Source organism: Gadus chalcogrammus, unplaced genomic scaffold (genome assembly GCF_026213295.1).
Source record: "Gadus chalcogrammus isolate NIFS_2021 unplaced genomic scaffold, NIFS_Gcha_1.0 GACHA105, whole genome shotgun sequence".
In the NCBI taxonomy this organism is placed as follows: domain Eukaryota; kingdom Metazoa; phylum Chordata; class Actinopteri; order Gadiformes; family Gadidae; genus Gadus; species Gadus chalcogrammus.
Window position 1 is genome coordinate 25,239 of NW_026613540.1, and position 72,089 is coordinate 97,327.

Genomic DNA, 72,089 nt, shown 5'->3' on the forward strand with positions numbered 1-72,089 from the left:
TACGCCATATGAAACTATTAAATGTGTTTGTTGAATAAGGCCTTTGGTCTGGGATTGAGTCCTAGAATATTGATTGTTTGTTGAATAAGGCCTTTGGTCTGGGATTGAGTCCTAGAATATTGTTTGTTGAATAAGGCCTTTGAGCTGGGATTGAGTCCTAGAATATTGTAATAGCATGTCATTCAAGTGATTTGTTCATCTTTGCTAGTTTGTCAATGTTGATACGTGTCCTGAATATAACTTAAGACGTCTGGTTTGCTCAGGCTTTTGTTTTACGACTTGTTGGACAAGGAGTGAAACTGTATTTGTATTGAATTACTGGTGAGGTTACATGAATCGCTAGAGTTTTTGTTTGTGCTATGTTGTTTTGATCCCCGCCGAGGAATCAGATATTGTTTTTGATCCCCGCCGAGGAATCACATAGATTGTTTTATATTGAAGAAGGAAAAAGTGTGCCATCATCTGTTGTTGGCATACCGAGCTCCGTGGGAGGCGTCTATTTGTTTCTTTCTAAGCAGCGATTGGTCGCAAGTTTTAGTTACTTTACAGATAGAAAAAGATAGAAAAAATGCCGAAAGGTAAAGGCAGGAAGAAGGAAGAGGAGGAGGAAAAAGATAGCAATCAAAGTCCCAATGCATCCGAACGAAAAGAACAAGATTCTTTTGAAGTGGAGGTTAGAGAGATTGATATTTATTCAATTAGCGAGACTCTGTCTAGATTCTTCAACGACAGACATGATTTGCAAGGAACCGAAGATAAACTTCGCATAACATATGAGATAACGATGGACCCCCAAACTAAACGCTGGCCAAAGGAATCGATCTGGATGGTTTTCAAAGACTGGGTCAAGAAGACTAGACGAAGTGAACCAGTTGGGTTGTTACTATTGTCTCAGTGTAAGCGCTACTTTATCAAGCATGTCAGCAACAAAAAGAGAGATGAATTGGAAAAGACAACTGCTCACTATGAAGATGCTCTGGGAAAGACAAGAGAGCAAATCAAACTGCTTGCCGATGAAATTCGTTTGTTAAAGGATGAATTGACTCGGGAGAGAGACCTACACCAGACGCTAGTCAGAGAAGGACTGATAGCGGCCCGCCCCCTCGACTCAGGGCCCCCAAGGGGGGGTGACCAAGGCAACGGAGGAGGAGCTTTGGGAGTCTATGGTCGCATGTACCCCAAACTGCCATTGTGTGGCCCAGATGGGGAATACATCTTCCCTGGTGGTTTACAGGAGTCGAGACACAGTGTTCTTTCAGACGTCAACAGCTTTATAGGCGAGTACCCGGTCATCTGCAGTACCCCCCACGTGCCACAGAAGGGAAATCCATCTGCCCCACCTGACTATGCTAATTATGATGCGACCCAGACCCCACAACAATTTCCCCAATTCACCCCTGTCCCACCACATTCCTTTCTTCCACAACAATGTCTACATCCGAACCCCCAGGTACAACAACCCCCCGCGGAGAGGTCTGGAGCAGTGACTAAGAATGAGTCACTCAATGGAGGATTTGATGACAACATACAACCACACATGAAGACCACAGATGAGAAGAAGGAAATAGCCAGGGACCGAGAAAGATTCCCCCAGTCCAACAGGGATAGAGAACGATTCATTCAGTCCGACGGGCATAGAGAATGTAAGGCCCCTCGAAAGATGCACCGGGACCGCTCAAACAAAATGAGGGAACGATTGAAGAAATTACAAGCGCAGAGTGCTGAAGAACTCAGCCGCATATGCGATTCAATGTCGGAAACCAACAATAACACCGACTTGGAATGACACTCGTTAGATTTGGCACGCAAACTGACTGATACGGGGTGAAGAGTAGGGAGTGTTTGAGTGTTTGTTATTTTCATTCCTTTATTTTCACGAGAGGTTAGTCTTCGAAAGATGCTAGGACTTTTGTCACCTTTATCGCCTATTTAAGTGAGAATTCATGTTGGTTCCTTCTTGACACAACTGCTCAGCTCTAGAACATTTTATTTGTTTTGTTTTATTTTTGAACAAAGGTTCACTCATTCATTCATTCACACAAGGTTTATTGAGAACTATGATGACTGATTACTGATAACTGATATAACCATTTTCGAATCAAGCGATTTATTTTTTGTACTGTTTGAGGCTGTGACAATGCCTCCCCCATGACTGATACTGCACTTTTTCTTTGTTTCATGTTTCATCGTACCTGGGAGATCCAGGAGACACGGACACTTGTTGTGTCCTTGGGATGAGTCCTTGAACTGAACTGTGTCTGTGTTTGTCCTGACGCCCTACTACGAACTTTCATCCTCATCCCCCATCACACCTGCGGTGGCCAAGAACTTGAAAAGAACTCTGTTGCAACTGCTACTCAAAACCAACTGAGTCATGCAGTATTGTCTGTGATGTTGTTGCGCCAAGCAGAGGGAGGTGTCTGGACAGTCGACTTTCTTGATTCTTTAATTTTTTTATGTTTTGGTTTAATCATGAGTAACCTAATGAGTTTGTTATTTTCTTTATTATAGTGGCCTACACCTGGTTTACTTGTGTATGATTTGAATTTACTTGTCTATTGCCTTTTATGCTTTCTTTCATTGATTTAGTTAATTATTAATGGGTCACCAGAAAATACACTGAATTCTCATTTTGTGGGTGATCTTTAAACTATGTTTAGTATGATCAAGAGGGAGGAATGTAGAATGTTGGTGTATTTTAGTGTCTCTCTATGGTTCACATTTCTAGTCTAGGAACAGGCCAGGGCCTCTCATATTGATACAAGGTGTTATCCCCAACATTCTGCCATTGTTATGTTTCAAAAAGGTTGAACCGACCTGGTCCTCCGGGACATAGCCAGGGCCAGATACCTTATCAAGGCTGAGCCTGAGAGTGCGTCTGTTCACGTGTTATTCATGTATCCCCTTTTTGTATAATACTCGCCCCAACCCTTTGGTTCGACGAGAAGAGGGTTTGACAGCCAAGGAACAAGTCATCAAACGGCTCCTCAATGGGTCCACTATAGATTATTCAACCTAAGTCTGTATCTCGCTGTATTACATCCTGGAATAAACCATCTATTCAACCCTCTGATCCAACCTGTCAAGCTGCTTTGATTTCGACTTCAAGAATTACTACTACGACTGAAAATACACAACGCAGAGTCTGTCCGAACAGTTTAGAAATAAGCTGAAATCTAACACACCATATGTATTTAGGATGAGTTGAACAGGTCAATCTCCTCATCAGTAAAACGCTAGAACTACTGCAGTCCAGTGGCCGGTAAAATACAGTTTAACAAGGTAACCATATACAGTAAAGCAACACAATGATATGGCGTTAGTTAACTTACTTTTTCGAGGTTTGTAGCTGAGCCGAGGAGAGTTGGTACTGATCCAGACTTGATTTTCAGACGTTGAGCAAGTCCAGCTCTTCATTGGCCCAAGTTGAGGAAGCAGTGAAATGTTTGGCGCTGCCGTGTTCTAGCAACGGGACGGCCATATGTTCCTGACCTCATCTGACTCCCGCGCTGCGTTTGTATCCAGTGGGCGTGGCCTATGACCCAATGGCTCCGGCTTCCTCATCTGTCTAAAGATGCTGCCAGAGCCATAGAGAGAGAAGAGTTGCGACACTCTCTGATCTCGCCGGCAGGGTGGTCACGTGGTTCATGTAAGCCTGTATAGTTCCAAGCCACGCTGCTGTGTTCTTCAATGGGACTGACCGCAGCGATTGCAATATTGAATGGTAAATATAAATTAAAAAACACAAGTACTTTTCTGACCATTGTTGCATATTTGTAAACGTCAGTTTTAAATTGGAGTGGTAGGGTGACAACTGCAAGCTACTTAGATACGTTAAGTTTGAGGGAAAGCTTCACGTTCATGTTAGCATGGGTAGCACTAGGCTACTGACTTTAGTGGCTTAACCTTGCTACATCTGTTCTGAAATCAAAGACGATTCAAGATGTTCATTTTAGCGCAACTGAACTATTGAATTTTCTTGATTTTGCTTGTAATTCCGATTCACTTACCCGTGGTCAGAGAGCGATTGAGAAAGCAGACTAGCAACAGTCAATTTAGCATTTAGTTTCCAGGCAACTTCTTCTGATGAGGCAGATGCTGAGTCACGGTTAGCGGGTGGCAGGCAGGCAGGTAGGACCCAAACGCAGACAGTTCAGGTAAAAGGATAATTTATTAACTCAAAAAGGCAAGGAACACGGGTGACGCGGGTAACACAGGGAACACAGGAACACACAGGACAGAACTCACCACAAACTACAATGATCCGACAAGGAACAAAGGAAAGACAAGGGCTTAACACTAGAACAGCCGTCGAAGGGGTCAAATGACCCGTGAGTTAAAAAAATATATATCTTTGCACTCGATCACGTTCCAAATCCCTACTTTCTTGACTTTTCCTAAATATGTCTGTTGTACCACCCTGAGTTCATAAAAAAAAATTCAGACCGGGAAAGGTATTATAAAGCATTTTTTTATGTGTTCCTATGTTATTGTTCTTTTTCCAAGGATGCCATGCTCTTTCTTTGACAGCAGAGGTCGCAAGGGGACATTCTGATGTGAATAAGATTGATATCTATAGGTAGATATACACAGACAGGCAGACAGACAGACAGACGGACGGACGGACGGACAGACAGAGGTGGCCAATATGTCGACCACGATCGACTGGTCGACCGCGAGAGTAGTGTGGGTCGATCGCGTCGTTGCTGTTGGCTGAGTGGTTTAGAATCTGCCCTGCAAAACGGGAGACCTGAGTTCGCGTCCTGGGTACGTAATTTAATTCTTGCCGTTGGCTTATTTTTGTAATTTCCTTTATATCAGAGAAATTAGGCCTAACAATTTACTTTTTATGTAATAAATATGTCTTACAATATCCCTATAATCCAAATATACTTTGCAAAAACTCATGGTAAAGTTAATGTTAATATTAATGTTACTGATAAGCCTTTGTCACAATAATAAAGTCACTGCATGGGAAATTGCAGCCACATAAATTCCATTCAGTTGAGTTTCGAGGCAGGCAGCCAAGAAACTCACCACTGACCACTTCTGTTGAGAAAAAATACTATGGTCAGTCAATTTAGAATATTCAAAGAAATGGAAAATAAATGACTTGAATTTTTTTTTTTTATTTCTCCAGTATTCCTTCCTAAAGCCCAGATTCGGTGGGGATTGAACCCCGGACGAACGGGTTTTAGAATAATTTGCGTCTCTCTCGTAGATCGCAACATCTTTCAACGTCTTTGTTTAATACAACTGCATCACCTTCTCTCTCACATTTCACTTTATCAAGTTAGAGGTCAACTGCTCATGATCATATCGCTGCGTTATCTCTGTGGAGATCCACCCCTGGAACAGCGAAGCCGTCGCATTTACAACAGAATGAAACCCAATAAACCACCAGTGTGTGCAGGGTCCGGGAGGGTAAATTGGGGTGATGTTCTCACACGCGGAAATATAAAAATGTGCTGCTCCAAATAAGCAACAAAGTCAGTAACGTGTCAACTGTGTTGTCTGTGTTGTTCTACTAAGCGGACGCTTGATGGTGAAGTATTACGACGTGATGACAAAAAAATACTATTTCATTCATCCAAGCATAATGATTTGTTATTCTTTAATATATTTGATAATTTGTGTATGGCTTAGTCTTAAAAGTATCATGTTTGTGTGGTATGTACAAGAGCCTACCGTGGCCAGGCCACAGTTGCGATTGCCTAGTGTGAATACAGGCCAGAGAACAATAGGGGCCAGTTGAGCACGGTTAGGTGTGAAAAAGGCCAACAGCCACGGCCAGATGGCCTGAAATCGGCTTCGTGGCCTTACTTATCTATTCAAATGCAAATGTACTGGCTGGGGGAGGGGAGGTGTGGCAGAGAGAGAGCGATTGAGAAAGCAGTGAAAACAGACCATTTAGTATTCAGTTCCCAGGCAACTTCTTCTCATGAGGCAGGAGGTGACCACACAAACATGATACTTTTAAGACTAAGCCATACACAAAGTATCAAATATATTAAAGAATAGCAAATCATTACGCTTGGATGAATGAAATAGTATTTTTTTTTATTAAACAATGAGTGAGACAACGTGTGTGTGTGTGTGTGTGTGTGTGTGTGTGTGTGTGTGTGTGTGTGTGTGTGTGTGTGTGTGTGTGTGTGTGTGTGTGTGTGTGTGTGTGTGTGTGTGTGTGTGTGTGTGTGTGTGTGTGTGTGTGTGTGTGAAATGCATTATTTATTACTCATTACTTTTGTAATGCGTTACTGCCCAACGCTGCAAATAACCAAATGACTTGGGTTTTAAATGAGTGTATTAGAGTTTATTAGAGTATAGAGTACATTGACATTCAGTAAGTCAGTAAACAAAGAAAACAAAAAAATACGGCTGACTTTGAATGAACTAGGACCTGGATGAAAAATAAATGTCTTTAGGGACAGCAGTCTTTTTTTTTATCTTTCGGTTTCAGCAAAGTCTAATCAACATTCACAGCAGATTATTTTAGCAGGCTCACTGCATTTCCCACAGACAAGTCGCCTACATGACTCACAGACGGCACTAGTTTTGTTCCCACTACATCTGGCGACTTGACACTTTTTCCTTTTGGTAGGTGGGGAAGGAGTTTCAATCAGAAGTGGCCTACGTGCCACTGGTGCTGCCACTGATGACACAGTCCTGGCCATTCTCTGAGGCGCACACAGCTGTTTCACAAGCTCCAGAATAAATCTCTATCTGGTCATGTTGACGTTTGTACAGAATGTGTGCATTGATTGCAGCCAGGTCTAGGATGTTGTAGAAGAACAGCTACAGACCAACGCCTGGTCCCTCCCTTTACTGAATACAAGCGTGCCATCTGGTCCATACAATCAATGCCATATTTAGTGCTGTTGTAGTGGGAAACAGTTACGGGCATTTTCTTGGGGCCATTGTCAGTTGAAACTGTCTGGTGCATTGTGCTGAGGAGGCTGACGTTTTTGCGTGGTTTTCCCTGGTAAATGGTGAGTGTGGCTTCCCAAGCCTCCAGCACCTTGGAGGAGAATCTTTCCATCTGTGCCTTTGTTCACGGGGGCATCTCTCGTCTGATTCTATTCATTGTGCCAACAATGGTGGTTTTGTGCGCCAAAAGAGTGTTTGCCAGTGGTAACGAGGTAAAGTAATTGTCTGTCGTTACATTTCTTCCTTTCTCCAGGAATGGCTCCATCAGACGAAGCACAACATTGTCTGATAAGCGCTGTCCGGATGGCCTACTGTTCTCTTTCCCTAGATAGGGATGGGCATTCAACATGTATTTGGTTTCAACATCAGCGGCTACCCAGAATTTTATGCCACATTTATCCAATTTATTTGCCATGTACTGTGTGAAACGACAGCGCGCCTTGGTGGGGAACAATTGTTCACCGACTGTTATGTTCTCCCCAGGCGTGTAAGAAGCAGTGCTGTTTTTCACAAATCGATCAAATGTCTCTGATATCATGGAAAATGTGTCCTCCAGAAGGCGGGCAGCCCTTGTGCTCTTGTCATCAAAGCGCAGATAGCGCATGATATCTCTGAAATTCTGGCGAGACATTGTTTCCTTGAAAACAGGATTTCCCATTTCAGCAGACCAGAAGTCCTACAGTTTCTGGCTTTTCCCGCCGGCAATACCTCTCAAATAAACGAGACCAACAAATGCTTGTAGTTGGTCCATTGTCGCATTGAACATATCAGCATTGTTTCGGTCAGCTTCGGCCTGAGTATACTTTAGAATCTGTTCCCACATTTCCGTGTCAAGCAAACACAGTAAACTGCTCAGTGGATCTGTGATATTTTCCTTGGCGCGAGGTGTGGGCCCTGGAGGTTCTCTCATGACATTGGCCTCTGTTGCTCTGCCTCTCGAACGGCCAGGGGGTTGTTCAATCCGTATGGTACCATCTCGTTCTGATTCTGAACCTGAATCAGATTCTATAACAGCGCCACTTCCATCATCAGCTCTCTCATCATCACCCTCTAGCTCGCATGTCAGTTCCTCTGCTTCTCCATCAGATTCCCCCTCTGAAATACTCTGTAACTCGACCAATAATTGCTCTGGCGTCCAGTGCCTCTGTCTGCCTCTGCCTCCAGGATGCATTGTAAAAAATGGATGCATTGCAGAGACACAGACTGCTCTACCAATTTATAGCTCTTTGTGTCAGGGAATGCAATTATCATAACAGCCACACCCACATTGTCTATTGTCTATGCTAGGGTACTTACTTATCTATTCATTCAAAAAGAACGTAACAATTTGCATTTGATAGTATAACGCCCACCAAGTTGCGCCGCAATCTTTTTATAACAGTAGAACAGGTAGGATTCAAGTGGGTTCTCCGTACAGTAGGGTGACCAGACGTCCTCTTTTGCCGGACATGTCCTCTTTTTGAGACCGAAAAATGTGTCCGGGCAGAATTTCAAAATTGTCCGGGATTTTATTAAAGCCTGAAACATGTTCTCATCGAATTTGCGTTCACAAACTAGTTAGGCTACGCCCTCGATCCCCTACTCACTTCTATTCGCTTTGCATTGGAAGTGAGAAGGGGGAGTGGTGAAGAAGAGCCTTCGGATTGCAGGGTTTGATTGTAGAGTTATCCTCATGTTTTGTATTTATTTTTTTACTATTATTGTTTTATAGGGACAAACAGCATTGCACTGAATGCCACATAAATATATAATTATGTTTTTGCACGTTTGTATCATTCTAAATCCAGGGAAAAGTATAGGCTCTTCCAGCTAATTCCTAGTGATCGGTCTGAGACTGAGGCAGAGAACGTTCGTCCGGGGTTCAATCCCCACCGAATTAGTGTTTTAGGAAGGAATACTGGCGAAAAAAAAAAAAAAATGTCATGTCATTTATTTTCCATTTCTTTGAATATGCTAAATTGACTGACCATAGTATTTTTTCTCAACAGAAGTGGTCAGTGGTCAGTGGTCAGTGGTGAGTTTCTTGGCTGCCTGCCGCGAAACTCACCTGAATGGAATTAATGTGGCTGCAATTTCCCATGCAGTGTCTTTGTCATTGTAACGAAGGCTTATCAGTAACATTAATATTAACGTTAACTTTACGACTTTTACGAACTTTACGAGTTTTTGCAAGGTATATTTGGGTTATATTGTAAGACATATTTATTATATAAAAAGTAAGTTGTTAGGCCTAATTTCTCTGATATAAAAGAAATTACAAAAATAAGCCAACGGCAAAAATTACATGATGTACCCAGGACGCGAACTCGGGTCGCCCGTATTGCAGGGCAGATGCTAAACCACTCTGCCAACGGCTGGTTCATATACTACATGGAATACATGTCTAATTCTCTCTCCACACCCACAGTGTCTATTGTCTATGCTAGGGTACTTACTTATCTATTCATTCAAAAATAATGTAACAATTTGCATTTGATAGTAGCAAATTATACGTTGCAATAGTTTGAACAGTGTGTCCACTCATTATTCTATCCTTCTTATAATTATATTTTTTTTATTTATTTTTAAATTATATTAATAAAATAAAAAATATATCAACTTTTATTTATTATTTTTTTAATGTCACGCATTAAAAATCGACCTGCACTACTCTTGCGGTCGTACAGTCGATTGCAGTCGACGTATTGGCCACCTCTGTCTGTCTGTCTGTCTGTCTGTCTGTCTGTCTGTATGTCTGTCTGTCTGTCTGTCTGTCTGTCTGTCTGTCTGTCTGTCTGTCTGTCTGTCTGTCTGTCTGTCTGTCTGTCTGTCTGTCTGTCTGTGTATATCTACCTATAGATATAAATCTTATTCACTTCAGAATGTCCCCTGGCGACCTCTGCTGACAAAGAAAGAGCCTTGCATCCTTGGAAAAAAAACAATTACATCGGAACACATAAAAAAATGCTCTATAATAGCTCTCCCGGTCTGAATAAAATAAATTATGAACACAGGGTGGTACAACAGACATATTTAGGGAAAGTCAAGAAAGTAGGGATTTGGAATGTGATCGAGTGCAAAGATATATTTTATTTTAACTCACAGGGGTCATTTGACCCCTTCGATGGTTGTTCTAGTGTTAAAGACAAAGAGAAATTATAATTTAGACTTTTGATTGGCTGCCTGTGAAATAATGTAATCTCTGGAAATGTCACGTTTACTTCTTTCAACAAATCACGCCACTGATTAAACTGATTCTGTCTTCAACAAAGTCAAAAAATGTAAATTCGAAATATTTAAACTTCTCTTTGGTTATCTGTTCCAACTCTTGGATTACATCTCTGTTGATCTCTGGCATCAAATCAAACAATATTGTATTTCAGGATGCTGTTCTGTGTTTTAGTCAAGCTATTGTAAATTAGACGGCACTTGCTCATGTCGACAGATTACAAAGCACATTACTTTACAGCGGAAATCCAAGTCCTCAACTATGTTTAACAAAGCTAAAGCTTGCTCCAGGTGAGGGTCGAACTCACAACTTCGGCATGACTTGGTGCAGGTTACTGTCTTATAAGTACCACGCGCTGACCGATTGCGCCACTGGAGCACAGCAGTTCACAAGTTGAAGATCATTTCAGGTTATTCTAAGCATTAAACCAAAACCTACTAGGTCAACAGCTTTTGTTTTACACAAAGAGAAGAGAGAAAGTGAGTCAGATCTATTAATATTGGTTCCAAGTCAATGAATAGATCTCTTTGACTCTGGCCTCAAATCAAACAGTGAGCGTTGGCTTAAGACAAGCTTTGGCAAATCAGTGATAATTTGCTTATGTCAACAGATTCTGAGTTTATAGAAGCCTAACTTATTTTTACGATGCGCTAGGTGAGGCTCGAACTCGCATGACTTGCTGCTTGACTTATAAGTACCTCCCACCAGGCCGCCTCTCTTTCTCGTCGTATCCAACAATACTCTGAGCAGGTTGGGTTTGTTTCAGCCAAGTTATTTTAAATCAGATGGCACTCGATCATGTCAACATATTACATAGACATAGAGCATTACTTTACATTAGAAATTAATGAGTTGATTAATCCTAAAATATCTTGTACAAAGCTAACATGGTTACTGTCTTATCGCGCGCTGACCGATTGCGCCACTGGAGAACTGCTTTTGATATAGACTTGATGATTATTCGAAGGTGATTTGATGTTAATCTAAACATTAAACCAAAAATCAACAGCTGTGAATATGTCCATACATATAAGGTAACGTACATTGAATGCGTGTGTGTTCATGTGATCATTCATGTGATCATATTTCATTCTGAAAGAGCTGAGCTCTAATGGGCTTGCTGCCCTCTGGTGGTTCGTGGTCATCCCTTCAGCTGCTCTCAAGACATGAATGCAATGCAAAGTTCTTCGAACTGAGGCCACGTTTATACGTAGCAGCGTATTCATAGAAACGAATGTTTCCCCCCCTCCGTTTTCAAAAATAACATTGTGCACACAATATCGTTTTCAAAAAAGTTGTCGTTTACATCAAAACGCATAAATACGCCGTCGAGTGCAATTAAAGCCATGCAAGCCAATCAGAATCCGCAGAATCAACAACAACGAATAACACGAGCGTCTTCCTGTAACAAACAAACAAACTGTAAACATAGGGGAGTAGGGTCTATCTGCAGCCGGAGCCACTTGCCAAACACGCCCATTGCTCTGCCAAACACGCCCATTGCTCTGCCAAACAGGCCCATTGCTCTGCCAAACAGGCCCATTGCTCTGCCAAACAGGCCCATTGCTCTGCCAAACAGGCCCATTGCTCTGCCAAACAGGCCCATTGCTCTGCCAAACAGGCCCATTGCTCTGCCAGACACGCCCATTGCTCTGCCAGACACGCCCATTGCTCTGCCAGACACGCCCATTGCCAGACAGGCCCATTGCTCTGCCAAACACGCCCATTGCTCTGCCAAACAGGCCCATTGCTCTGCCAGACACGCCCATTGCTCTGCCAGACACGCCCATTGCTCTGCCAGACACGCCCATTGCTCTGCCAGACACGCCCATTGCTCTGCCAGACACGCCCATTGCTCTGCCAAACACGGCCATTGCTCTGCCAAACACGCCCATTGCTCTGCCAAACAGGCCCATTGCTCTGCCAAACAGGCCCATTGCTCTGCCAGACACGCCCATTGCTCTGCCAGACACGCCCATTGCTCTGCCAGACACGCCCATTGCCAGACAGGCCCATTGCTCTGCCAAACACGCCCATTGCTCTGCCAAACACGCCCATTGCTCTGCCAAACACGGCCATTGCTCTGCCAAACACGGCCATTGCTCTGCCAAACACGCCCATTGCTCTGCCAAACACGGCCATTGCTCTGCCAAACACACCCATTGCTCGTTCAATGGTGGCCATTAAGGATGAGTCGGTCGCGAATCTCGCGACCGATCCGTTCACAACGAACGAATCCCGAAGGTGAACGACAAGAACTGGTTGCCCAAAACAAGAGAACTGGTTCTTTGATTCATTTTTTTTTAACATAAAACTAAAATATGGTCACGTAAATAAAATATACAAACGAACAGAGCTTCGTCTCCCCGCGACCTTATATTGATTGAGTCTACAACGTTCTCAAAGATTCAGCCAATGAAAGGTAGCAATGGTGTTGCTATGGCACCTGGGTAAACAAATAACAAATAACAATACCGTCCGCCACACACGTTAACTAATGATCGCTGTAGGCTTCAATATCATGCAAGCACTTCATACGTTTTCTTTTTCTTTTGTTCTGCAACACAATTGCATGCTTTAATAAAGTATTGTTTTACCTACCATTACGAGTCTTGTTTGGTCTAATATTAATAAGCAGTGCTTAGAGCTACTTGGAATACGTCATTTAATTCTTACTGCACCGCTTTATGTATTAAGGATATTTATGAAAAAAAAGGCACGTATGTGCTTTATATATGCTTAATATTTAAACTTAAACTGGGTAATTTCGCCAGAACATTAGAAAGTCAAAGTAATAGGCTACATGCATGCATGTTGAACATTTATTCAATCATTTCATTGACCAACAATATCCCGTCACACTTGGTATGGGCCGAGTTGTTCTGCGCCAAACTTAAAGGAGAAAGAGGGGGGGGGGTCTTGAAGTCTATAACCCAAGCAACCATGTAAATCCTTCCACTGTCAAACATATTTTGCACGAATTTGCGCGCTTTCTCTGTCTTACGTATCTTGGGTCATGCCATTCGACGTGGGGCCACTCATATATCCCCCTACATTTACGAAAATAGACTTGACCTGTTTGGCAGAGCAACGGGCGTTTCTGGCAGAGCAATGGGCCTGTTTGGCAAAGTAATGGGCGTGTCTGGCAGAGCAATGGCCGTGTTTGGCAAAGTAATGGGCGTGTCTGGCAGAGCAATGGGCGTGTTTGGCAAAGTAATGAGCGTGTCTGGCAGAGCAATGGGCGTGTTTGGCAGAGTAATGGGCGTGTCTGGCAGAGCAATGGGCGTGTTTGGCAGAGCAATGGGCGTGTTTGGCAAAGTAATGGGCGTGTCTGGCAGAGCAATGGGCGTGTTTGGCAAGTGGCTCCGGCTGCAGATAGACCTACTTGACATAGGGCGCTCATATGACGTTAAGCATTTCCTGGCGCATAATGTGACGCATCAGAACCTAAAACCCCGTTTCGCCCACTGACACGACAACACATAACCAGCGTTTTCAGAAATCTTTGGCCGGAGTTTTTAGAAATGATCGTTTTCTGTGACAAAAACTGCGTTTTCGTGTAAATGAGAGGCCAAACCGCGTGGAAATATCTGCGTTTTCCCTTCCTGTAAACAGGGCTTCAGAATCTCAATTTTGTTCAATGAGGGCTTTCATCAGGGGGCGGGGCGGGCCGATTGATCATGTCAATTAAAATGGGACGCGGACGCAGGTTAAGGGCATGCCCACCAACAAGAAAAAATGCAACTCAGGTCAAACTGCCTTCAGCACAAGACGGAGGAAAGCACGACTCGTACGGCTAAGAACAGGAATGCAGCTACAATAAAGACTGGGAAACTATCTTTCCCTGGGTGAAACGAGTGCAAGGCGAGTCTGGTAAAGTTTTGTGTGAAGTTTGCTTGTCATTTTTCCATTTCACGGTGAATACGACGTGAAACGACACAGGCAATGTGGTGACAATTGCTGTGCCTACTCTTTGTCTCTGTCTCTCTGTCTCTGTCTCTGTTGCTCTCTCCTCTCTTTCTCTCTCTCTCTCTGTGTGTGTGTGTGTTATTGTCAAAGTTCCAATAAATCTCAAATCGGAAAACATTTATTGGTTTGCTTTTTTTTATTAACAATACTTGTACTTTTAATTTCCATGCTCAAGTACATATAATATCTGAAAATTACCTTTGATACTTAAGTGCAATTAATATCAGATAGTGGAAGACTTTTACTCAAGTCGTATTCTATTGGGGGCTTTTTACTTTTACCAGGGCCCTTTTCTGGGAAGACTCATGGCTTTCAGGTTCTTCTTCCACCACCTGCTATTGTTGTGTGTGTGCACACTCACACACGTGCGTGTCATAGAGTGTGTGTCTGCCACCAAGTATAAGACATACGTATACATCTATAAAAAGACACAAGAGGATGAAGATTTTGGCAAACATATATCTATTTTTTTTGTCACTTAGATCTTTATTGACAGTTTTTCACAGTAACATGACAACATTATATCAACATCAACAAATGGAATGGCAATAGAAATAAAAAATAAATAAAAATAAAACAAGAAAAAAAAAAAAAAACCTGCCTGGGAAGTACCTTCATATTCTCATATCCTGAGTTTGTAATTATCTACTACTGTTCCAATCCAATGTCTTCATTTTGAGTCCTGTAAAGTGTCAATTTTTCCCATTTACAGTCGAATTGTGTTTCTGGAAGTCTCAGTTTGTGTGTCAGTTTCTCCATTACAGCTATCAACAATAGTAAACCAATGAGTCTTCGTTGGTGGTGTTTCTTTACACCAATGTCTGGTGATAGCTTTCTTGCTCGCTACCAGCAGTATTTTTATCAAATATATATCACTCGCAATAATATTCTCTTCCTGAAATTTACATAGATAGAGCACCAAACTACTTTTGGGGACCTCATATGGAGACACCGTTCACCTCCTTGGGAGAATCTGACCCGATTTCCCTTTTGAAATAGTCCCTCATTTGAAGGTATCTATAGAATTCATGAGCTTTTACCAAAACACACCAAGTTGTTATTCCCTTTGTTACCCAGTGCTTGAATCCTGGATCATACAATGTAGGTTTGAAATGTATATCATGTGCTACCCATTTTAATATATTAATGTCATTCTGAATCTTATATACTTTCAAAATTTTAAACCATAGACCTAGCGTGTGTACTGTTGTACGGTCCATTTTATTTTTTAGTTCTTTGTATAGTTTGTTATCTCCAATGAAATGTTGAATTGGAATTTGGTTTACATCTCTTTCTATGTCTTTCCATTTTACTCTAAATTCTGACCTACACCAACAGTACACAGGTCTCAATTGAGCAGCATAATAGTATTCCTTTAATTTTGGAAGACCCATACCTCCTCTCTCTTTCCTTAGCTGAAGAGTTTTGCATCTGACTCTAGGTCTTTTGCCCCCCCAGACAAATCTGGAAATCATTCTGTCCCAATTAGCAAATTGACCCCTGGGGACCTCTATTGGTAAAGATTGGAATAGATAGAGAAATCTGGTCAATATATTAAGCTTAACTATCTCAATTCTTGAGTTTAGATCAAGGGGAGGGTAGACCATCTTGCTATATCTTTTTTTATTTCTTGATCTAAATTGTTATAATTTGCTTTATATAGGTCGGTGGAGTTTTTAGTGATCGTAACGCCCAAATATTGAATTGACTTTAGGTTCCACTTAAGGTCATATATTTCCATGATCTCTTTTGGTGGGGTATAATTAAACGATAAAATCTGTGTTTTGGAAACATTAATTTTATATCCTGACAGATGGCCATACGTGTGTAGTAGCTTCATCAAATTAGGGAGCGACGTGTTGGGTTGATCGAGGAAAGCTATTAAATCATCAGCAAAAAGTCCCAATTCATGTTCTATACCCTTAATCGTGACCCCTTTAAGTTCTTTATTTTGATGGATTGCTTGAGCTAAGGGCTCAATAAAAATCGCAAACAGGATCGGCGACATACAGTATCCTTGTCTTTCTTGGACAAACTTCCATTAATTTTAATTCTAGCAGAGGGTTTTTGATGAAGTGTTTTAATCAATTGAACTGATTTAGTATTAAATCCGAATCGTTCCAACACCTGATAAAGGAATTTCCAATTCACACAGTCGAATGCCTTCTCCGCGTCAATGCTAACCAGTACAGTGCTTTGTTTCTCTCTTCTTGCATTGTCAATTATTTGTAGAGTTCGGCGTATACTATCTTGGGTTTGGCGGCCCGATATGAATCCCGTTTGATCTTCGTCAATTAATTCTGTAATGAAGGTATTTATTCTTTTAGAGATAATTGACGTATATAGTTTATAATCTAAATTTAGTATTGAGATCGGTCTATAATTTTCACATCTATCCTTATCTTTGCCTGGTTTTGGAATGACTGATATAATTACTTCTGCCCATGTTGGTGGTGTTTTGTTTTCTTTTAGAGTTCAATTAAAGGAAGTCTGGAGAGCTGGTAGCAGTTCCTCCTTAAAAATCTTGTACCACTCTGCAGGATAACCATCGCTCCCTGGAGATTTATCGTTTTTCAATGGTTTTATAGCATAAATAATCTCTTCCCTTGTAATGTCTGCTGTTAATCTTTCATTTTGGTAAGTGCCAATCGACGGTAAATCCAATTCGTTTAAAAAGGTTCTAATTTCTTCCTCGTTCGCAGCAGCCGGTTGTGTATATAATTTTTCATAGAACCCCCTAAATACTCTTTCTATATTTTCCGGCTCGTCTATCGTCTCATTGGTGCATGGATCCTTAATTGTATGAATGGTATTAACTGCTTGTTGTTTTCGTATACGTTTTGCTAGGAGTTTAGTTGCTCTTGGGCCAATTTCATAATAATTTTGTTTCATAAATATGTTATTTTTTCCATATTCGTCCATTAATATATAATTTATCTTAGTTTTGGTATCCCTAATTTTTTTTACATATATTCGGGTTGTTTGTCTTTTGATATTGCTGTTCCAGTTCTCTTAATCTTAAAGAGTGGTTCTGGTACGCCTCTGCTTTAAGTTTCTTTATTTTAGAGGTTTTAGCTATTACTTTCCCTCGAACAACCGCCGGCAAACATATTTTTATTCGATTTTATATGCAAGAATTGGCATTTGGGCCCGGGCGAATTGAAACAAAGTGTGTACGTCCAACATCGGATGGGACCCGACCAAGTCCACATCGATGTGACTTCACACTGGAGAGAAACCGCAGCTTGGTCCAAGCGCAGGTGAATTTAAACAAAGCATTACACACCTCAGTGTGATGCAACACCGATGAGGACTTGGTTGAGTCCCATCAGATGTTTGACTACTTTGTTTAAATTCACCCGGGCTCCGACAGGGCTGGGGTTTCCCTCCTGTGTGATGTCACATTGATGTCGACCTGGTCGGGTGCCATCAGATGTTGACGTACATACTTTTTATAAATTCACCTGGGCCCAGACAAAGTATGGACCTCAAACATCGGATGGGTCCCGCCCAAGTCCACATTGATGATCGGGTTGGGTGCCATCAGATGCTTGACGTACATACTTTGTCTGTACAATGGTGCAGTAATACATTTTATGGGGCTTTTATTTTTTGGGGTTTTTTGAATGCTATTATTATTATTATATACATATATATATTATTTTTTTACAGGACATGCATCCAAGACCTGGGGCCCTTCCCCTCAGCCTGCTGTGTGGCCGTCTTAATGTCTCCCAAGGGGTTCAGGCCTGAAGGGCGGCCCAAAGGCTTCTCCTTCTGATCCGTCTGGACTTGGTCCGGGGCGGTCTGGCCCTGGTCCGGGGCGGTCTGGCCTCGGTCCGGGTCGGTCTGGCCCTGGTCCGGGGCGGTCTGGACTCGGTCCGGGGCGGTCTGACCCTGGTCCGGGGCGGTCTGGACTTGGTCCGGGGCGGTCTGGCCCTGGTCCGGGGCGGTCTGGTCTTGGTCCTGGGCGGTCTGGCCTCGGTCCGGGGCGGTCTGGCCAGGGACGGGGTTCAGGCCTGAAGGGCGGCCCAAAGGCTTCTCCTCCTCCTGATCCAGCAGGGCGATGGTAAGGGTCTCAGCCCAGAGCTCCCTGAGTCCCCTCAACCGGGTCCTCGTGTTCCCCGTGACCTGGGACAGGTCCTTTCTGAGGGCCCTGTCTGCTGTCGGAGACAGTGAGTCGCTCAGTCAATGTTTCGTGATTATGCTGACACATCAAACTCAAAAGATAAATGCATACAATACAGCACGCACGTACGCGCGCACACACACACACACACACTAAAGCCCGACCAATAAAGGTATAAATATATATCGGCCGATATATCGGCCGATATTTATTAATAAAAGGAATTCCAGAAACGCGTAACAAAACATAAACGGATTTCCCTAACATTGGTTATTTGTAGTTATTTATGAGTCCTTACTAAAATAATGAGGTAATGCAGTTTAAAAATAAACTTTATTTTATTCTTTTATCGTCACAATAGAAAAGTCAAAATCAAAATGTATTAAATTTCTCATAATTAAAATGTATTACAAACTTAAGATATGAAAATCAATGTCCTTTGAACAAAAACACAATAACTACAAAAATATATACATATTTTTTTTTTTTTAATATTGATTAATCTTATTTTATTTTCAAAACAGAAAAGTCAAGTTCCAAATTCATTAAATTTCTCATAAATAAAATGTATAAAAATACAAACTTAAGATACGAAAATCAATGTCCTTTGAACAAACCACAATAACTTAAAACAATGTATATATTTTTAATTTTTTTAATATTTATTAATCAGCCGATACAGATAGTTTGGAAAATGCCTAATATCAGCCGATAATATCGGACCGCCGATATATTTGTCGGGCTCTAACACACACACACACACACACATACACACACACACACACACACACACACACACACACACACACACACAAGCAGGTAAACACACACACAAACAGGTAAAAACAACAATGCAGCGAACTCACCAGGTTCATCGGGGGTCTGGCCGTGGTCCAGGGCGGTCTGGCCTCGGTCCGGGGCGGTCTGGTCTCGGTCCGGGGCGGTCTGGCCTCGGTCCGGGGCGGTCTGGCCTCGGTCCGGGGCGGTCTGGCCGTGGTCCGGGGCGGTCTGGTCTCGGTCCGGGGCAGTCTGGCCTCGGTCCGGGGCGGTCTGGTCTCGGTCCGGGGCGGTCTGGCCTCGGTCCGGGGCGGTCTGGCCTCGGTCCGGGGCGGTCTGGCCAGGGACGGGGTTCAGGCCTGAAGGGCGGCCCAAAGGCTTCTCCTCCTCCTGATCCAGCAGGGCGATGGTAAGGGTCTCAGCCCAGAGCTCCCTGAGTCCCCTCAACCGGGTCCTCGTGTTCCCCGTGACCTGGGACAGGTCCTTTCTGAGGGCCCTGTCTGCTGTCAGAGCCAGTGAGTCGCTCAGTCAATGTTTCGTGATTATGCTGACACATTAAACTCAAAAGATAAATGCATACAATACAGCACGCACACACACGTGCGCACACACATACACAGACACACACTAGAGCCCGACCGATGAAGGATTTTTAAGGCCGATACCGATACAAATATTTGGTGATTTAAAAATCCGATATTCCGATATATCGGCCGATATATATAAAAAAAAGAAATTCCAGAAAACATAAAGAGATTTACCTAACATTGGTTATTTGAAGTCATTTATGAGTCCTCACTAAAATAATAAGGTAATGCGGTTTAAAAATAAACTTTATTTTATTCTTTTATTGTCACAACAGAAAAGTCTAAATCAAAATTCATTACATTTCTGATGAATAAAATGTATAAAAACACAAACTTGAGATATGAAAATCAATCTCCTTTGAACAAAAACACAATAACTAAAAAACAATATATATATTTTCTTTTCTTACAATTAATTAATCGGCCGATACCGATAGTTTGGAAAATGCCTAATATCGACCGATAATATCGGACCGCCGATGTATTAGTCGGGCTCTAACACACACACACACACACACACACACACACACACACACACACACACACACACACACACACACACACACACACACACACACACATACACACACACACACACACACACACACACACACGCACGCACACACACAGATTAAAAAAAACTGCAGCGAACTCACCAGGTTCATCGGCGGTCTGGCCGTGGTCCGGGGCGGTCTGGCCTCGGTCCGGGGCGGTCTGGTCTCGGTCCGGGGCGGTCTGGCCTCGGTCCGGGGCGGCCTGGCCTCGGTCCGGGGCGGCCTGGCCTCGGTCCGGGGCGGCCTGGCCTCGGTCCGGGGCGGCCTGGCCTCGGTCCGGGGCGGTCTGGACTCGGTCCGGGGCGGTCTGGCCTCGGTCCGGGGGGGGCTGGACTCGGTCCGGGGGGGGCTGGACTCGGTCCGGGGCGGTCTGATCTCGGTCCGGGGGGGGCTGGACTCGGTCCGGGGCGGTCTGGACTCGGTCCGGGGCGGTCTGGCCTCGGTCCGGGGGGGGCTGGCCTCGGTCCGGGGCGGTTTGGCCTCGGTCCGGGGCGGTCTGGCCTCGGTCCGGGGCGGTCTGGCCGTGGTCCGGGGCGGTCTGGCCTCGGTCCGGGGCGGTCTGGCCTCGGTCCGGGGCGGTTTGGCCTCGGTCCGGGGCAGTCTGGCCTCGGTCCGGGGCGGTCTGGCCTCGGTCCGGGGCGGTCTGGACTCGGTCCGGGGCGGTCTGGACTCGGTCCGGGGCGGTCTGGCCGTGGTCCGGGGCGGTCTGGCCAGGGAAGGGGTTCAGGCCTGAAGGGCGGCCCAAAGGCTTCTCCTCCTCCTGATCCAGCAGGGCGATGGTACGGGTCTCAGCCCAGAGCTCCCTGAGTCCCCTCAACCGGGTCCTCGTGTTCCCCGTGACCTGGGACAGGTCCTTTCTGAGGGCCCTGTCTGCTGTCGGAGACAGTGAGTCGCTCAGTCAATGTTTTGTGATTATGCTGACACATTAAACTCAAAAGATAAATGCAAACAATACTGTACACACACACACGTGCGCACACACATACACAGACACACACTAGAGCCCGACCGATAAAGGATTTTTAAGGCCGATACCGATACAAATATTTGGTGATTTAAAAATCCGATATTCCGATATATCGGCCGATATAGATAAAAAAAAGAAATTCCAGAAAACATAAAGAGATTTACCTAACATTGGTTATTTGAAGTCATTTATGAGTCCTCACTAAAATAATAAGGTAAGGCGGTTTAAAAATAAACTTTATTTTATTCTTTTATTGTCACAACAGAAAAGTCTAAATCAAAATTCATTAAATTTCTGATGAATAAAATGTATAAAAACACAAACTTGAGATATGAAAATCAATCTCCTTTGAACAAAAACACAATAATTAAAAAACAATATATATATTTTCTTTTCTTACAATTAATTAATCGGCCGATACCGATAGTTTGGAAAATGCCTAATATCGACCGATAATATCGGACCGCCGATGTATTAGTCGGGCTCTAACACACACACACACACACACACACACACACACACACACACACACACACACACACACACACACACACACACACACACACACACACACACACAAACACACACACACGCACGCACGCACACACACAGATTAAAAAAAACTGCAGCGAACTCACCAGGTTCATCGGGGGTCTGGCCTTGGTCCGGGGCGGCCTGGCCTCGGCCCGGGGCGGCCTGGCCTCGGTCCGGGGCGGCCTGGCCTCGGCCCGGGGCGGCCTGGCCTCGGTCCGGGGCGGCCTGGCCTCGGTCCGGGGCGGCCTGGCCTCGGTCCGGGGCGGCCTGGCCTCGGCCCGGGGCGGCCTGGCCTCGGTCCGGGGCGGTCTGGACTCGGTCCGGGGCGGTCTGGCCTCGGTCCGGGGCGGTCTGGCCAGGGAAGGGGTTCAGGCCTGAAGGGCGGCCCAAAGGCTTCTCCTCCTCCTGATCCAGCAGGGCGATGGTAAGGGTCTCAGCCCAGAGCTCCCTGAGTCCCCTCAACCGGGTCCTCGTGTTCCCCGTGACCTGGGACAGGACCTTTCTGAGGGCCCTGTCTGCTGTCGGAGACAGTGAGTCGCTCAGTCAATGTTTCGTTATTATGCAGACACATAAAACTCAAAAGATAAATGCAAACCATACCGTACGCAAACGCGCGTGCGCACACACACGCAGACACACACTTTAGCCCGACCGATAAAGGATTTTTAAGGCCGATTCGGATACAAATATTTGGTGATTTAAAAATCAGATATTCCGATATATCGGCCGATATATATTAAAAAAAGAAATCCCAGGAACGCGTAACAAAACATAAACAGATTTCCCTAACATTGGTTATTTGTAGTCATTTATGAGTCCTCACTAAAATAATAAGGTAATGCAGTTTGAAAAATAAACTTTATTTTATTGTTTTATTGTCACAACAGAAAAATCAAAATTCATTAAATTTCTGGCAAATAAAATGTATCTAAATACAAATTTAAGATATGAAAATCAATCTCCTTTGAACAAAAACACAATAACTAAAAACAATATATATATTTTATTTTTTTAATATTGATTAATCGGCCGATACGATAGTTTGGAAAATGCCTAATATCGACCGGTAATATCGGACCGCCGATATATTAGTCTGGCTCTAACACACACACACACACACACACACACACACACACACACACCCACACACACACACACACACACACACACACACACACACACACACACACACACACACACACGCAGGTACACAAACAGATTAAAAAAACTGCAGCGAACTCACCAGGTTCATCGGGGGTCTGGCCGTGGTCCGGGGCGGTCTGGCCTCGGTCCGGGGCGGTCTGGCCTCGGTCCGGGGCGGCCTGGCCTCGGCCCGGGGCGGCCTGGCCTCGGTCCGGGGCGGTCTGGACTCGGTCCGGGGCGGTCTGGCCTCGGTCCGGGGCGGTCTGGACTCGGTCCGGGGCGGTCTGGCCTCGGTCCGGGGCGGTCTGGCCTCGGTCCGGGGCGGTCTGGCCTCGGTCCGGGGCGGTCTGGCCAGGGAAGGGGTTCAGGCCTGAAGGGCGGCCCAAAGGCTTCTCCTCTAGCTGATCCGGCAGGGCGATGGTAAGGGTCTCAGCCCAGAGCTCCCTGAGTCCCCTCAACCGGGTCCTCGTGTTCCCCGTGACCTGGGACAGGTCCTTTCTGAGGGCCCTGTCTGCTGTCGGAGACAGTGAGTCGCTCAGTCAATGTTTCGTGAATATGCTGACACATAAAGCTCAAAAGATAAATGCAAACAATACTGTACGCACACGCGCGTGCGCACACACACACACACACACAGACACACACTAGAGCCCGACCGATAAGGGATTTTTAAGGCTGTTACCGATACAAATATTTGGTGATTTAAAAATCCGATATTCTGATATATCGGACGATATATATAAAAAAAGGGAAATCCAGAAACGCGTAAAAAAACATAAACAGATTTACCTAACATTGGTTATTTGGAGTCATTTATGAGTCCTCACTAAAATAATAAGGTTATGCAGGTTATGCAAAATAAACTTTATTTTGTTATTTTATTGTCACAATAGAAAAGTCAAAATCTAAATTCATTAAATTTCTCATATATAAAATGTATAAAAATACAAACTTAAGGTATGAAAATCAATTTCCTTTGAACAAAAACACAATGACTATTTTTTTTTATTAATTAGTCGGCCGATACCGATAGTTTGGAGAATGTCTAATATTGTCCGATAATGTCGGATCGCCGATATATTTGTCAGGCTCTAAAAACCGCAGCGAACTCACCAGGTTCATCGGGGGTCTGGCCTTGGTCCGGGGCGGTCTGGCCTCGGTCCGGGGCGGTCTGGCCTCGGTCCGGGGCGGTCTGGCCTCGGTCCGGGGCGGTCTGGCCGTGGTCCGGGGCGGTCTGGCCTCGGTCCGGGGCGGTCTGGACTCGGTCCGGGGCGGTCTGGACTCGGTCCGGGGCGGTCTGGACTCGGTCCGGGGCGGTCTGGCCTCGGTCCGGGGCGGTCTGGCCAGGGAAGGGGTTCAGGCCTGAAGGGCGGCCCAAAGGCTTCTCCTCTAGCTGATCCGGCAGGGCGATGGTAAGGGTCTCATCCCAGAGCTCCCTGAGTCCCCTCAACCGGGTCCTCGTGTTCCCCGTGACCTGGGACAGGTCCTTTCTGTGGGCCCTGTCTGCTGTCGGAGACAGTGAGTCGCTCAGTCAATGTTTCGTGATTATGCTGACACATCAAACTCAAAAGATAAATGCATACAATACAGCACGCACGTACGCGCGCACACACACACACACACTAAAGCCCGACCAATAAAGGTATAAATATATATCGGCCGATATATCGGCCGATATTTATTAATAAAAGGAATTCCAGAAACGCGTAACAAAACATAAACGGATTTCCCTAACATTGGTTATTTGTAGTTATTTATGAGTCCTTACTAAAATAATGAGGTAATGCAGTTTAAAAATAAACTTTATTTTATTCTTTTATCGTCACAATAGAAAAGTCAAAATCAAAATGTATTAAATTTCTCATAATTAAAATGTATTACAAACTTAAGATATGAAAATCAATGTCCTTTGAACAAAAACACAATAACTACAAAAATATATACATATATATTTTTTTTTAATATTGATTAATCTTATTTTATTTTCAAAACAGAAAAGTCAAGTTCCAAATTCATTAAATTTCTCATAAATAAAATGTATAAAAATACAAACTTAAGATACGAAAATCAATGTCCTTTGAACAAACCACAATAACTTAAAACAATGTATATATTTTTAATTTTTTTAATATTTATTAATCAGCCGATACCGATAGTTTGGAAAATGCCTAATATCAGCCGATAATATCGGACCGCCGATATATTTGTCGGGCTCTAACACACACACACACACACACACACACACACACACACACAAGCAGGTAAACACACACACAAACAGGTAAAAACAACAATGCAGCGAACTCACCAGGTTCATCGGGGGTCTGGCTTTGGTCCGGGGCGGTCTGGCCTCGGTCCGGGGCGGTCTGGTCTCGGTCCGGGGCGGTCTGGCCTCGGTCCGGGGCGGTCTGGTCTCGGTCCGGGGTGGTCTGATCTCGGTCCGGGGCGGTCTGATCTCGGTCCGGGGAGGTCTGGCCTTGGTCCGGGGCGGTCTGGCCTTGGTCCGGGGCGGTCTGGCCGTGGTCCGGGGCGGTCTGGTCTCGGTCCGGGGCGGTCTGGCCTTGGTCCGGGGCGGTCTGGCCTTGGTCCGGGGCGGTCTGGCCTCGGTCCGGGGCGGTCTGGCCTCGGTCCGGGGTGGTCTGGCCGTGGTCCGGGGGGGTCTGGCCAAGGTCCGGGTCATTCGCCTCTTCATTTGTCTCCATCCATCTGATCACCACCTAGGACACAAACACACGGCATCAGGAACTCTTCGGGTCAAACCGACACTGAAGACCCACGACAGGAAACACAAAGACGTCTCAGTCGCTCCGTGTCCGTGGTGGTGTCCTCTCCTTCCTCACCTGTCTCAGGCGTTCTTTCTTTTGTGACGAGGTGGAGACCTGATGGGGCTGGGGGGGGTCCGGAGAGGGGGAGGAGGAGTCCGGATCGGGGGTGGCCTCTTCCTCCTGTCGGAGGAGATCGTCACCGTTAATGTTTCCTCGCCCCTCTCTTCTCCATAGTTCCCTCGCTCTTTGCTAACTTGGCTCACTGGCCGCTGTGCTCGCTCTCTGATCACCAGGTAACGCTCATCGCTCCGCTCTCTGATCACCACTGAGCACGGCACTGAGGAGCGGTGTCTTATATTTTACTCACTATTCCTGAGTCCCGGCTAGCTGCTAAAGGGGACGGGTCTTTTTCTGTGTTAGCCCCAAAGCTTTGGAATGCATTGCCTGAGAAAATAAGGTTAGCTGATTCGGTGACATCTTTTAAGTCCCTCCTTAAGTCTCACCTGTACCGCAAAGCTTTTAAAGAGTTTATTTAGGTTTAAATGTTATTTTTTATGTTTTTTGCCTGGTACACTTTTCATTGATGGTATTTTTGGTTTTATAATTGTAAAAAAAAAAAGACCTGTGATACAGTTATTCTTAGACATTAATTTTTGTTTGGTTGTTTTGCTGTCTTTCTTTTTATTTGTAAAGCACTTTGTAGCTCTGTTTAGAAAAGCAATGCATAAATAAAGGTTATTAGGTGAGTGCTGAATGCAGCGCTCAACTATTGTTCTTCATAAGTTTTATTCTTTCTTTCTTTCTTTCTTTCTTTCTTATTCTCTACAAACTTTGGGACCTATCTCCTTCCTCAATTTTTCACCGAGAGACTCCATTCAAATTTTTAAATATTCAGAATAGCTTGGAATCGCGCGTTTCTTTTCAGATTTTGAAAATATTTTATACTTTTTGAGATATTCTACTTTTAAAATATTTTCTTTTTTATAACATGGGAGTCAATGGGAGGACGGCAGAGCCGTCCTCTGGTACTTCGTAACGTAACCAGGGCTGTAGTGGAGGGTAAACGCACGTAAACGCCGTTTACGCACCTCTGGAATTTAGGAAATAGCGTTTACGCACCTCTAAATAGCGTTTACGCACCTCTAAGTTCCCTGTGCCTTGTATTCTGCCGTTGGAATAATCGGAAATAAATTCAGCATCACTTTAAAACACCTAAGACTAGGTTTCATATTGTTGAACAAACAAACGCTGTAATCTGAATCATTTTCATCTGCGCTAGGCCTATGCTATTATGGTCTGTGACCCTCCAATCAGTGCCTTGCGGCTGCGGCAGCGACACCAATCAGGATCCAGGAAAATATGTAAACAGGAAGTATGTAAACACATGGCCCTGCGCGTTGTGGATTATCATGCCTGCCTACCTGTCATTAATTAGCCATGGATATCAGGCGATTTTTGAAGAGACCTTCGAGTGCTCCCACTCCAACAGATGCCCGAAAAAGGCCTCAAGTACAAAGTAAGACTGAAGATGATCAATTCACATGAGTTGTTTTTGTGATTTATAAATCAATTTTACTTGACGAACTATTAAGTGACTACGAGCATTCAGATTGGCCAATGCGTAGTCATGCTATCCGTGTACTGCCCACGTCAAAATGAGTGAAAGTCATTCAGAGTTTTACTATCCATATTAAACTCCGGTTTCGGCGTATCAACTTCGCTATAGCTTGGTCGCTATGTTAAAGCCTCAATTTGGAGATGCGAGGTTGGCGGTTGCAGCCGTGGGCTCCGCGGCTGAACCGTGGATCGGGCGGATGACGCGACAAAAAAATATTTTTTAATTAAATTCGGGCGGTTGGCGGTTAAACCAATAAAAAAATAAATATTTATAAATATTTGTATTTTATATATTATAAATATTTTTATTTTATTATTTATTTTCTTTAAAGTTATTTTCCCACCAAACTGGCCTGTTCCCCTAGACGAACCGTATGGGGAATCCAAGTTGAAACAACTTGCCCAAAGGTTCAGACTTGATGACAGAAAAATTCTTGAAGGCTATAGGGATTTTAAGGATAACTCAAGCATCATTCCAGAAAACCTTGCACCACTCCTGAATATCGACCATCTCATTCCAGTTAGCACTGCTGAGTGTGAGAGGGGGTTCAGCTTAATGAACATCATAGTGTGCCCCCTGAGATGCAGTCTGCACTTGGTCACAGTGTCGTCCTTGATGTTTATTCAACTGAATGGCCCACCACTCAGCCACCACAAAGTTCAATCCAACACGTATGTGAAGTCCTGGCTGGTGAAGCACAGGGGAGCCATGAACTCCAGAACACGCCCCTGCAAGGCAGGACCTGACGTGGAGGACAAGGAGGCCCTCTGGGTACTACTGTGAAAAGCATGCATACTAATACACACACATACACACATGCCATAGATAGATAGTTCTTAATCTACACATACTTTTCTTTACTGTTGAAATTTGAATAACTTGAATAAACTACAAACACATTCATTGACTGTCATCGATTGATTTAATATGACTTTAATTGATAACATAATGGAATATAGCCAGGCTAGCCTTACAGAGTCGCAACACTTTGCGTTGCGTTGCGTTGTGTCGAGGTCGGTCTGATCAAAAAATTCATAGTTTACCTACCTCTAATTTGACCACTACAGCCCTGAACGTAACTAAATCAATTTTCAACCGTTTATCTTCGTTCAAACCATTTAACAAATCTACACACTTGTATCTTCCATAATATCTAAACGGAATTTCGATATCATTTAAACTTTGTTCAGAATCACACTTTTAGTTTCATACCGCTTCGTTTTCAGCTGTTTTCATTGAAGACGTCAATGCCCATTCTGATACACCTACTTCTTATAACTTCGTAACTCAATCCTTTTTCAACCGTTTATCATCGTTCAAACCATTAAACAAATCTACACACTTGTATCTTCAATACTATCCCAACGGAATTTCAATAGCATTTATACTTTCTTCAGAGTCACAGTTTTAGTTTCAAACCGGCATCGTTTTCAGTTGCTTATAATAATTTAGGTAACCATAGCAACGCCGATAAACAAACCCGCAAAGCACAATCCCCTACAGAGTTCGCCGCGCTACGGCCATCCGGCACGTTTCAGATACAGCACAGCGCTTTTCATAATATTTTCAACCTCACTTTGCACTAAAGCACTCATTTTCTGCAGGAAATGCATTTTCTAGTTGTTATTATTATCTTATATCGAGGAGCGTGGCCCCGTGATGTCAGAGGGCCGCCGCGGTGACGTCGTCACGGGGACGTCGTCAAGGGGGCGTCGTCACGGGGACGGTATGTTTGGGTATACATTCTTTTGAAAATGGCAAAAATATGCTGAAGCATAAATCAATAATTTTGATGTTTTTTCGAATAGAAAAGTTCAAGAAAAACATGCATAAACGTATTTATAGATCATATACATATATATCATGTATATTTTTTATAAAGCACTGATATTAAATGTGTACAATCGTGTGTGTGTATTTGAGTGTGTGTGGGGGTGTGTGTGTGTGTGTGTGTGTGTGTGTGTGTGAGTGTATGTGTGTGTGTGTGTGTGTGTTGCCTGCACTTCTTTAAAGAAAGTCAGTTGGACCCTAACTTAATATAATCATGTACAACCACAAGTTTTTACAGAATACAAATGTGCGTCTGCAGACTCAAAGTGTGCGTGTGCGGTTGGCGTGCGTGTCCTCTCCTTCCTCACCTGTGCCGGACGCTGTTCTCCGGGGGGCGACGAGGGGTCCCCACACAGGGTCTCCTGGTCTCCCTCCTGTATCTCTACCTGTCTCTTCCTCACCATAGTGGATCTCTCAGTTTGTTGCTGTCGCTGGTTATTGATATGCAGCTCTGTCGTTGCTCTCTGATCACCACTGAGGACTGGACTGAGGAGCGGGGACTTATATAGAGGCGGTGATGTCACAGCGGCCCGTCGGGTTCCGACCGGCCAGAGGTGGTACCTGATGTTGATTCGTCGTCGCAGGCAACTGGATTTGTTTTTATTGCAATCTACCGAATAGGCCTTTTAATAACTCAAATGGAAACCACTGAAATAAGAATATTACTTTAATACAAAAAGTTGACAATAACACAGTCGTGTTTACAAAGTCACCATTTGAAATTTGTTCTCCCAAGTCCATCAGCTGTTTCCAAATCTATGCATGTTTTATACCCAAACATTTGCATTAACACTCACAGTGGGGTCAAGAAAGACTAGTCATTAGTTTGTCTCTGATCAATTCTATTGATACTCAAACACAAGTTTGAGAGTGTCATTCTTCAACCGAGGCCTGAGGCCCGTCCCCTTAGCCTTCTGTGTGGCTTCCCCCTCCTTCTCAGCCTCAACGACTAAATCTTGATGTTCAGGGTTGTTCAGGGGTGCGTCGGTGGTTTCTTTCGTAGTGCCCTCACCCGGACCCTCACGTTCCCCAATACCTGGGACCGGTCCTTTCTCGGGGCCCTGTCTGCTGTCAGAGACGGTGAGAGAGACGCTCAGTCAATGTTTCGTGATTATGGTGACGTATAAAACTCAAAAGATAAATGCACACACACACACACACACACACACACACACACACACACACACACACACACACACACACACACACACACACACACACACACACACACACACACACACACACACACACACACACACACATACACACACAAACAGGTTTAACAAATTATTTTATTTGGATCTACAAGCAAAACAAAGTTTTCACAAACATTAATTAGAAGGTTTCAATCTGAAAACTAACCAGACACTGAATGTGCAAAATGCTTAAGCACGCAGAGGAGTAGAGATGAAATTATGATGGTTTAGCTGAGGTTAAAGCATTGCATATGACAATATGGCATTCAGGGATAGACAACACAACGTCTTTTCCAGATGTGGAGGCTGCCTATGGTCGCTGAGACTGAGCAGAATTTTAGAACTCTTTTCGCATCAGCCTTTTGCAGTCCACCCATCTGCAAACCTCGGAGCACAAGTTTGTGTACATGCCCCAGACTTCCGAACACAACTATGATTAATTGGCAGTTATATCCTAGAGCTGTGATACATTCTACCAATGGCTGGTATTTCATGAATTTGGATGTGAAGCAAGTGTCCATATACAGATCAAACGCACAGCCTATTTCAAAGATGGTAACTGATTTTCTGGCTTGGTTAATGAAAACAATGTCCGGGGTGTTTGGGATGTTATACAGTATGTTGTTATCAGTACAATTATGATCAAACCAGTTCAATTTCACAGTGCTGTGCTTATACATAATAATAATAATAATAATACATTTTATTTCAAGCGCCTTTCATGACACCCAAGGTCGCTTCACAAACAATCATCTCATTACAATTACAATAATCTCATAGAAATAAATAGAAATAAGAAAAATAAAAGTCAGTCAGTCAGTCCATAAGCTATCTTGAAGAAATTAGTTTTAAGTCTGCTTTTAAAGTCAGTAATTGAGTCACAGTGTCTGATGTAGTCTGGCAGTGAATTCCACAACTTGGGGGCGATGTAGCTGAAAGCCCTCTCTCCCAGGGTGCTGAGGTTCGCCTTAGGGACATGCAGTAGGCCTGCTGTGGAGGATCTCAGTGAGCGGGCAGGAGTGTAGGATTCCAGGAGGTCAGAGAGGTAGGTGGGGGTATTGTTGTGGGGTATTGACAGAACAACATGTGTGTTGTTCTGTCCTGTACTTGTCTGAGTTCTTGTGAGACCAAGTCCACCAGACGGTCATGTCTGGCGATGTACAGTCCTTTGTAAAAGCTACAGCCGTTTAGGATATGAGCCATTGTCTCTTTATTGTCTGGGGTGGGATGTAGGATGCAGTGTGGGTTGTGTTGCGATGGATAGCAGATTGCCAGGTTGTATTTTTTTGGCAATACCTGTAAGCGGGCCTTAATGCAAAAGATAAGGACGTCCTCTCCAATGGTCGTGTTTGAGAGGATTGAGTGGGACACAGAGTGGTTTGCAAAGGGTAGCAGTGCCAGTTTGCCCTGCAGGCTTAAGCTAGTCCAATGCTGCGCACTCTCTTCTACTTTCATTCTTAGCATTGTGGCTCTCGCTGTTTTGATTGACAGCTCGTGTTGCCCATCTTCCTGTTCAAAGGTCGCGCATACATTGATGAGCGGGTCCATGACAACAGAGTTCAGTGCAACAGGTGTACCATCGGGCCCCGCCCACTTCAGATTTATTCCTGAGCGGTGGCACAGGTCATTGAGATCCATCCAGTCTGACCGCACACCGAAGCCTGCAGTTCTGATGTCCAGTTTTCCATTATCTTTTATTTTGAATCCGAGGAATTGCCGCTCATTCTCCTTCGCAGGTGGGATTTTGCGTCGCTGCATATGCAGGAGGAGTGATTCACGGGCCATTTCCCGGACTGTCACGTCGTCGCAGTTGAGCATCTTGAGGAGGTGGTTGGTTCTGGTGGCGGTGTAGACCCACTCAATGTTTGGGACTCCGGGACCTCCATCTCCGCGGGCTTGGAAGATGATGTCACGGGTCGAGTGGGTGTTTAAGCCAAGCCATTTCCTCACCAGGCTCACCGTCTTGTTTGTCATCTCTGTGAGGATGTTCTGAGGTATATGGATGTTTGCAAACAGGTGTTGGATTTTTGAAAGAGCGACTTCTCTGATTGCCTGGAATTTCATTAGAAATCACACACACACACACACACACACACACACACACACACACACACACACACACACACACACACACACAGTTATGTACACAGGGATATATTCATACTGCATGGCTGTCATTCACAGTCCAGACAGTGTTCCTACGGTCTGCAGAATCCCTCCCCATCTAGAAGAAACATCAGAAGTACTGTAGCTCTCGTGTTGAATTAAGAACACACTTAAGCAGAACAAGTGCTGGTCTCTAGCATACTTGTTATTATTCACTGATTATTAACATGTACACACACATACAGTTACACAGTAATACATTCATACACACAGTTATACAGTAATATATAAACATAATAGATGGAGATATTTATTTGAGTGGTTTATTTCTTTTAAATGCTCTAAAAAGGTCACCTACCAAATCTATGGGCCCGTTGGCTGTGTCACCGTCAGCAGTTACCAGGGACCGTCCTGCCGTCGCCTCTACCCACCACGGGACCTCCACCCTCTCCGGCTACCCACCACGGGACCACCACCGTCACCGTCAGCAGGTCAGAGCCCCCTCACAGCTTCACCCTTTTGAAATAGATATCTCTTTTTTGAAATGTATTCACCCTGGAGGCCTACCTACACCAATCGCACCAACACCACACAGCCACACTACCACGCACACAATCCGTTATAGACCCCCCCAGCCAAGCAGCCTTGAAACACCACATCCCCATCAGGTCAAACAGGTTAGAACACCCTGGACCAGAGATCTGAAGGGCTTCGCAGGCCGCTTCTTAAAGGACACCCCCTGACCCTAGCCCCCCAAAGGGCAGGGAAACCCCCCTAATATCAGGGAACCTGGAGAAGCTCCTATTGCACTCCTACCATCCCTCTCCAGGGATGGTAGGAGTGCAATAGGAGCCATGATAATGTGCAGACATAATGGTATCAGAACAAGTGCTATCTGAGAGATATCCTCTATCCATCGCTATGTCTTGTCTTCATAATACAACACTTAAAAGCTGTTGCTGTAGTTATTTCATGATTTTGTTTTATATTTACTCTAAGGATTTTTGCACTTTTGGTGGACGCATTTTCACATCAAAAGGAAAGACAGCAAAACCAAGCACTGCTGCGGGACCACTATAGTTCTAGTTCCGGTTCTATATATAGTTGGGACCGAGACGCTCTGAAGGGTCCTTCCTGCAGACCCCCCGGAGAGGAGCCCCAGCAGCAGCAGCAGTCCCCCCCCCCCATGCTGAGTGTGGAGGCTGGTCTAGTGTTGGCTCGTTCGTTCGCGAACCGGTTCGAATGACCGAGTCTTTAGGACGAACGAACTGAACCGGTTCGTCTCTCTCGTTCGTTCGGTCGTCTCGTTCACCATTCGATTCACCGACTCGACTGAACGAACGAACGAGTTTCCGGTAGCACTTACTCCACTGAGTCTGACTGACTCAACTGAGAACCGTGCAATGGCGTGAATTCCATGATGCGATTCACCGTTACCGGAAACTAGGCTGAATCGCGAACGACTCCTCTACGTTCAGTCGAGTTTCCGGTGAATCGATTCACCGGAAACTCGACTGAACGTGGAGGAGTCGTTCACGAATCGTATGTTCGTTCAGCCTGGTTTCCGGAAGCGGTAAATCGCATCATGGAATGGACCCCATTGCACGGTTCTCAGCTGAGTCAGTCAGACTCAGTGGAGTTAGTGCTACCGGAAACTCGACTGAACGAACGAACGAACGAACGATTCGCGAACGACTCCTCGTGGCGAACTGAATCACGCGAACTGGGTCACGGAAACGAATCATTGAATCCACCATTGATACAAACTGCTCAGTGGCGCAGGGTAACATACAGGAGCGATTTGCTTCCGCGTTATGGGGCCAAGACACGTGGCCTAGTCCGTGACTTACCGGATGCAGAGATCTTCTTCTTCTTCTTGTTTAGTGGCGGATCATAGTTTTTCCCCATATACCGCCACCTACTGGACTACTATACAGGAGTGTGTGACAAGGACGTTGGCAAATGATACTTTAAATCATAAAAATAACTTCAACGAAACTAACGAAACAAAATAAAACAAACAAACAAAAGAAATGAATAAATAAAAATAGTAAAGAAAAAATATATATACTTAAGGTTAAATTCTTCTAATTAGGTTAGTGTAGGAGATCGCAATGAAATGGAGACGGAGACGTGATTGCCGGTGAAAAACACGAGAAGGATTTATTTCCCAAAACACAGAACCCGCACAGCCAGAGGTGCGTTCCTTAAGACCTGCGTTGTAACACCAGGTGGGTGCCACGCCCCCTTCCCTTAAAGGGGGCACGCACCATACAACATACACAGTGAATACGATACCGCTACAGACGCCCCCCCAGAATTCACACTCCCGAACAGTCAAGGCCAACGGGAAGGAGCCCTGAGCACCCGCCCGAAACGACTCAGCGGAACCGGTGCGGGGGCCGAGGGGGCCACAGCAGGCAGTGCAGGAGTCATGAGACGGTGTGGCTTGGAAACCGGAGGACGACCCCGCCGCGGGGGCTGAGCCAACCCCACGGGCTGGTCCAGATCCAGGTGGGCTGGCTTGAGGCGATCGACCGAAATGTAGTCAGGCCTGCCCCCTATGTCTACCAAGAAGGCCTTGTCCCCGGCCTCCAGGACGCGAAACGGACCGTCGTAGGGAGGATGGAAAGGGCCCCGATGGGCATCATGGCGGATGAACACATACCCCGCCGTCCGCAGGCTGGGCGGCACACAAGCCTTCGGGAGGCCGTGCTGCGAGGTGGGCACCGGCGTGAAACCCCGGACCCTGTCCTGGAGCGAGGTCCGCTCCTGGGCTGCCGACCAGGGAGCTGTGGCGGTGGGGATGAAATCCCCAGGAACCCGTAGTGGCTGTCCGTAAACCAGCTCGGCCGACGAAGCCCGCAGGTCCTCCTTAGGGGCAGTCCGGAGGCCCAACATGACCCAGGGGAGCCTATCGACCCAACCGTCATCCGTAAGGCTGGCCCGGAGTGCAGCTTTCAAGGAGCGATGAAACCGCTCACACAACCCATTAGCCTGTGGGTGATAAGCGGTTGTTCGATGGAGCCGCACACCCAGGCCCCCGGCGACCGCATTCCACAGCTCGGAAGTGAACTGAGGTCCCCTGTCAGAGGAGACATCAGAAGGGGGGCCAAATCGGGCGACCCAGGTGCCTATGAACGCCCGGGCCACGTCAGAGGTCGTAGTGGATGCCAGCGGGACAGCCTCCGGCCAGCGGGTGGTCCTGTCCACCATCGTTAGGAGGTAGCTGAACCCTTGAGAGGGCGGCAGGGGCCCCACCAGGTCCACATGCACGTGGTCGAACCGCCGCTCCGGCACTGAAAAATGCGCCAGCGGAGCAGTCACATGCCGATGCACCTTGGCTCGCTGGCAAACCACGCAGGCCCGAGCCCAGTCCCGAATGTCCTTCTTAAGGCCATGCCAGACAAACTTCCCGGCCACCAGCTGCTGTGATGTCCTCCGCCCAGGATGGGCAAGGCCGTGCACGGCATCGAAAACCTGACGCCTCCAACTGCCGGGCACGACCGGCCTTGGCTGTCCAGTGGAGACGTCACACAGGAGCGTGGCACCGACGTTGTCGTACTTGATGTCCTCCAACCTGAGTCCCGTGACAGCTGTCCTCAGAGCCTGGACCTCCGGGTCGGAGGCCTGATCACCTGCCATGCTGGTGTAGTCGATTCCCAGGTGGACAGCTCCTGTGATGGCCCGGGAGAGGCAATCAGCCACGTGATTGTCCTTACCCGCCACATGGCGGATGTCCGTGGTAAACTCGGAGATGTAGGCCAGCTGGCGCTGCTGACGGGCAGACCACGGCTCCGAAACCTTCGCCATCGCGAACGTCAATGGCTTGTGGTCCACGAAAACGGAGAATGGCCGAGCCTCCAACAGGAAACGGAAATGCCTAATGGCGAGGTAAAGGCCGAGGAGCTCTCTATCGAAGGTGCTATATTTCCGTTCACAGGGGCGGAGCTGCCGGCTGAAGAATGCCAGCGGCTGCCAGACGCCGTTCACCAACTGTTCATGCACAGCACCAACTGCATAGTCCGAAGCGTCGGTGGTCAGGGCAATCAGCGCCGCAGGCAAAGGATGCGCCAGCATAGTCGCCTCGGCCAATGCCCGTTTAGTGTCCCCAAAGGCCGCCTCTCTCTCAGCGGTCCAGTCAATAATATGCTTCGTTGTCTTACCCTTGAGTGCCTCATACAGGGGCCGCATGAGCCGGGCCGCACGGGGAACAAAACGGTGGTAAAAGTTCACCATCCCCAAAAACTCCTGCAGGGCCCGAACTGTAAGAGGGCGCTGGAAGTCCGCAACTGCAGCCACCTTCGAGGGCAGGGGAACAGCTCCCTCCTTGGTGATGCGGTGGCCCAGGAAGTCAATGGCGATCCGGCCGAATTGGCACTTGGCTGGATTGACAATCAGGCCATGCTGGCTGAGCCGCTCGAAGAGTGTTCGCAGATGCTTCATGTGCTCGGCCGTGGAGGCGCTGGCGATCAGAATGTCATCCAGGTAAACGAACAGGAATGGCAGGTCCCGCAGCACGGTGTCCATCAGGCGCTGAAAGGCCTGGGCTGCGTTCTTCAGGCCGAACGGCATCCGTAAAAACTCAAATAGTCCAAACGGAGTGATCACCGCCGTTTTCGGGACGTCCTGCGGCTGGACGGGCACCTGGTGATAGCCCCGAACGAGGTCCACCTTGGAGAACACTACCGCACCGGCCAGGCGGGCAGAAAAGTCCTGGATGTGGGGAATGGGATAGCGGTCGGGCACCGTAATGTCATTGAGCCGGCGGTAATCCCCACATGGACGCCACCCACCGCCAGGCTTCGAGACGATGTGGAGCGGGGAAGCCCAGGGGCTGTCCGATCGCCGGACAATTCCAAGACGCTCCAGGGTGTCAAACTCAGACCTAGCAACGGCGAGTTTAGCAGAGTCGAGGCGCCGGGCCCTGGCGTAGACCGGCGGGCCAGTGGTCGCGATATGATGCTCCACTCCGTGCTTGGTGGCGGCAGCTGAGAACGTGGGCTCCGTAAGCTCCGGGAATTCCGCGAGGAGGGGGGAAAACACATCGGAGGGTGAGAGTGCGCCCGCCAGCTTCGTCGTGCCCGAGCCACTGAGCTCACATGCCAGGGAGCTAAAAGTCTCAGCACTTATCAAGCGCCGGTTCATCACATCCACCAAAAGGCCATCGGCGCAGAGGAAATCGGCGCCGAGGAGGGGTGTGGACACCTCCGCGGTGACAAAATCCCAGCCGAAACGCTGACCCCCGAAACATAAATTAACAGTCCTAGTCCCAAAGGTGCGGATGGGGCTGCCGTTGGCGGCCTCCAGTGCAGGGCCGTGGCCGCCCCCTATTCTGTCAATGCGTGACGCGGGCAGAACGCTCACCTGGGCCCCCGTGTCACACCGGAACCGTCGCCCAGAGCCTGTATCTGTGATGAATAACAGACCCCCAGAACGGCCGACACACACGGCAGCTAGCGAGTGCCGGCCCGTGCATTTCCCGATGCCACGAAACTGCACGGGGGGCGGCACCTCCTAGCTTTGGGTCCATACAGGGCGTGGAAATAGCACAGGCCTGCAGACTGCTGTGGCTGTCGTCGTGTCGCCGCGGCCACAGCGATGGTGTCCGTCATCTCCAGGTCGCCAGTGGTGTGGGCCAATACGGCCGTGCAGCGCTCGCGCCCGGCGGCGAAAAAACGATCCGCCTCCCTAGCCAGAGCCCGAAAGTCTGTGGTGTCGCTGTTGGCTAGAGCTGCCCTAACACGCACTGGCAGCTGCTGCATAAATAAAGCCCGAAACAAAAAACAAGGCCTATTACTCCCCAGGAGATTGAGCATGTGATCCATGAGTTCCGATGGTTTGGAGTCCCCGAGGCCATTCAATGCCAGAAGCTGCTTGCCCCGTTCAGCCTCCGACAAACAGAACGTCTCCATCAGGAACCCCTTTAGCAATGCATACTTCCCACGGGCCGGGGGGTCCTCGAGAATATACATCGCTCTGGCCGCCGTCGAGCCACCAAGCGCGGAGACTACATAATAAAACTTGGTTTCATCCGCAGTAATCCCCTTCAGCGCGAATTGCGCCTCCGCTTGCGCGAACCAGACCCGCGGCTGCCGTTCCCAAAACTCCGGGAGCTTCAGGGAGACTGCCATCACCGGAGCAGCAGCCACGGAACCTTCCGCCGAATCCAACTCCATAGCCCAATCTCCGATCTGCGCGTCCTCGCTCTTACAGCGCATAGAACAGTAATCCGGTAAAACGTCCGGAAACCGTCAGGGTCACCAATGTAGGAGATCGCAATGAAATGGAGACGGAGACGTGATTGCCGGTGAAAAACACGAGAAGGATTTATTTCCCAAAACACAGAACCCGCACAGCCAGAGGTGTGTTCCTTAAGACCTGCGTTGTAACACCAGGTGGGTGCCACGCCCCCTTCCCTTAAAGGGGGCACGCACCATACAACATACACAGTGAATACGATACCGCTACATTAGTATCTTTTAGCTAATTTATCAGCAATTTCATTGCCATATATTCCATGGTGGGCTGGAATCCAACAGAACTGAATAATTAAACCAAGGCTTATAATATTTAAAAGAAATTGCTTTACCTCTATCACCAAATCTTCACGTATTGAATTATCTGTTATAAAACTTAGTATCTACAACCCATCTAAGAGCGGTTATTATTGTGGCCATCTCGATTGAGTATGATAAAGTCACCCACTCTATATCCATATCCTTTTTCAAATTCTGGAATATATATGCCAATACCACATTGTCCTTTGGGATCTTTAGAACCATCTGTAAATATTTTCAGATATCCATAGAATGAAGTATTTAAATAACTTGAGCAGGCATTAGCAAAACTTTGCTTGGTGAGATGCTCGCTTTTTCGAAATGGAATAAGATGCAGCTGGGCAGGGCGCTGAGAGGTGATGCATGAGGCATGATGGTGGCACGGCAGACAAGCAGAGGAGCATGATGGACTGGGATCTGATGAGGAAACAAAAAAAGATTATCTAACTTAAGATAAAATATACTCTGAAGTTTCCAGTTTCTGCAAACAGAAGAGAAGGGGTTTAATTAAGGCTTTGTATCATTAATAAGATAGACTGTGAATAACAAACGAAAAAATATAAAAGGCCTGGCTTAGTTTAAAGCCCACTCACCACGTCAAGGTGCAGGCCAAGAGTGGGAACATAGAACAAAGACTCACATCACAAACTCAGACAGTCACAACATGTATATGAATACGAGACACAATAGAACAAAGACTCACATCACAAACTCAGACAGTCACAATGTGTAAAAAACATAAATACATGAAACATGCATATAAATACGAGACCAAAGACTCACATCACAAACTCAGACAGTCACAACATGTAAAAAAACATATAAATACATGAAACATGTATATACAAAAAAGTGTTTTGTTAAAATTTGGGGTGGGGGGTCTTGTAATAAAAGCTTTTTTTATTGTAACACTTGGTTCAAATCCTATTTCTTACACATGCAGCCATTTGGACACCATTCTATGATAGCTGATAACCAAGGTACACACTGTAATACTATAATCAAGAGGACATACATGCAGTTCAAATAAGAAGAGATAGAACTTTATTGATCTGGAAACTTCATAAATATGTAAGATTGCTCCATATAATACCATAGTAACATGTATAGTAAACGTATGGAGGCCTAAAAAATTCAGTTCAATGTTATTGCTTAAGAAACAGATTCCTTCCAACTAACTATTTACGAAAAATGCAATCAATAATTTATATAAAAGTAAATGTTTACATATCGACCAGCAACGAAGTTGGAGTAGCCTACCCAAATAATGAATTGTAATACACCAACATTGTCAACTGTCATACATAGCTAACCATAACCCTGTCATAGCTAAACAAGCAAATGAAAATGAAATACCTACCAACGCAACTGAAATGTTAATATTAGACAATTAACAATATTATGAAAATTACGTAGGTCTCCCATAATCAATCAGGTAATCAATACGCCCGTGCCTGTTACAGCTATTTGAATGATATGTGTGTTATATATCCGTGTTGAACGCCATTCATGTTAAGTAAAAGGACAAATCTCAGACTTTGGAAGTTAATGGAGTTGATGGAAGTTAATTCGGAATTTAATTTAATTCGGAAGTTAATGGAGCCGTGCACTTCAAAATAGGTCCATAGCAAGGAGCCGTTTGTTTCAGTACGACTCCTTTCAGCTGCCCACCCAACATAAACTGCTAATAAAACGCTTGAGGAGGCGTTTTGAAAAGAAAAAACTTACATTTTTTTAGAACAGCGTAGAAATATAATTATGAGCCTTTGATTGATATCCAGAAATTTTTTGCGGAGACACAATCCTGTTCCCCACTTGTATTGGAGTGGACGGCGATATCTACTTCTGGGCCACATGAAATGACGGACCCCCGTCCACAGCCAGCTTAAACAGCTGCAATACCAGGCTTGGCCTCTGAGCACTGGTGGATTGCGGAAGTATGCGCCTATCCTGGGGGCCTGGGAGTGTCCTTCGATCCACACTTCACGATTAGCCCGTTTTGAGTACGGCATCCGGGTCCTTGAGGTATACTTCTTTTCGCCGGATCTGAATTGTAACGTACTGCGTACTCAAATGTTGGCTAGTAAGTACGGACAGTACGGGTATTGGAACACGGCAGAAGGGGCGGGACTTCTCCCAAGTTTTCCCGCTTCTTCTCAGTTTGGGGCCGAATCAACTGAACAATAGAATCTCGGATCTCCATTTTAGTGCCATTCAAGTGCATGTGGTAAGGCATATATGATCTGAAATGTATTATATTCTAAACTTGTTTGGTTATTATATAATTTAATGGCTAACATAACTAAGCATAAGTGGACGACGTAAGTGATTTATGGTCAGAATCCCTCCAATCATCGTGTTGACTAGTCAGCGCCAATTCACTAACCAACGTTAAGTAACTCTTATTAACTTTGCAAAGGGATGTTAGCCGTCGATATTTACCCCGGATGTTCTAATTATGTTTCATTGTTAGACGATTGATCTGGACTCAAGCTGTAGGCCTACCAGTCAGATGAGTCACTCAGTGGAGGAGGTGAGACACCATATCAATACTTTAAACATCTGTTCATGCAACATTGGTGAGTTAATCACCATTAAATCAGATCAGACGATCAGATAAGACCAATGTGTTCATGAAAGGGACCCTCCATGGAGAGAATGGCAATTTAGGAGAACGATATTACTTTATTTATGCAAAATATGTGGGATTTACAACAGTTAATTGGCTGCTCTATAGCAACTGTTGACTTTGATATATTCAGTATTACCTAGAATGTGTTAAGGTTGTCTATCTACGAAGTGGTAAGGTTGTAGATGAACAGTATTGGACATTATGTTGTCTGTTTGTGGTGAAGGAGGACTTTGCGGATATCAGGGCCTACTTTTCCACAACAAAATGGAACCGCCTCTGTATGGCAGAGAAAAAAAGATTCCTGCAGATCAAGGAAAACCATTTGGTTATGTCGTCTCTTGGTAAACCACTCATACTTAAATACTATTTTACTGAGTACATTGCTCTACATACAGACACAGGTGGTGCTGCTGTACACATCACTGCTTCTTTTGTGTCTGTGTGTGTGTGTGTGTGTGTGTGTGTGTGTGTGTGTGTGTGTGTGTGTGTGTGTGTGTGTGTGTGTGTGTGTGTGTGTGTGTGTGTGTGTGTGTGTGTGTGTGTGTGTGTGTGTGTTTCGGTCTGTGTGTGTGTGTGTGTGTGTGTCTGTGTCTGTGTCTGTGTCTGTGTCTGTGTGTGTGTGTGTGTGTGTGTGTGTGTGTGTGTGTGTGTCAGGCCTGTCCTTTGTGGCTCCAGCCTTCATGAGGAGAGAGAAGCCCGGCCAGGTGAGAGTCTGCTCACCTGAAGAGACAGACTCTGAGGAGGAGCAGCTCTGGACCTCTGGATTGACCGGTACAAAGACATTTACAAGACATTTCTGGAAGGAGTAATGTGCAGTGAACATTATCCCTTTCAAAGCCCTGAAGATACATTAGCCCGCATCATTTGACCAAAGATATAGCAACAAAAAGGGGTTTTATTGATTTAAAGGGATTTTATTGCATCTGAAAAAAGGAAAACCTGTAATAAACATTTTTAATAATAGGTTGTACCTCATAGTAAATTAGCAGGTTATATTACCCATTTTAGTCAGTTAGTTGAAGTGAGTCGTTTATATACTACTTTATTAGATTAGATTAGATTAGATTAGATTAGATTAGGCTTTATTGATCCTTTTGGGATGACTCCCTCAAGGAAATTGATTGTCCAGTATCTTACAGAAAGAAACACAACACAATATTAAATTATATACAATATAAGATAAACAATACACTCTTAGATAACTATAAAAAGTAAAATAAAAAGTAAACAGTAAACAATAATTATAATATAATATAAGATAAACAATAAACTCTTAACTAACTAACTATAAAAAGTAAACAAAAAACAGTAAACAGTAAACAATAAACTCTTAGCTAATATAGAAAGTAGATAATAATAGAAGTAAAACAGGATTCAAGTAAAATAAAAGATAAATGTAGAGAACTGTATAGAGGATTAATATAAATAAATAAATATAAATAAATAAATGTAAACATAAATAAACATATATATATATACATATACACATGCACACACATATACATATACACACATACTAGGGGTGTAACGGTACACAAAAGTCACGGTTCGGTACGTACCTCGGTTTTTAAGTCACGGTACGGTACGATACGGTACGGTTAATAGTTAAGGGGAATTAAAAAAAAAAAAAAAAAGCAGCACTGAAAACACCAATAAACTTTTATGGCATTTCCGTTTCTGAATTCCCAGTGAGCTGGGTTTGTACAGCTCGCTTTTTTTTTTCACAGCAACGGTGATAGTAACACCTGGATGGCGCCTTTTCAAATGCGTGTGCATGTTAAAGTGCTGTAAGTAGACACAGGGAGCCCTATCCATAGCCGGACAGCCTGTCGGAGACCCTCTCCGTAGCTTACGTGCACATCCAATATTTTTAACTATGCGTCGAAACCATGGACCTATTGGTCGACGCAACGGAGACGGCAAGGGCTGTGATTGGTCCTCTAACAAATCATTTCCTGAATCACTTCTTCGGTTTGACTTTGTACCTTAATTACTTTGTACATTGTTTACTTTGCACCAGGACCAATAAAACACCGAATAAGATTTGAAAAGCTTTGGAAGTGTATTTACAACACTGCTTAAATGGTTTCTAATTGTTCGGTTTGTAAATACACTGTACAAGATAGATCGGGCGGCCAATTGCATTGCGTATCCGACATCCCGACTGAGAGCTGCTGATCTTATATTTTATACACTGTATAAGATAGATCGGGCGGCCAATTGCATTGCGTATCCGACATCCCGACTGAGAGCTGCTGATCTTATATTTTATACACTGTATAAGATAGATCGGGCGGCCAATTGCATTGCGTATCCGACATCCCGACTGAGAGCTGCTGATCTTATATCTTATACACTGTATAAGATAGATCGGGCGGCCAATTGCATTGCGTATCCGACATCCCGACTGAGAGCTGCTGAAGGGATTACGGAGTCGGAGTAGCCGACTCGCCGAGCACAGCAGGACCGAGAAAAAATAAATAAATAATAGTTTCACTTCTGACACCAATGTAGTGACCTCGCCGGTGACATAATGATGTCGATTCATTAGTAGTTGAAGGTAGTTTTAATGAACCAAAACCAGGTCACTGAAACCCGTAACGACATAACCAACGGCAGAAAACCGACCCAAAACAAACCCCGGTTACCCCGGCAACCCCCAACACGGTCTCACTCGCGTGCAGGCCCCCACCCTCCTGTTCTTCCAAGGCCCTCCCCCAGCTGACCTAATGATTCACCCCCACGCTGATTGACAAGAAGAACATTACAATACATGCACACAGAACAACTGGCATAACGGACAACGAAATATAATGCAACACATAACACAAACTATTTAACTGTCCCAGGGTCGCTACATTACTTTGGCTAAACGGTTCGGGTGGAACTCCGACTTCAAGTTTTAAATTCCGTATTGCAAAACAAGCCTTTACATTCACCATATTAACGCTATGTACGCCACATTTACGAACCGCGGTACACCTCTGTAACCGCACCGAAGTGCCTGTACCGTGACGGTTCGGTACAAATACGTGTACCGTTACACCCCTAACACATACACATATATACATATACATACACATACATACACATACATACACACATACACATATACACATACGGCATTGTGGATAAATATCATATCATATATGAAATGACGGTGAGCAAGGGGTGGCTAAATTAAATAAATTAGCAGTTCAAATTAAGCAGTGGAATAGGTTATATCTCTCCTCTTTACTCTATTACTCTATTACTTCTATTACTTCTATTCTATTTCCTCCTACTTCCCTCCGAGTGAGGAGTTGTATAGTGTGATGGCATGAGGGACAAAGGAGTTCTTTAGTCTGTTGGTCCTAACTTTGGGAAGGAGCAGCCTTCCACTGAACAGGCTCCTCTGGTTGTTGATGACAGTGTGCAAGCAGGGATGCAAACTTGTCACCTTTCGGCGAAATTCGCCGTTTTTGTTCCGAAAAAGGTCATTTGTGTGATTCATGGAGATCTGCAATAAAAATATTTGGGGGGGGGGGGGGGGGGGGGGGGGCGTCCAAGTAATCGGCGAACGCAAGCTGTCATAAATATTTATTCCAAGCTTGTTCGTTTGGCCAACCCGTGTAATCATGTCATCTTCGGGTCTGTAGCTGCCTTGATGCCGTACTAGACAGGAGTGACGTTGGTACGCTTCAAAAACGTCAGGCTTTCTAACGTAGGCTAACGTGCTAATGAGAACATTTGTTTGACCGGTTGCCGGTTATATCCGTGTGGTTAATTTGCAGTTGCGGTGTTGTCAGCTTACTGTTACATTAAACTGCAATCAGAAAATGCGGTTATATGCTATAGACCCTATAGTGTCTGTGGTGTAAAGGCTGGGACGAATTAAAAAATATAAATACACTTTATGTTGAAACTATAGACCGTCCCGATTCCCATTGAAACGGATGGCGCGGTGATTATTCTTCAAAACGAGATCTGTTAAATTGTGAAAAATAAATCAAACTGTAATCAGACAACACGTTTATATGCTATAGACCCTAGAGTACCTGTGGTATAAAGGCTGAGACGAATTTCGAATTATAAATATGTACAATCCATAACGTTAGCTCTCTGGCTCATAGCTCAGCGGACTAGAATACCTCCTAGAATCATTGCCTGTTGGCCGGAAACGGAAATGGGGGCTGTTTACGTTTGGTTGTAGTCTTTTCGCTCGGTTCTCCGACTCAACAGTAGGGCTAGAACCGAGCGAAAAGACTACAACCAAATTGGAACTACAACGAAACTAGTTCCCTTTCCGCTTCCGGCCAACGGGCAATGAGTCTTCCAACAGAAATCGCTAAATGTACAATAAAACACGATAGAAACTGTATTTCGCTACGATGCTTGATTCAACCACTCTATTTCATCCTCATCCTGACAAATCACGAAGTGGGCTCGATGTTCAAAATACCGAAAAAAAATAATAGCTCACAGCAACATATTGAAAAAAAGAACTATGAACTAGTTAATTTTTTGGAACTGTGAACTTAGTTCAAATCTTTGAATTATGAACGCTGAACTGAACTGAACTGAACTGAAGTTCATTTTAAAATTTGTGAACTGAACTTTGAACTAGTTCACGTAGAAAGTGAACTATCCCAACACTATGTGTGTGTATATATATTGTGTGTGTGTGTGTGTGTGTGTGTATATATATTGTGTGTGTGTGTGTGTATATATATTGTGTGTGTGTGTGTGTATATGTATATATATATATATATATATATATATATATATATATATATATATATATTCCGCGAGGGGGTTTGGGTCCTTGTCACATTTTTCACCCCTGATGAGTTTGCACCCCTGGCAAGGGGTGGCTGGCATTGTCAATAATGTCCAGCAGTTTGTCCAGTGTCCTCCTCTCTGCCACCGTCACCAGTGGTTCCAGCTTCATGCCGACCACAGAGCCAGCCCGCCTGATCAGTTTATCCAGTCTGGAGGTGTCCCTCTTGTTTATGCTGCCTCCCCAGCACACCACAGTGTAGAAGAGGACGCTGGCAACCACAGACAAAACATCCACAGCAATTTGCTGCAGATGTTGAATGACCGCAATCTCCTCAGGAAGTACAACCTGCTTTGTGTCTTTCCATACAGGTAGCTGGTGTGTGTTTTCCAGTCCAGTTTGTTATCCAGCCAGACCCCGAGGTATTTGTAGGAATTCACAGCCTCCACCTCAGCTCCGTCTAGCAGGACTGGTCTCGGACTTGGTCTGGATCTTCCAAAGTCAATGACCAGCTCTTTTGTCTTAGAGGTGTTGAGCTGTAGCCGGTTAGTGTGGCACCAGAGAGCAAAGTCCCCCACCAGACTCCGATACTCCTCCTCTCTGTCACCCCTAATACACCCAACGATGGCTGTGTCATCGGCGTACTTCTGTAGATGACATAGCTCAGAGTTGTAGCAAAAGTCTGAGGTGTACAGGGTGAAGAGAAGAGGGGCCAGCACTGTACCCTGGGGGGCTCCAGTGCTGCTGACCACAGTGTCAGACGTGATGTCCTTCAGCCTGACATACTGTGGCCTGTCGGTGAGGTAATCATCAATCCAGTCCACCAGATAGGGTTCCACTCCCATCCTGTTCAGTTTGTCGTGAAGCATAGGGGGCTGGATGGTGTTAAAGGCACTGGAGAAGTCCAAGAAGAGAATCCTCACTGTGCCGCTTCCCTTATCCAGATGGGAGTGGACTCGGTGTAGCATGTAGAGGATGGCATCCTCCACACCAACATCTGGCTGGTACGCGAACTGCAGGCGGTCCTGGGCGTGTTGTACCTGGGGTCTGAGGAGGTTGAGGAAGAGCCGCTCCAACGTCTTCATCAGGTGTGAAGTGAGTGCCACCGGTCGGAAGTCATTCAGCTCGCTGGTCCTGTTTTTCTTCGGAACCGGAACGATGCAGGATGTCTTCCAGATCGTGGGCACTCTCCCTAGCCGCAGGCTAAGGTTGAAGATCCGTTGTAGCGGCTCTCCCAGTTCTGCAGCGCAGGTCTTCAGCAGTCTCGGACACACTTTGTCTGGGCCTGCTGCTTTCCTGGGCTGGAGCTTCCTCAGCTGTCCTCTGACCTGGTCTATGGTGATGTGAGGCGGGGATTGTGTTGAGGTGGGGGGGAGGAGGGGGATGTTGTGGTGTCTGGGGGGAGGTGTGTAGAGGGAAGAAGAAGGAGAGATGGCTGTGGTGAGGGTGGTGGTGGTGATGGTGGTGGTGGTGGTGGTGGTGGGGGGGACGAGGGCTGGTTGAACCTGTTGAAGAAGTCATTCAGCTCGTTCGCCCTCTCCGTTGTCTGCATTGTCCCCCCTGTAGCTCTGGTCTTTGTGTTGTGACCTGTGATGGTCCTCACACCTTCCCAGACCTCCCTCATGTTGTTCTCCCTCAGCTTCTGCTCCACCTTTCTCCTATAGCTGTCCTTAGCTTCCCTCACACAGTGTTTCACCTCCTTCTGTGCTGCCTTCATGGCCTCCCTGTCCCTGCTCCTGAAGGCAGCCTTCTTCTTGTTGAGGACAGCCTTGACTTCCCGCGTTACCCATGGCTTGTTATTAGGGTAGCAGCGGACAGTCCTGACAGGGGAGACCACGTCTGCGCAGAAGTTGAGGTACTCCGTCAGACAGTGTGTCATCCCCTCTATGTCCTCACCATGCGGGTCGATCAACACATCCCATACTGTGGTGTCGAAACAGTCTCTCAGGGCACTTTCCATCTCAGGGGACCACCTCCTGATGGTGCGAGTTGTCACCGGCTGTCTTTGGACCAGGGGGATGTACAGTGGCTGTAGGTGAACCAGGTTGTGATCAGACTTCCCCAGTGGGGGGAGGGGAGTCGCTCTATATGCATCCCTCACATTAGCATAGAGGAGATCAATTGTCCTGTTGTTTCTGGTAGTACAGTCTACAACCTGGTGAAAAACTGCCAAAGTAGAATCCAAAGTTACGTGATTAAAGTCCCCAGAGATGATCATAAATGCCTCAGGGTGCTGTGTCTGCAGCCTTGCTGTGACGGAGTGTATCTTCTCACAGGCAGTGGCTGCGTCCGCTCTCGGAGGAATGTAAACACAGACGGTGATCACATGACTAAAATCCCTCGGCAGATAATATGGCCGCAGGCTAACAGCTAGCAGCTCGAGGTCCCGGCAACATGAGACTGTCTTTATGGAGATATGTCCTGGGTTACACCAGCGGTTGTTGACATACATGATGAGACCCCCACCTTTGCTTTTTCCGCTCGCTTTAGTGTCTCTGTCGGCTCTCACGGCAGTGAATCCCAGCAGGTCCACGTTAGCATCCGGTACAAGGTGGTTAAGCCATGTCTCCGTAAAGATGAACAAGCTGCTGTCACGGTAGATCCGTTGGTTGTTCAGCGCGGACCGCTCGTCGATCTTGTTCGGCAGCGAGTTCACATTCCCCATGATTACGGAGGGAATAGATGGTTTGTAGCGCCTACGATTATCCGCAAGCTCAGCCTTTATCTTAGCTCCAGCCTTGCAGCCCCTGGGTCTCCTCCTCAGCTCCGCTGGGATTGGGTGTCGTATCCCAGCCCGTCCGTTTGTTTGTTTGTTGTTTGTTTTGTCCGTTAGTCCGTTTGTTTGCAAAGCCAGTAGTTCCTCTCTTGGGTAAGTGAGAGAGCTGGCTCTTGGTTGCATTTTTAGAAAAAATAAATAGAATAGAAGTATCTATAGTATATAGTATATAGTTTAGTATAGTACAGTATATATATTAAACACACAATAAGTAGAAAGAAGTTAAAAAACGGGAGAGCTACTGGAGAGGCAGCCGTCTCCCACAGCGCCATGGCAACAAGAAGTTTCCCTTTTATTGTCAGTTAGTAGGAGTTTGTAGCATACATCCTTACTTATAGTTAGTCAGATATAGTATGCAAGTTAGGTTTTATACTTCATTGGTTGTTAGTAGCTTATACTACCTTTTTAGTCAGTTAGTAGTCAGTAGGATACTTCCTTACTTAGATTCAGTAAGTAGTTATTTGGTTAAATATTAATTGATCGTAAGTCAGAAAGTTAAATACTAACTTATAGTAAGTTAATAGTAATAGGTTTTATACTGCCTTGGTTGTTAATAGCTTCTAAGCTACCTTTAAGTCAGTTAGTCATAGTTAATATAGTACGTCCTTACATATGGTCTGTTTGTTGTAGTAATAGGTCACATCCTAACTCATATAGTCAGTTGGTAATAGTTAGCAGGTTACATCCTAACCTAAAGCCAGTTATGTCAGCAGGTGCTCGAGTGTGGAAGCCACCAACAGTCAGACAGGGGTCTCTACAACAGCCCAGTACGTCAGATGCAGTTTCTGTACAGGTATAAAACAGCACACATCACCTTCAGCAGCCTTACCATGTCCTGTCCTCTATGGTACGAGACCTGCTTCATGTCCGTGTGACAGCAGACTCATGGATTAAGGGTATTAATTACACCAGCACGATGTATAACCTTAGACGTATTGTTGCTAGGAGGTAAGGTACCTACTAGGGGTGTACGGTATAAACGGTGCTGAACGTATACCGGTGTGAATTTGCGCTACGGTATGGATTTTGACGTTAGCGTGAGACCGGAGTGACCGGTAGACAATGTTGTGTGTAACGCGTAACAAAGTAAGTAATGCGTTAATACAGTTCCCTAACTACTTTTTCATGTAAAAAGTAAAGTTACGAGCAACTACTGAAAATAAGGTAACGAAACATAGTTCCTTTTTCAATTCGGCACCACGTTACTTTTCCCAGGGACAGATTGACAGCGATACTGCCTTCTCAGGCCGTATGCTATTGCGCAAGCACGCAGGCGCGCAGCAAGCCCTCCTGCGTGCTCGCGCAATAGTCCCTTCACAAGCTCTCATTCCACAACGTACGAGACAGACGCTGGAAGCGTGAAGCCGTCGCTGCAATCAGACATTGCTTCCGCAGGCATTTTGAATGCCAGTGGTGGAACGAGCTGACAAACGTTGTCACTGTTTACCTGTCTAAGGACATGGTTCCCTTTGAAAATGTCGATAGAAAGGGCTTTAAAGAGATGGTCAAAACACTCGATCCCAGGTACGCGTTTCCTGCCCACACACACTTCAGCCAAATTGAGATGCCAAAACTATACGGCAAGGTCCGCAAGCAAGTGGAGAAACAAATCCATACTATTAAACATTAGTGTTTTTCAGAGATGGAAGTAACTTCAGAAAATAATTTAATTTTTTTGATGTGGTTTTGATGCCTTTCCAGTATTTTTCCCCCTTCAGAGGCATTTATATCGAAATTAGAAGATAAAATTAACATACCGTGATATAATACCGTTACCGTCTATTCCTCAAATCATACCGTGATATACATTTTAGTCCATACCGTACAGCCCTAGTACCTACCCACATTAATAAAACAGTGAGTACTCCTAACTAGTCGTTCTGTCTGTCAGAGTCTCTCAGGGCGGGGCTGGAGTGACCAGGAGGTCTCTGGAGGGCCCACTCCTTCTCATCCAGAGATCGACCCCCCCGGAGGAGGAGTAGAGAGGGGCTCTGCAGTCCAGGAGGAGGTCTCATTGGGTTAGCTCTGATCCCACCACTGCTTCACTGCAATAACACCTTTTTGTGCACGTATAGTCTGTAACTGTGTGTGTGTGTGTGTGTGTGTGTGTGTGTGTGTGTGTGTGTGTGTGTGTGTGTGTGTGTGTGTGTGTGTGTGTGTGTGTGTGTGTGTGTGTGTGTGTGTGTGTGTGAATCAGTTATCCATGAACATATGAAGGGCTCAAGTGTTTATTCAAGAGAGACGAACCTGAGAAATGTTCTCAGTTAACTACCAAGAACCGGAAGTACCTAAGGATGACGACTACTTCTGTCTCTGTCTCTGTCTCTCTGTCTCTCTCTCTCTGTCTCTGTCTCTGTCTCTGTCTGTCTCTGTCTCTTTCTCTGTCTCTGTCTCTGTCTCTGTCTCTGTCTCTGTCTCTCTCTCTCCCCACCTCTTTTTTCCCACCTCTTTTTCATTCACAAACCAATTTTTAATCTTCCTGTTTCTGTCTATTTAATATAGATTTGTAGCTGAAGCTCTCTTGGACGTTATAAATAAATGAACTCTCTCCAGTCTGTGATGAGTGTAGGACTTTCTTCCTCGAAGAGTGCGCGGTCCACGGTCCTATCGTCTTCATGGCTGATCGCCCCGTTGCTGTCAGAGAGAAAGACAGAGCCAAGAAGACGCTGCCCGCTGGGTTTGAGGTATATGTCGTACTTTAACACAACAAAGTTCTCCCCGTCCAATGAGACGGTATAACATTCATTGTTCAATACATTTCCCAGCTAATGTATATAAAAACAGTAATGTGAACAGTTATATTGCCAAAGCAGATGGATATATCTCTCCCCCAATGGTTCTTCTTCCTGAATCGTGCTTTCCGTCTATCTCTCCCTCTCTCCCCCCATTTCCCTCTATCTGCCTCTCTTTGTGACTCCCTCTCTGAACTCCCCCCCCTGTCCCAACCCCCTCTTTCCTTTCCTCCCTCCCTCTTCCTGTCTAAATCTCTCTTTCTCACTTGTTTCCCAACTACTCATCTCCATTCATTTCTTATCATATCTTATCTTCCTCTCCCCCCCTCCATCTCACCACCTCTCTTCCTCTCTCCATTCCTCTCACCTCTCTTTGTCTCTCCCTGCCTCATTCTCTCTACATCTCTCTTCTCCATGTGTCTCCATCTCGCTCTCCTCTACCTCTCTTGTATTCTATCTCTCCTCCCTCCTCCACCCCTCCCTCCCTTCCTCTATGTATTCCTCTCACTCTACGACTCTCAGTCGTAGAGTGAGAGTCCTCTCTCCGTCTCTGTCTCATGTGGGGTAGATCAGAGATTCTGGGATCCCTGGGGCCGGTCTAGGGGTGTTTTACTGTGGAGACGGTGGCCTTCCCATTGGAACACACTTTGGACCCTACGAAGGACACAGGACCGATGAAGAGGGAACCCTGGAGAGTGGATACTCCTGGGAGGTCAGTGTGTTTGTATTCATTTATTTTGATCTAGTCTTGTATGTGTGCTTTTGTGTTTATTGGATGGCATAGAGTCTGATTAACACATTTCTCCAGATCTACAAGAGCAGACACAATGATTACATTGATGCAAAGAGAGAGACACTTTCTAACTGGATGAGGTAGGACCCTATTCACTTTTATACCATCTACTGCATGAATAATGTTCACAATTTTCTTACTTACATTACTTTATTGATAACATTTATATTTCTCCATGTCTGTTATCTGATTAGATCCACAATATTTTCTGTGTTGCTATGACATATGCAGAAGATACACTGTAAAGGTGTGTTGACGTACCTGTCTGTGTGTTAGGTACGTCAATTGTGCTCGTAATGAAGAGGAACAGAACCTAATATCGTTTCAGCACAAAGGAGGGATTCTGTATCGCTCCTGTGGCCTCGTGACTTCAGGAGCAGAGCTCTTGGTCTGGTATGGGGACGAATACGCCAGACATCTGGGAATCGGATTTGATCGACTGTGGAACAACAAGAGCTCTACTAAGGTCTGCCTTTCTGTCAGGGTTTGGTTTCTATGCGGCACTTCATGACCACATCTCATTTTAATTCAAAAGAGCTTGGACAATAAACATCTACATTAACAAAGCAGTCAAGAAATTATACAGGAAATAGTAAAGTTTTAACATAAATTTAAATATAATAAACAAAAGATGGGGCAGATCAGGTGTTGCAGGTGGTGATGCCTGTAGAGTACCGTGATGTAGGGTTGAAAACTGCGCACGGGGACGCGTCTGGACTTTTTGGGGTGAGAAAGACCTACGATCGTGTGTTGCAGCATTTCTATTGGCCACGTATTAAAAGAGATGTAGCGGGGTACGTTAAAGCTGGTTATACTTGTCAACTGGCAGGTAAACCAAATGTGTCCATTAAACCTGCGCCGCTACAACCCACTCTGGGCTCGCCATTTGGGGCGAAATACTCTGGTCCGTTCACTGTCCTGCGTAAAATCTCGAAGAGTAACTATGCAGTGTCTACTCCTGAGCACAGGAAGAGAAAACAACACTGTCATGTCGATCTACTAGAACCGTATTATTCCTCGCCATTGCAGGTGGTGGGGGAGATAACTGCGGCTAGTCCTGTGGCGCTCGCTTTTGGGGTGGGCGTGCCTGATGTTTCGCAGGTGGCAGCTGCGGATGGGGTGAAGATCGGGTGGTGAGAATGGCCGGTGTTGGTGATGGGTTGTAGGCCTAGCAGTTGTGCCCGCACGGTTAAATGGGTGAATGTGCCCAATAGGGTGTATGAGTCTTCCATTGTGAATTCATTATTTGGTTAGAATTTACTCATTGTGTTTTGGTGTTTTGGGATCGTTGGGCAGATACAGAGTCCCGTTAATATGGGCCTCTGTCCTTTAGGGGGGAGTGATGTCACGCCCAGCTTTGCCGTGCTGGATATGCCTCTCTGCCTGCCTTGCTTGGCGTGTCATGGTTGTCCGTGTTCCGTGTCCGTGTTCTTTCTATCGCCACTAGGGGGAGCTGTCTCTGTTGGTCGTGCCGGGCTGATGGCTGGGCTGATTGAGCTGGAGATAAAAGACGCCTTTCCCGTCGGCTCGGTCTCTCTCACTACTGCTATGGCCTGACGGGGAAGGGCTGGCTGCATCTTCGCTCCTCATCTTTACCTCACTTTGCTTTATATTACATCTACTGATATGCACTACACTTTTGGTTTGGCTTCCCCTTACTGATAAGGTTTTGGCATTAGCACTTTAAATAAATAATTGTTCCATCTTTACAACCAGCGTGGCTCCCTTTGTTATGTCAGCTCTACTCGAGCCAAGTGGTCCTGACATAATGGGTCAGAAATCCCAAATAATGATTATTGTTCCTAATGTATGATATTAGATTGCAGATGCCACACATGTGGAAGGTGCCAGGGAGGCTATGGAGGAGGCCACAGACGAGCTCTCCCTCATGGGCTCCTTTCCTTTGTGCGGAGCCTCCCGCATAGGGATGAGCTGCTGGGGGCAGCCCTCAACTTCCTCACAGAGGGCTGTATTTTGACTGCTCTCAATCAGTAAGTGGAGCTGGGAATTGACTATTTAATGGACTGAGACCTTTGTGTTGGAGTGAAAAGTTATCATGTGTTCCAAAATAATCTAAATTTATATTAATTGAAAGGATTCCTTGTCTAATTGATTTTTATCTTCACATTATGTACAATGGAGTAGGCTAGAACAGGCTTCAGAGCAACAGACCTTATATTTTTTATGATCTATTATCTCATTGATTTTACAGATTCAAAGAAGGGTTGGAGACCTTCGGGATTCTAGCTCTTTTGAGGATCCACCATGAGGAGCTCAAGGGGGTCTTCATGGACACACCTGAGCCGCTGCTGGCCTCCCGGTTGGAGTCCACATTCATGACGTCCTACCTGTCTGAGCCGGGCTCCAATCGGAGGAGGAAGGAGGCCAGGACCCTTATATATTGGAGGGACTGGCTGATCGAGGTGGAGGGTAAGGAAGTGTTTCTATCTACAACCCTTATCTATCTAATTGTTCTTTGTTAATATATGCTTATTCTGAATTTGATGCACAATTCAAAACAGGGGACCACCAAAGAGGAAAGCTGTAGAATGCTCAAAAAACAACAATGTTCAACTGTTTCAACATTAGTAACTGGTAACAGGTGATATTATCATGAATGGATATAAAAGGGGCATCCTGTAGAAGTTAAGTCTTCACAAACAATAATGGGTCACAAAACACAAAGGAAAAATACAAGACTGTTTACAGCTCTGCATGAATGAACAAATGCACACATGAAAAATATTTACTATTTGATTTGTGAACCTAGGCATACCTGTAAATACAGCACTGCATAGGGAATTATAGTGAACCGATTGTGACAGAACCAGCATAACACATTTTATATTTTTTTCGAAAGAATGACACTATTAGTGCACACTTAGGGTTAAACAAGGACTTTTGAACATTTCTATTGTGATCTGAGAAATGCAACCTAAACCAACATAAAACATAACCTACATTTCTCTGCTGAGATTAATAAAGTATATCTTATCTTAACTAAGGACGACTAAAGATTGGCACATGTCAGGCAGTGTAAAATTCCTGTTAATGTTCACATGCGGTCGTTCTTACAAGTTATCTCAGATGGAGATACGAGTCTCACCCTGGGGGCGGTTCTGGCGTTTGCCATGGGCCTCAAAAGGATTCCTGCTGTGGGTTTTCCCATCGGACCCCGGCTTGAAGTCCTCCATGAGGAAGATGGACCGGCCCTTTTCCCCACGGCCAATACCTGTTCCCTGGTCCTCAGGCTACCGGTGTATCCGGAGTACAATCGATTTAAGGAGGCCATGGAGGAAGGTGCCCAACCCCGTGGAAGGACGCTTGGAGTGCCCCACACACACAGGGAAGGACGCTTGGAGTGCCCCCACACACACACACACACACACACAGGGAAGGACGCTTGGAGTGCCCCACACACACACACACAGGGAAGGACGCTTGGAGTGCCCCCACACACACAGGGAAGGACGCTTGGAGGGCCCCCACACACACACACAGGGTAGGACGCTTGGAGTGCCCCCACACACACACAGGGAAGGACGCTTGGAGTGCCCCACACACACACAGGGAAGGACGCTTGGAGTGCCCCCACACACACACACACAGGGAAGGACGCTTGGAGTGCCCCCACACACACACACACACACACACAGGGAAGGACGCTTGGAGTGCCCCCACACACACACACACACACACACACACACACAGGGAAGGACGCTTGGAGTGCTCCCCCACACACACACAGGGAAGGACGCTTGGAGTGCCCCCACACACACACAGGGAAGGACGCTTGGAGTGCCCCACACACACACAGGGAAGGACGCTTGGAGTGCCCCCACACACACAGGGAAGGACGCTTGGAGTGCCCCCACACACACACACACACAGGGAAGGACGCTTGGAGTGCCCCCACACTCACACACACACACACACACACACAGGGAAGGACGCTTGGAGTGCCCCCACACACACACACACACACACCTTTTTTTCCCACTCATGACCTGCACCTTGACGTGGTGAGTGGGCTTTCCACCAAGCCAGGTCAAACTATTGTGTTCCAGACTCACTATGTTAAAGGTAAACAAAAACAAATGTCTGACTGCAACAAAGTGCTCTATCTCTGTAAAGTACAATGGGGAATTACAAAAGTCCTACATGGTTGAACTGTATCTTCCAAATGTTACAGACAGACTTCTCAGTGACTTGGCTGAATTCATTGGCTTGGCTGAGTTCTGTTCCTGTTGTGGTAATAAGAAGTAGAGCCCCCCCATCTTCATCTGCCTGCAGCTGCCTTCTCCAGGTCAACTTCGTCCTGAATGGGCTTCCTTCCAATCGGGCCCTGCTCCTCACATTAAGCATAGCCCAACTTTACCCAAGACGCAGATGTTTTTTTCACTGCTATCCCTCAATAAAGTTTCTTTGATGTGTTGTTAATTATGTATGACTAATGCTGCCCTACTGTGTGAAAGGTGTGAAAACTTTGGGATAGCTTATGGTCATGATGTTTACGTTGAGAAATATGTAGTAGGCCTACTGCTTAGAAATGAATTTTTATGAAGCTTGTTTATATGCTATTTCCCATGATGATAAATTAACATTTCATTGCTGTGAGTTGTGAAGATTATACAAATAAATAGTAAATGCGCTGAATCAGAATACTCATTTCCCATGATGATATATTAACATTGCATTGCTGCAAGATTTGTGAAGATTATACAAATACATTTTAAATCCGCTGAATCAGAATACTCTATCAAAACTTTAGTGATGGATTGTAAATGCCCTTACCGAAGTACTGTACAATAAGTGCAATTTGGAGGTACACTTGTATTTCACTTGAGTATTTAATTAAACCGACTTATCTCCAGATGTTTGCGATAAACTGGAGGATGACGGGAGAAAATCCTGAAAAATAAATGATTGAAGAGCCCCCAATGATCCGCTCGGAAAGTCATAGTCACGCTGATTACAGGTGTTTTTAAAATGCGTATACGGCTCTCACATGACAGCCACGCAACGGACACATCATCTTACATCATTTGATGTATTGCTGTATTAAACCAGCAAACCATCGCAAGGAAATGTAACAAAGCTGTAGCTGAAAGATTCATCCACAAACATCAGAATAGAAAAACACTGGCAGGGACCATTTTAGCGCATAATGACTACTGCTGCCTATGCTTGTGGCATAGGCAGGTAATGCAAAGGTAATGCAATTCTGCTGAATTATTTGGAGGACTTATAGCCTACTTGTAGTGAAGTATTTTTTTAGCCATGTGCGCCAAACAGAAGATACGCAATGAACTGATTGTTGCGCATTGTTGTGGATATGTAGGCTGGTTAGTTGTGGTTGTTTGGGGTCTTAGTGAAACAGCCTAGCCTTGGAGTTGGAGTGATTGTGTGAATGTGCGAGAGAGAGCGCACCTGCCGAGGTGATGTTGGGCTTGTTGTGGGCTTATATGTGATCAATGATGTGTTTGTCTGATCGTATTAGCTGGTTAAATAATGTCACAAGATCGGTCATACTGCAGGCTCTCATTTGCAAATGCACTGATTGTGTGCCCGTCTCCGATATGCTATATACCTGGCATTTATTCAGTTCATGTTCTTCTGAGTGCGCAAGAACGTGCCAATTATTGTCGTGTTTGCATTGTAATGCACAACTTTGCCCCTGCCTGTTATAAAATAACGTGCATCCCAACAACTTTGACCAATGCAGGCTCCTATTGCTTTACCAGTGTTTAAAGTGTGTGCGTGTGTGGGTTTGTGTGTGTGTGTGTGTGTGTGTGTCAGAGATGGAAATTAACTTTTTTGCCCACCAGCCACTGTGGCAGGTAGATTTAAAAATCTACCAGCCACTCATCTTTTTTACCAGCCACTTTTTATACGCTATATATTTTTTAATATATGCGTACATTTTAAACAATATAATAGTAACAATAGATAAGAAAAGTGTTTTTCATACACATCAGTTGGTGTTACGATGACAAGTTTGGGGATAATTCATCTATACAAAGTATTTTCATTAAAAAACGAATTGACATATTAATAATAAAACAACATGCATGGCTACACCATCATAAGTCAATAGGAACATTTGTTTTTTTGTATTTACATGTGACTGCATACAAATGTGTCCACACAGACATGGTAACTAACGTATGATAGCAAGCATTATATGCCCTTAACACTAATATTCAGAAGAAAATATGTGTGGCATTCGGTCCAATGCTGAAAATATATCTGTGGCATTCAGTAGGCCAATGCTGTGGTAAAGTGTGTAAAGTATGACCAAGTGTTTCTTTCTGTTCAATAGATAGAACTTTATCAATCCCCTGTAGGAGAAATTTGTTAATGTTTGTCTCTATAAAACAATAATGGTAAAATAATAAATACAAAACACGACGGTAACTTTGTAGGTCAAACCGTCCAATCTGAAGGCTCTACTTAACCACTCCCCCTACTCACTTCCACCAATGCGAAGCGAACAGAACTGAGCAGGGGAGGGCGTAGCCTAACTAGTTTGTGAACGACCCAGAGAAACGCAACTCAAATTCAATGTGAACATATATGAGGCTTTAATAAAATCCCGGACGATTTTGAAATTCCGACACACATTTTTTAAAAGTGTGTCAAAAAGAGGGCATGTCCGGGCAAAAGAGGACGTCTGGTCACCCTACCGTGTGGCGTGTGAGCGTGTGCATTGGTTGAATTGCGTGTGTCTCACGCCGAACGCGTGAGACTTGAGAGCCCTGTTACCGATATTATCCCGGATATTGACAGTCGCAGTTCAGCAAAAGAGGCGTAGAGGAAGAAGGGGCCCGGATGTTGACAGTAATGCTTGTGGAACTGTGCAGCGCCGTATAACGAATGTATTAGATATGCAAATTCGATCGGACCTGACTGGAAAGTATTACCCGCCACAGTGGCCGGTGAAGTGACACAATTCACCCGCCACCATACAAATCCACCCGCAAATGGCGTGTGGCGGGTGTTAATTTCCATCCCTGGTGTGTGTGTGTGTGTGTGTGTGTGTGTGTGTGTGTGTGTGTGTGTGTGTGTGTGTGTGTGTGTGTGTGTGTGTGTGTGTGTGTGTGTGTGTGTGTGTGCGTGTGTTGGCATGTAGGCTATAGATATAGATTGATTGTCTTGGCTTGCTTGCATCCATGAAATATTGTGATGTTATGGCCTACTCAATGGCCTACTCAATGCACACTGCCATCTCAATATATAGCCTAACATATACAAATATATCACTGTACTAGACACAAATGTATTTTCCACTAGCTAGTGGTCATTACATTGTAGTGAAACTAGTAAAGACAACACAGCTTTATGTTACGGCGAAACATGGAGGCACAATGCGTTAGTCTCGACAATGCGTTACTTTAGTCTGGTATTTCTCTTCACTGATTGGTTAGACAGCCTTCAAACTTAGTGGTCAAGCAAAGAAGAGGGAGGGGCTCGTTCTGCATACCTAATAGCCGGAGTGAATAACTAATAGCCGGAGTGAATAACTAATAGCTGGAGTGAATGACTAATAGCCGCGGCTATTAGTCATTCAAAACCGTATGGATTCCGTACGGAATTCTTGCCAAACCGCACGGAATCCGTACGGTTTCTCTACTGGTAACAAGTACTGGTAACAAACCACTGTCTGGACGGGAGCTCTACTGGTAACAAACCACTGTCTGGACCAAAGCTCTACTGGTAACAAACCACTGTCTGGACCAAAGCTCTACTGGTAACAAACCACTGTCTGGACCGGAGCTCTACTGGTAACAAACCACTGTCTGGACCGGAGCTCTACTGGTAACAAACCACTGTCTGGACGGGAGCTCTACTGGTAACAAACCACTGTCTGGACGGGAGCTCTACTGGTAACAAACCACTGTCTGGACCAGAGCTCTACTGGTAACAAACCACTGTCTGGACCAGAGCTCTACTGGTAGCAAACCACTGTCTGGACCCAAGCTCTACTGGTAACAAACCACTGTCTGGACCAGAGCTCTACTGGTAACAAACCACTGTCTGGAACGGAGCTCTACTGGTAACAAACCACTGTCTGGACCGGAGCTCTACTGGTAACAAACCACTGTCTGGACCAGAGCTCTACTGGTAACAAACCACTGTCTGGACCAGAGCTCTACTGGTAACAAACCACTGTCTGGACCAGAGCTCTACTGGTAACAAACCACTGTCTGGACCAGAGCTCTACTGGTAACAAACCACTGTCTGGACCAGAGCTCTACTGGTAACAAACCACTGTCTGGACCAGAGCTCTACTGGTAACAAACCACTGTCTGGACCAGAGCTCTACTGGTAACAAACCACTGTCTGGACCAGAGCTCTACTGGTAACAAACCACTGTCTGGACCAGAGCTCTACTGGTAACAAACCACTGTCTGGACCAGAGCTCTACTGGTAACAAACCACTGTCTGGACCAGAGCTCTACTGGTAACAAACCACTGTCTGGACCAGAGCTCTACTGGTAACAAACCACTGTCTGGACCAGAGCTCTACTGGTAACAAACCACTGTGTGGACCAGAGCTCTACTGGTAACAAACCACTGTCTGGACCGGAGCTCTACTGGTAACGAACCACTGTCTGGACCGGAGCTCTACTGGTAACGAACCACTGTCTGGACCGGAGCTCTACTGGTAACGAACCACTGTCTGGACCAGAGCTCTACTGGTAACAAACCACTGTCTGGACCAGAGCTCTACTGGTAACAAACCACTGTCTGGACCAGAGCTCTACTGGTAACAAACCACTGTGTGGACCAGAGCTCTACTGGTAACAAACCACTGTCTGGACCGGAGCTCTACTGGTAACGAACCACTGTCTGGACCAGAGCTCTACTGGTAACGAACCACTGTCTGGACCGGAGCTCTACTGGTAACGAACCACTGTCTGGACCAGAGCTCTACTGGTAACAAACCACTGTCTGGACCAGAGCTCTACTGGTAACAAACCACTGTCTGGACCAGAGCTCTACTGGTAACAAACCACTGTGTGGACCAGAGCTCTACTGGTAACAAACCACTGTCTGGACCAGAGCTCTCACTTGACTTATAGGTTAAAGATAACTAGTTGATGCTATAGTTAGAGTCAAACACTGCCTGGTGTATGAATGGGTTCCACGTTCACAGACAGTGCTATTGTTGTCAATTGTTTGAAGACATGGTGATTGTCTCAGTAGAAGTGATGGTCATTATGCTCATGCAAGTCACCTCTTTATGTTAACCCATGTGTGTGGTATAGGGATTTGTTTTATTTGATTATGCATGGCTCATCTTACACATGTAACACATGTAGCAAACTATGTATTTTTAAATCAGTTGAATTAATAAATTCACAAGTTGATTTTAATCCCTGAGTACCTCACTGATCTACATTTGATATACCTGCAATGTTTGAGATATATATTCATGCCACCTATTTGAATGCCATTTAAATAGGTTAGTACAAGGCCATGCACACACACACACACACACACACACACACACACACACACACCACACACACACACACACACACACACACACACACACACACACACACACACACACACAGACACACACACACACACACACACACACACACACACACACACACACGATGCAAAGGAATTGGCTCCTACAGTCATACATATAAGTTATTCATTAGCTTATCTTACAACTGGGCTCAATAGTCCTGTGATATTAGTTAATCAGTTACTTCAGGTGATCTTATAACTGGGTCAAATTGTCAGAGATATTAGTTATTCATTAACTTGCTGTTATGGGGTTGAACAGCTAAGGCCTTTAGTAAAGACTGGAACCACAAAGAGGGGACATAAAGTGAATAACAAAGAGGTTAAGTTAGTGTTAAGGTTCTACCTTAAAGCTTCTCCACACAGAGCAGCTGCTGGAGCACAAGTTGAATCAGTCTCTAAAGCGCCACCCAGTGGACAAAGATGGGACTAGTAATGATAGGACTTATGAAAACCAAACTTACTTTAGACACACGGATTGAGACTCCACTGTTGTGTGTGTGGTCATATCCTCCCTCCACACACTGATGAAGAGGTGGTGGAGACTCGACTGTTGTGTGTGTGGTCATATCCTCCCTCCACACACCGATGAAGAGGTGATGGAGACTCCACTGTTGTGTGTGTGGTCATATCCTCTCTCCACACACTGATGAAGAGGTGATGGAGACTCCACTGTTGTGTGTGTGGTCATATCCTCCCTCCACACACTGATGAAGAGGTGATGGAGACTCCACTGTTGTGTGTGTGGTCATATCCTCCCTCCACACACTGATGAAGAGGTGATGGAGACTCCACTGTTGTGTGTGTGGTCATATCCTCCCTCCACACACTGATGAAGAGGTGATGGAGACTCCACTGTTGTGTGTGTGCTAATATCCTCCCTCCACAAACTGATGGGCAACCTGGATGGTGGTATATCCAGAGCTATATATATACTATACAGACTATATAGATGTACAGATATATAGTGTGTGTATATATGTGTCAAATAAATGATTGTGATGTAAGTGCTTGATTGTCTAATTTCATTTGATGCCTCAAATAGTGACTTAAATAGGCCTATCTCCTTTACAGTAAAAGAACAGGGGTGTTTCTAAGTTTCATAAACATCCGGGGCTTAGGCCAGAGGGAAAATGCAATTATTTTGCATGCACATTTTTTCATAATGCTTTCCCTAAATAAACAAAACACACAGTTTATCATAGCTTTAAACAGCTGCCTGACTGCTGTGCTGCTCATCCCCAACATCTTAAGTTCCATTCAAGTTATTTCAGAGTAAAATGAATACAAGTGAGACAGACCTTACACACGTACACACACGGATCTGACTGGGGATAGGAGAGGTTAATTCACTTGAGGTGGTAAACAGGTTATATTTTAAACTGTTCATTCTCTTGCCATATGGACTATCTAGGCTAGGCTACTTATAAATATTTGTAATTTTTTTTATTTATTTCACCCAGAAATTATACTCAGGGCTAATTAAATAATATCTGGGGCTTTAGCCCCGAATAAAACAGCATAGTGACGCCAATGGGTTCTGGGTTCAGGGTCTGTGTTTAGGATGTCTGGGTTTAGGTTCTGGGTTCAGAGTCTTATCGACCAGGTAAACACCCGTCCTGCCGTCCTCGGAGCTCCAGGAAACGCACCAAGTTCCAGGTGGTTAATTACCTCAGACCTCAGATCTGGTGAACTGGGCTTTTATTTCATTCACTTCATACGTTTCCACCAATCCTGTTGCTGGAGGCAGAGTTATTTGCAGACAAACAACACCTGGGGCCTGTACTACGAAGCTCGATTAGAGGGTTAGCGAGGTATGTTGAGCGCAAAGCCTGGGTTAGCTGGACCACGAAAGTCGATCTCTTTTAGCGTCGCTGTATCACCATGGTGACTTATGCTCGCAACCAAACTTGGTCGGGAGCAGGTTTTCAGCTTAGTCTACCCGGAGATCGGCTATTTAAATCGTCGCGCACAGCTTCCTAGCCCCTTGTCCGACAATGACGTCACCATTTGTGGGTGTTCCCGTGGACCTCGGCGCACTTATCGTACAGGCATCTCTTCGGAGACAGAGGGTTTTTCGGGACAGAACCGATCCCTTGGCATTGTCTGACGATATTCTTTATGATAGATACAGACTCTCAGAGGTTATTCGTTATTTGATTGTCCTTGTTGGACCGTATGTAGGCAATGCTACACAAAGGAGCCGTGCATTTACTGTTGCGCAGTGTGTCTGTGTTTCAGGTTCAATGGTGGCCCCACACGTTCAACGTACATTAACCTTGGATAGTCAAGCGCCGTGTTGTCCATTATCCCTTACATAACTGCTATGTCAGTGACACAATTAGGCCTAGGCTTTTTTTATTCTACAAATTCATATTATAGCTGTGAGAATTGTTAAGAAAAATCCCCTCCATAGTCGAGAAGGGTCCAGCTGCAGGCTTGGGCGTTCCCGTCATGACACAAAAACGCCCATCGGGCGTTTCCGTCATGACACAAAAACGCCCATCAGGCGTTCCTTTAGCGTTTCATCCTATGGTTTCATCGATCAATCAAGAAGAGGTGAGTGAGTTTCGCAAGGCATGCTGGGTATGCTACCCTTCCTTTTTTGGCGGTTTTACCTCGTAGTAACTTTCCAGAAAAACGAAAGGGTTATGATGAGAGATTATGTCAGTAAGTATGATATTGTTTATTTGACAACATTGGCTGTGAAGTATTCTCATTTAAATCACTGATAAGCTGTGGTATCGTTGTATCCGAATTCGAATCCGATGTAAATACTCGTGACAAGCATGGTTCGGTAGCAGCGAATGCTATGCTATCTCGTCCATAAACGTAGCATATAATAGCCAGAAATCAGCAACGTTTAAGACGGTTTGTAGGTAGAGGGTAAAGTTTGCAGCGAAGGCTTTGCCGATTATTTTACTGTGAGGTTAACATTACCAAAGTACATCGTTAAGTTGGATGTTAAGGTGTCAGCTGGCACGGTAAGAGGCATGAAATCGCGGCCACTCTGCTTCTTTGTGGTGACACACGCATCGGATTAAACTGTGCATGTAAACGTACTAGTACGTCTAAACTAACTAGTATGTTTACATGCATGGCAGATCAGAGAATTCTGTCAGTTCGGTCGCGGCGCAACGAATGAATAAAGATCGTTAGCACTCTGAAAAACAGATGACAGATGTGCCCTTAGTCACTACTTTATTACCTCGTTGATGACCAACGTTTAGGAAAACATGTACTTTTAATTCACCCTTGGGTGAAATCGAAGCTTAGTGTGTACTGAATGCGTGTTGATGATGATGCATATGAATTGCAACTTACACGTCTTCCAAACCTTTTCAGTACCCTGGCACATGCTTTTCCAATGGACCATGGAAGGGACTTTACTTGGCTGACGAGGTAAAACGTGTGGCTGGCGCACGATTCATTGCATCTCGTAGAGTAGCATTCACTGGTAGACAGGCAGGCCTCTAGATTGTTTATTATGATTTAATGAAGTGTTCCTATGTGACGCTGATGGGCCCTGGTTGCTGCTAAATGCTTGTTGAAAGTGCATTGTGCACTTTTTGTATGTAGCTACAAAATGAGGGTGGATATCACTTTATAGTTTATAGGCATTATATACTAATAAGAATCATTGACAAATCACATTCCCCTTTTACCACCACAGGACGCACCTCACCAGTATCAGAGCAACATCTGTGGGGTGTTTATGCTGATGGTGAGATGCATTATTTTCAGAAATGATGACTGATGACTAGTTTGCAAAACAACTAACTCATTTGTATGTTCATTTCAGTACGCAATGTATTCTACCCTCAAAAGCAATATGATTTCAGTCATCTCAATCAGATGTGTAGCATGAAATATAAGGCTTTTAATAATCTAGTCATCCTTACTGGAGGCTACAATTAACATGCATCATAGGTCATACACATTATTTGTCTTCAGGCACTGCACTTACGGGAGGAGATGGCTACATCTTCACAATAATTTACACTGCTAAACAGTACTGTAACATGGATTTGTATTAGGCTATGAAGTCATTTAAAGCATAACTTTACTTTTCAGGGGGACATGCTCTATCAGGAGGTGGTGGTTGGACAGCTGTTGGAGACCTTTATGCTTGAAAGGTTTATATACTGTGTCCATGTTGCTATTTACTTATTTTTGGTGCTCACGAAGATCGTAGCCAATACACTTGTCTCTCTGTCTCTAGCCCTGCAGAACTAGCTGGCGCCTTCTCACCCTCTCCATCTCCCCATCTCAGTTACACCTTCCAATCACTAAGCAGTGAAAGGTATTGCATACTATGTCAATACTTTTCTATTTACGTATATTCTCTCTTGCTCTTTCTCAGACTTTTGATCGATCAGTGATTGCCTTTTTGTTTAATGGTGTGGGTTGTGTTGGTCTGGGCTTGTGTGATTGAATTGAAGGTTGATTATAATCCCTGTTTCTCTCCCTCTCTCTCGCTCTACTTCACTCTTTTTCGGCTCTCTCGCTCTCTCTAGCCCTGCAGGACTAGCTGGCACACCAAGCTCACCCTCTCCATCTCCCCATCTCAGCCACACGCTCCAATCTGGCACAACAGAGGACAGGCCATTCTTACCACCCTAAGTCCTTCAGTAAATTGTACAAGAGACGCTGAGACTGTACATGGCGATGCTTGGCGTGTTCAACAGGGTTTCAAACACATTCCGAGAACTAATCAAGCCTCTCCATCATTCCATATATATAAATGACAGTTTGGCAGGGGACATTAAGCTTAATAAAGACAATCTCATATACATAACGGTTAGAAAGATTTACAACAATGCAGGCTGTGTCAGTGGCCTTGCGCTACGCCTCAAAGGCTTCTCAAAAAAGAAGAATTGGCCAAGCGCACCCCTGGTACTGAGGCACGTTGCATATGGCAGGTTTGTCATAAAAGATGTCTGCCTAGCATAATGTTCTTTTATTACTCCTTTTTCGTTTTATTTGGGACGTCATTTTTGCAATCCTTTCATTTGTAAATGTACATACTACTGTAGTAAATGTATCTGCCCAGAAATGCTGGTATTTTATTACTCCTTTCTTTTTTGTTTTTGTGACAAATGCTATACGATGTATATAACATACATTTGTGCCTACGATGTATGTTGTAAGGTTAATTGTTACAGAGCAATTACTGTATTTTGTCTTTATTGAAAACATTCAATTGGAAAAGTAAGTGAACACTTGGAGTCAAATGGCCTACTGTTTGAGCCTTCATAGTGTCTGGTAACTGGATTTGAACTGCATAATGTCCCAAGTGTTATTTTAATCTATTAATTATTTAATTTGGGCATATTCTTAAACAACTATATCAAACATCTCACTTATACCTAATACCCTACCTATACTAACCCAGAAGATAATGAACATGAGATCATGGAGCCTCCCTGTAATGATCGTGTTGCATCAAGTTTGATGCAAAGTTTGGGCCGAGATCCGACACATAAATGTAAGCCAACATTCTGTAGGCCCAGCTGGCTAACGTACCCGTATTACGAGATCGAAAAAGAAGGGGGCGCTAACGTCAGTTCTATGCTGCCAATGCTACTAGATCGACGAAGAAGAACGGGGCGTTCCAGCCTGCGTAGACGAAAACGCCCATCACACGAGAACGCCGGGGGGGGGGGGCGTTTTAGTCTGCGTGAACGAGAACGCCCACGACACGGGAACGCCCATTTGTGTCTGCAGTCGGATGATATTGCCATAGTCGCCCTGGAGTCACAGGCCGACAGTCTCCTGCAAGAATCAGGGAAACCTATTATAGGACATTCATCCCAAAAATTAAACATTTAGATGAATACGTGATACTTTGTTTTGATAGTTATATACCTCTGATTGGAGATGGATTGTCGGCGGCTCCTCCAAAATAATGTTTGTACCTTAAACTAAAAATGACACAATTAATTTACACTCAATCATTTCACATTTGATTAGCATGACAATTATTTATGTCCATTGCCAATACATGAATACATACTCATTACAAACGCCTTGGAAGTCGAGGCAGTGGGGTCAGAGGTCATCCCCCCTTCCACCATCATCGGCAGACCTTCGTTATTGGCGAGAGCCAGCTCCTCCGAAGTGGTGAAGGGCGGTGGAGCGGTCCCCCTCCCAGTCGTATTCATTTGGGTTTTCTTTTATTTGCTACAGGTAATCAACATGTGACTAAAGGTTGGAGCCTATGGTCATTGCAAATCATAGGCTAGATTCACCTGAAATTATTCAAATGGATGCTTACAACTTCCCGCATTGAATAATATTTTAATATTTATTTTTGACTCGGCCCCATGTTCGTAGGAGCGTGCTGGCAACACATCTATGGGGATAAAAGGCATGATGATGCATGATATTTTTCAGACAATATGCAGAATCTTTTCACTTTCGAATTAACACGGTCGGCTATTTTTTGCCAGCACGCCACCCTAGCCATATTATGGGCAACCGTGTTCCCCTTGGCTGTGATTTGAACTTTGAATTCCTCGTAGGAGTTCATAATAATACACTGCTCGCCTTGGGTGAAATACACCGCTCTCGATCGATTGATTTTGCATAAGAGAGAGTCAAATGACGCGAGAAACGCCCCTTTTGTGAACGCGCATTGAACCTAAAGCGGAAAACCTGGTTCAACTAATTGAATCTAAAGTGAGCGTCGCGGAACCATTTAACTCTGACTGCGAGTTGCGGCTGTCGAGCCAGGTTTCCCCAAGAAAGCCTGGGTATGTTCAGCGAGGTTCGTGGTATAACCCCAGGTCCCAGTCTAAAAATCAGGCTTGAACAGAGTGACACACAAACACACAGACACTTTAAAGGAGTTTTTCACCCGCTCCGTATCCTTGCTTGCCCCAACAAGTTTGTGCGGCGTTCTTGTTGTTTTGTTTCCGGTGTAGCTAGATCTGGTATGGTGTTGTAGTTTTTCTAATGTGACTAGTTGTTGCTAGACAGCAGGTGAAACAACTACAACGTTTGGCAAGCCAAAAGAGCGTTAATCGCGCGTTAAAAAAATGAACGCAGTTAAAATTGGTTTGCGTTAATGCTGTTAATAACGTTAAACTGCCAGCCCTAATAAAGACACACATATATAAACATGCGCGCATGCACAGACGCATATATAAACACACATACACAAACACATAGGCCTATACAGGAATACAAACACATATACACACACACACACACGTATATGAACACAAACAAACAAACGTATATATGAACACACACACACTCACGTACATATGAACACGCGCCACGTGCACACACACACCTTATTATAAACACTCAAATATACACACAGACACATGTACACCCGCATCTATGAACACACACACACACACACACACACACACACACACACACACACACACACACACACACACACACACACGCAGATATGAACACACACACTTACTCAGATATGAACACACACACGCAGATGTGAACACACACACGCACGGACTACACACACAAGTATATATAAACACACACACACTGTTTTGGTGATTTATATTCATGTAGCCTACTCAACTATAATCCAAATGCTACATTTTCTTGGGCTTCTTAAAGTTGATTAACTTAATCTTGGTTAATCTTGATTAACCATGAAAGGAAGAGACTTTTAAGATCTTCCATCAGGTTAACTTAGCAGATTTTGCAAAGACTATATTTCTAATGTCAAATGTATTTGAATTATTGATTGATGGTCAATTTTAACATTTTTAGAATAGAAATAGAATAGAATAGAAAGCCTTTTATTTTTATATTCTTTGTACTCCCTTTATAATGGTTTTTATCAGACTGGTTTATAAAGTGTTGTTCTTTGTCTCCATAAAGAGAGAAGTGCTCCAAGTGACTGTGGTTTGGGTTTAACGCTTAACTTTTGCTTCGTGAACGAGACTTCCTGTTCTCCCCCACAAGCTAGCGCAGTGGTTCTGCTTTCCTAGATGATGATGACGCACACACACACACACACACACACACACACACACCACACACACACACACACACACACACACACACACACACACACACACACACACACACACACACACACACACACACACACACAGAGAGAGTGAGAGAGAGAGGGAGAGGGAGGGAGAGAGAGAGAAAAAGAGAGAGAGAGGGAGAGGGAGGGAGAGAGAGAGAGAGAGCGCAGACCTACCCAGAGACCATCTCTCCACTGCTGATGATCAACTCATTACTGGAGCCCCCCCCCCCCCCCTCCTCCCCTGCCAGAATTGCTGGGAGAGAGGAGAACGAGATCTCGCTGCAGAGGACAGCAAAATACTAAACCATGTACTTTTGTGTGTGTGTGGGTGTGTGTGGTTGTGTGTGTGTGTGTGTGTATGTGTGTGTGTGTGTGCGCTCGTGTTTAAAATGAAAGCCGACTCCACTGACATATAGAATAGAATAGAATAGAAATAGAATAGAAAGCCTTTTATTGTCATTGCACGAGTCAAGTACAACAACATTTTTAGTAAGCTTTCCCAATTGGTGCATTCGAGAAAATAAATAAATATATAAATAGAACAAGAACAACAGTATACCAAATAGAAATGTAAATAATGTAAAATAAATAATAAAGTAAAATAAAGTAAAGTACAATACAGCAGTGGGAGGTTAGGGGGGGTCAGTCAGTCGGTGGGCAGTGCATGTGTGTGTTCAGGGTGGATACAGCTTTAGGGAAGAAGCTGTCTCTGAACCGTGAAGACCTGGTTCTGATGGACCTATAGCGCCTGCCAGAGGGCATCAGGTCGAACAGGTGAAAGCCAGGGTGGGAGCTGTCCTTTGTGATTCTCTCCGCTCTGCTTAGGCAGCGGGAGATGTATATGTCCTTCAGGGAGGGGAGGGGGCAGCCAGTGATCCTCTGTGCGGTGTTTACCACTCCCTGGAGTTTCTTCCGCTCTGCCTCAGTGCACTGTGAAAACCACACTGAGATACAGAACGTCAGAAGACTCTCGATGGTGGAGCGGTAGAAGGTCACCAGCAGCTTCTCCCACGTTGTTCCTCCTGAGCACCCTGAGGAAGTGAAGCCGCTGCTGAGCCTTCTTGACGACCGCCGCCGTGTTGGCAGTCCAGGAGAGGCCAGCAGAGATCATGGTGCCCAGGAAGCGGAAGGTGTGGACTCTCTCTACACAGTCACCGTTGATGTAGAGGGAAGCCGGGTCTGCTCTGCTTTTCCTGAAGTCCAGGATGATCTCCTTAGTTTTTGTGATGTTCAATGCCAGGTTGTTGTCTGAACACCACGATGTTAACTTCAGGATCTCATCCCTGTAGGCAGACTCGTCTCCCTCTGAGATCAGTCCCACCACCGTTGTGTCGTCCGCGAACTTCACTATGGTGTTGCTGGGGTGGGTGGGACTGCAGTCGAAGGTGTACAGAGAGTAGAGGAGTGGGCTCAGCACACACCCCTGTGGAGAGCCTGTGCTGAGGGTGCGGGTGGAGGAGAAGTGGGGACCGAGTTTCACCTTCTGGGGTCGATTTGTGAGGAAGTCACTAATCCAGGAACAGGTGAGCGGGTCGAGACCCAGGGCTCGACCCGGGTCTCTATATATATATATATATATACAGTTATATATATATATATATATATATATATCTGGGGCCGTATTCACAAAGCATTTTATCTTACCGCTAGGAGTGCTCCTAACTCGCGCTAAAACATTTTACGTAGGAGTTTTTTCTTAAAAGTTATTCACAAAGCCGCTGAGACCTACTCTTACTAAGGATAAATCACAAAGAGTGAACTAAGAGTGACGCGCCGTTGCTATGGATTACGTCAATTCTCGTGCACGAGTTTAGAAGCTGTCAGTTCGGTGATTGGTTGTTCAGACGAGCCCACTGAATCACCGAAAAACAAGGAAATAGCCTAGGCTAGAAATGAATTCCTATTAAGTAGTTATAGTGCAGTTAGCAGAATACACGCATGATGTCAATTTTGTGCAGACC

At 45.2% G+C, this 72,089-nt stretch overlaps 4 protein-coding genes and 1 non-coding gene across 5 annotated transcripts in view; 2 read left to right on the forward strand and 3 right to left on the reverse strand.

The window, feature by feature from the left end:
* Positions 1-3,563, reverse strand: part of LOC130378841 (putative ATP-dependent DNA helicase Q1) — an 18,492-nt gene extending 14,929 nt beyond the window's left edge. Inside the window, exon 1 of the mRNA XM_056585449.1 lies at positions 3,333-3,563. Coding sequence (XP_056441424.1) covers positions 3,333-3,417 — 85 coding nt within the window. The 5' untranslated portion in view covers positions 3,418-3,563. The remainder of the gene's footprint in view (positions 1-3,332) is intronic.
* Positions 3,564-10,417: 6,854 nt separating this feature from the next.
* On the reverse strand, positions 10,418-10,513 carry trnai-uau (transfer RNA isoleucine (anticodon UAU)). The gene is made up of 2 exons: positions 10,476-10,513; positions 10,418-10,453 (listed from the first exon to the last, which is right to left on the reverse strand). It is a non-coding gene; the product is annotated as a tRNA-Ile (tRNA).
* Positions 10,514-30,289: 19,776 nt separating this feature from the next.
* On the reverse strand, positions 30,290-33,021 carry LOC130378843 (uncharacterized). Its single transcript, XM_056585451.1, has 2 exons — positions 32,669-33,021; positions 30,290-32,256 (listed from the first exon to the last, which is right to left on the reverse strand). The coding sequence occupies exon 2, from the start codon at positions 32,176-32,178 to the stop codon at positions 31,207-31,209; it is 972 nt and encodes a 323-aa protein (XP_056441426.1). The 5' UTR covers positions 32,179-32,256; positions 32,669-33,021; the 3' UTR covers positions 30,290-31,206.
* Positions 32,296-54,042, forward strand: LOC130378838 (histone-lysine N-methyltransferase PRDM7-like). The gene is made up of 12 exons (XM_056585446.1): positions 32,296-32,801; positions 41,344-41,403; positions 41,726-41,843; positions 42,157-42,273; positions 46,633-46,683; positions 49,751-49,830; positions 50,929-51,055; positions 51,591-51,721; positions 52,338-52,481; positions 52,578-52,642; positions 52,839-53,028; positions 54,010-54,042. Exons 1-12 carry the CDS (start codon positions 32,676-32,678, stop codon positions 54,040-54,042), a joined length of 1,242 nt encoding a protein of 413 aa, XP_056441421.1. The 5' UTR covers positions 32,296-32,675.
* Positions 54,043-54,371: 329 nt separating this feature from the next.
* Positions 54,372-56,884, forward strand: LOC130378839 (G2/M phase-specific E3 ubiquitin-protein ligase-like). Its single transcript, XM_056585447.1, has 4 exons — positions 54,372-54,553; positions 54,775-54,992; positions 55,650-55,862; positions 56,856-56,884. Exons 1-4 carry the CDS (start codon positions 54,372-54,374, stop codon positions 56,882-56,884), a joined length of 642 nt encoding a protein of 213 aa, XP_056441422.1.
* The last annotated feature ends 15,205 nt before the right edge of the window (positions 56,885-72,089 follow it).

Bases quoted from the DNA above. Each gene is read 5' to 3' on its own strand.
- LOC130378843 (XM_056585451.1), bottom strand. From the start codon at position 32,178: ATGACAAACAAGACGGTGAGCCTGGTGAGGAAATGGCTTGGCTTAAAC.
- LOC130378838 (XM_056585446.1), top strand. From the start codon at position 32,676: ATGGGCCCGTTGGCTGTGTCACCGTCAGCAGTTACCAGGGACCGTCCT. The intron at 52,643-52,838 runs GTAGGACCCTAT...TCTGTGTGTTAG, and splicing joins ACACTTTCTAACTGGATGAG to GTACGTCAATTGTGCTCGTA. The intron at 53,029-54,009 runs GTCTGCCTTTCT...TATCGCCACTAG, and splicing joins ACAACAAGAGCTCTACTAAG to GGGGAGCTGTCTCTGTTGGT.
- LOC130378839 (XM_056585447.1), top strand. From the start codon at position 54,372: ATGATATTAGATTGCAGATGCCACACATGTGGAAGGTGCCAGGGAGGC. The intron at 54,554-54,774 runs GTAAGTGGAGCT...TTGATTTTACAG, and splicing joins ATTTTGACTGCTCTCAATCA to ATTCAAAGAAGGGTTGGAGA. The intron at 55,863-56,855 runs GTGCCCAACCCC...ATCTGCCTGCAG, and splicing joins TAAGGAGGCCATGGAGGAAG to CTGCCTTCTCCAGGTCAACT.